The sequence below is a fragment of the Myxine glutinosa genome, chromosome 2 (assembly GCF_964187855.1).
Source record: "Myxine glutinosa chromosome 2, kmMyxGlut1.1, whole genome shotgun sequence".
Lineage (NCBI taxonomy): Eukaryota > Metazoa > Chordata > Myxini > Myxiniformes > Myxinidae > Myxine > Myxine glutinosa.
Window position 1 is genome coordinate 78,201,277 of NC_136262.1, and position 72,089 is coordinate 78,273,365.

Genomic DNA, 72,089 nt, shown 5'->3' on the forward strand with positions numbered 1-72,089 from the left:
TGTTTGCGCCCCGAGGGGGGTGACCTCTTCCCCCTTTGGTCTTTGCCCCAATTTGACCCAATTGAACACCGGCCCCAGGACAGGATCCTCCTGCTGGGCCGTGCTCCAAGCCAATTCTCCAAATTCCTCGTCCGCGGTTAGTGGCAAAATTGGCCCTCTCACCCGGGTTGCCCGGACGACGAGAATCGGGGCAGAATCGCCCAATTGCTCCCTTTCCTCGTGTCTCGCACAAAATTAGCAGTTTTCCCCCAGACAAGGACGCCGAGAGAGTGCGTCCGCATTACCATGGGCCTTCCCGGCCCTATGGGCCACATCAAAATTGTACTGCTGCAACTTTTCCAACCACCTTGCAATTTGGCCCTCCGGTTCCTTGAACCGAAGGAGCCATTGCAAGGAGGAATGGTCAGTTCTAACCAAAAATTTCCGCCCGTACAGGTACGGGTGGAAATGGTTCATGGCAGCCAGCATAGCCAATAACTCTTTGCGAGTGACACAATAATTTCGCTCGGGCCTACTTAAGGCCCGACTATAGTAACCAATCACTCTCTCCACGCCCTCCTGTGTCTGAGACAAAACTGCGCCCAATCCTTCCTGGCTCGCATCCGTGTCCAGGGTAAATGCCCCGTTGCTAGTGGGGTAAGCTAGAAGGGGTGCGGATGTTAGACACCCCTTCAATTTTTGGAAGGCCTCGTGGCACTCCCGTGTCCAATTAAATCGCGTCCCCTTCTCCGTAAGCCGGTGGAGGGGACGGGCCAACTCCGCAAATTTTGCCACAAAGCGCCGGTAGTAGGAGCAGAGTCCTAAAAATCCCCGCACCTCTTTGATGGTACGTGGTGCGGGCCACTCCTCTACCGCTTTAATTTTGTCTGGGTCCGTTTTTACCCCCTCGCGGCCGATCATGTGACCTAGATAGGCCACCTCTCTTGCAAACAAGGTGCACTTACTCGGGTTCAGTTTTAACCCTGCCTGTCTAAGGCACCCGAACACCTGGTCCAAATTAGCTACTGCCTGGGGGAATGTTTTGGCATGTACTAGGACGTCATCCAGGTACACCAGGCATGATTGCCATGGCATGCCGCCTAGTACATGTTCCATCAATCTTTCAAAGGTGGCGGGGGCGTTACACAAACCAAACGGCATCACAGTAAACCGATACAGTCCCTTACCTGTGGAAAATGCCGTTTTCTCCTTCCCTGCCCTATCCATCTCCACCTGCCAATACCCACTCTTGAGGTCCAAAGTTGAGAACCAATTTGAGCCCGCAACGGCATCGAGGGTGTCATCAATCCTTGGCAGGGGATATGAGTCCTTGAGTGTCACGTTGTTTAGCTGGCGATAGTCCACGCAGAACCGCGTGGTCCCATCCTTCTTTTTGACCAGCACAACAGGTGACATCCAAGGACTTCCCGAGGGCTCGATCACGCCTGCGTCGAGCATTTTTTCAACCTGCTCGTCAGCTTCCGCCCTCTTGCTCCAAGGGAGCCGTCGGGCGGCCTGACGAATAGGCCGGGCCTCACCGGTGTGGATCTGATGTTTCACCAGGCCCGTACGTCCAATATCCTCGGTGGACAAGGAGAAGAGGTCCAAATGGGACCCAACCAGTTTGTGTAAGGCCTCCCTCTGGGTACCTCCCAACTCTACACTACTACGATTTACCATCTCGCAAATGGGATCGGGCCAATTCCTAGAACTTATTGAAGGCTCCCCCTGGGGCCGGCTCGGCTGGATGTTCTCGCCCCTCACTGACGCGACTTCTCTAACTGGGGTGCAGCCAGCTACCTTCGTGCCCCTAACTATAGTGCGTGGTTCTGTGCTAATATTAATTACTCGGACGGCCACTACCGGCCCGTCCGTTTTTACAAGGGTGCAGCCCACGATTAAACCAGGTATGGATCGCGCTGCCACCGCTTCGACCAAGCCGCAGGATTCCTGCCATGTCGGGCGGGCTAACCATCGGGCCGGCACTACGGCCTCGGCCCCCGGAGGGATGGTCACGGCCTCAGGAGCCTCCAGCTCTACCCTCTCGGCCGTGCTCACCCCCTCCAATGGTAGCTCCTCCACCCCCCATTGCAGGATCCCCCGGCCCAAGTCGATTTTACAACCGCCGGCAGTCAACAAATCCAACCCTATTAAGCACGGGTCACACACCTCCGCCACCCAAACCTCTATCTCTTGCTTTACCGATCCCAACTTGAGGGTCACAAAACCACGCCCTATGATCGGAGCCGTTGCCCCGGTAGCCAGCTGCAAGCTATGATTTTCCAGACGCTGGATTTTACCCCAGCCGTCTGCACTCGAATTAAGGACCACGGGGCTGATGATCGTGGCGCTGGCTCCCGTGTCCACCACGGCGTCTACCCCCACGCCGGCAATTTTGCACCGAATTGTTAGGCTACCTGTACCAATTTGGCCACAATGAATGACCTGTCGCGTCAACGAGGGCTTCTCCCCATCCCCTACTGCCGAACACCGCCCTGCATGCCCGGCACGTTCTAGTTTCCCGGGCCCTGGCGGGGGGGTGTCTGAGGTCGGCTAAGCCGATCGATACGGGGCGGAGTTGAGGGCATCGGTTGGCGGGGAACGTCCCGGCGTGGAGCTCGACACTCCCACGCACGGTGACCCATCCGAGCACAATTATAGCACCTCACCTGGTAAGGTGCTTGCCTCCGGTATTCCAAATTCCCCCCCCTGTATGTCCGAATTGGGGTACTCTGTCGGGGACTACCGGGGGCCACCACTGGGGCCGCCTGCCATGGTCCAGGTCCCGCTAGACGCCGATCCACCAGCCTCCGGACCATGCTCTCCAGGTCAGGGCCCCCGTCGGGGGCGGGCCCCACCTGACGCACCGCCACTGCATGGCGCTCGCCTCCCCGGGCCAGGGGCCTCGCTGCTTCCCAACGGGCTGCAGCATCGGCCGCCTGACTCATGGTCTGCGGGCGCCACATGGCGAGCTGTTGTCGGAGCTCCAGATCCGGAAGGGCCTGAATAAAGTGATCCAGCGCCAGGCTTTCCTGGGAACTCGCTGCCATGTCCGCGTGTGCAATCCCTACTGTGCGGCGAATATCGTGAGCAAGTTCCCCGATGGTCTCCTGGGGCTTGCATATACGCTGCGCAAGTTGAGCTTTAACAAGCTCGCTTTGCTGCTCAATACCGAAACGGTTAATTAAAGCCGCACGGAGAGCTGGCAGGGTGAGAGCACCCGGTGGTAAAGCTGTCAGCACCTCCGCCGCCGCACCGCGCAGTGCCCCTACCAGGTGTACTCCACCTTCGTCCGGATTCCAACCGTTGCCTTTACACACGTACTCAAACTGTGCCAGGTACACCCTCAAATCACTCTTGCCGTCATACGACGCGAGTGGGACTTTGTGGGCGCCCGAAGGTCGGACCCCGCGCGTCACTCCCTGCGGGATCAACGCGGGACCAAACCCCTCGGGCTCCCACAGTACGCTATTCCCGGGGGGCTCCCGCGCGTCCCCCGTTCCTCCAAACACTACCCCCCGTGGTGTCGATGCCTGGGTCGCCCTGCCGCAACCCGCTACCCACTCCATACCCGCACATTCTTGCTCAGCAGCACCCCCCTCACTCCCCATAGCCAGACCTCCTTGTACACCTCCTCTTTCCACACACTCCGGACCAGTCATACACCTCACCATTGGTCCCTCACGAACACCCGGGTCTAAATCAACCCCCAAGCCGACTGAAGCTCCCCTCACATCATATACATTTCCGAATATATTGCCACTCACCTTGACACCTCGTCTCCGCACCTCCTCTGCCACCTGCAAACTCTTTATTTGGTTAGTGAGCACCTCATCACGATTCGAGCACAGACCTTGTACCAATTCCATCACCTCCTCCTTTATTTCCTTTTTAGTTTCCCTTCGTCTCTTCTTAATTTCACTCACCCCTTCTTCCACCTCCTCTAATTTTTCCTTTACTTCCTTCATCTCCCGGTGCGCCCCCTCTATCTCTTCCTCTAACGCCACCTTAACCGTTTCTATGTGCGTCCTCACCTCTCGGTCCTTCGTCTCCATTACTTCTGTCACCTCTTCCAACTTCTTCGTCAACCCCTCATGTACCATCTGACATTCCTTCTGTGTCGCTATTAATTCGTTCTTAATGTCTTTTTGTGTCGCTTTTAACCCCCCGATTATTGCCGTGTTCTTTTCCACTTGGTCCACTAGTTCCTTTTGTCCCACTGTCAGCTGTTCTACTCCCTTCGTCAGACCCTCTATTCCCCCTTGTAACCTCGCCGTATTATTCCTCACCTCTTTCTCTATACGCTTTTCGCCTCGCTTTACCTCCTCGCGTACCCCCGAGACCTCCTCACTTACACCTCGTCGTATCTCCTCTTTCATCTCCTCCCTCTCTTTTGTAGATGCTACCCTCATCTGTCCCAATTCATCCCTCTGAGCATCCAATTTACTTTCTAACCCGATTTTCACCTCCTCTATCTGGTTCCCCATCTGTTCGATTTCCCGGGCGGATTGCTCCCCTATTTCCCGCAATTTGTCTTCCATCCTATTTTCTAACCCCATTAACCCATTTTTCACCCCCTCTAACTGATTCTCCTGGGCAGCCATTCTATTTTCCACCCCCGTTAACCCATTCTTTACCTCTTTTATCCCGTTGTCTAACCCCTCAAATTTGTCGTCTAATTTCCCAAATTTCTTGTCTAATCCCTTAAAATTATTGTCTAACCCCTCAAATTTAGCTTCTAGCCGTTCCCCCATTTCTCTCATTTTGCCCCCCATTTCGCCCATTTTGCCCCCCATTTGCTCACTCTGAGCATCCATCCGGTTCCCCATTACCCCCATTTGGCCCTCCAATCGCTCACCCTGAGCATCCATTTTTGCCATCAGTTGGGTCAAGAATAATCTGAGGTCAAACCCGGTTTGCCCAGCGTCCCCAACCGCCACCGCGGGCTCGCCCTCCGCGGCGCCGCTATTTTGGGACCCTTCAACCACGTGCGCGAGCGCGCCATTTTGTGCGTCTGATACTCCCTCAACCACATTGCCAATGTTCTCCTCTACTTCGTCCCTCTGATCCTGGGTTACTCCTAACCCCTCCTCTAGCTCACCCACCGGCATCCGATCGCCTTGACCAGCCATGGCGCGATTTCAAAATTCGGGTTTTTGTAAAACAACACAACAATTTCCAACTGCTTGTAATTTTGAGCGCGTTAAGCGCGCTTCGGGTCCGTATCTCACTCCCAGACACCAATTGTTACGGATGCGGTTAAAGATGTTATTTTGACCGAGCGGTGGTTTTACCACGACCGAACAGTTATTCCCCGACTAGAACCCGATTCTACCCAAACGTTGGCCGTATCGCACCGCGGCTGCTCAATATGGAAAACTCTAAAGCGACCGAATACAAAGAGGAAAAGGAATAAGACGAGAAGACGTACAGAAGAGTAATTGGATTTATTATTTACACATATAAGTAGGAAGAAAGCAGTCACGTTTATTTACAGAAGAGATTAGATACACAGTGCAACGCTAGCTTACCTACAGTCTTAATTAACCCAGGGACAGAACAAACAAGGACAGACTCACGCTGGGAATGATGATAGGACTGGCGGGAGATGGATGGCTGGCGGGATAGGGAGGTCCAACTGGTCCTGCAATCGATCGACTCGTTGGGCAGCCGCCGCTCCTTTGCAGCCCTGCTCCAAACTGCCGTCCAGGCCTCACGCTGCTGTGGCTGCAGTTTCGGTGGCTCCAGCTGCAGTAAGTGCAGTTTCGGTGGCTCGAGCTGCAGTGAGTGCAGTTTCGGTGGCTCGATCTGCAGTGAGTGCAGTTTCGGTGGCTCGATCTGCAGCGCAACTCTGGACTTCTCTCGGACTCAACTCCTTGGACTCCCTCTCGTCTCTCTGTAAAATCTCATCTCTCCGGGAAAAGCCCTGCCGTGGGTTATATAGGCCCCCGCCCCTCAACCTTTGCGAACCTCCCCGATCGCTCTTCCTCCGCCCTCTCTAGCCAAACCCCTGGCTCATGGTTGGTCGAGTGGGGCTGGCTCACTCCTCCCCTCTATGACGAGGTGGGGACCCGCCTTTCTTCCCCAACCCTGCCTCGTGGCCAATGGCGGCAATTGTTGGTTGGCAATGCGAATGGCAATTGACGAAAAGGGGGGGATGGAAGTTTTGGGAGTGGGAATGAAGGGAATCTATCTCTTTCACTGGTGCAATGGAGCATTTCAATTAATGGGAGACACAGCCTTACCCTAAAACACATAATAAGATATAACTATTGAACAGGGGTATTCTATGATTGGCTGTGGTGTGGATGCTTTATGGACTAATTATGGGACGCCCTTTGACCTTTACACAGCTCCGGAGGCAGGAGGCGCAGAATAATAATAACAATAATAATAATACACACAATCAAAAAAAATACAGTCCTCATATCCGCAAAAGTATATATGTGCATAAAGAGAAGACAATTACAACATACCGGACAATGTGAAGCCACACGAGGCGACGCGGTATATAGATTGCCGTAGATCTGAGAATGACCGATCTATATTAGTAAGTACGTACTATATGTATAATGTATATATATGCATAAAGAGAAGACAATTACAACATACCGGACAATGTGAAGCCACCCGAGGTGACGCGGTATATAGATTGGCGTAGATCTGAGAACGAATGATATGCATGCGAGCACACGGACACACCAATTCCAATCGCCTCTCCCGTCCATTTGAGAATGGGCAAAACGACACCACTAATTATTTATTTCGTCAACGTCCCACTCACTCCCAGAGGTCGTTATTACGCAACAGGTGAGATAGCCGATCACCTGACGTGACATGCAAATTGTGTTGGCTGTTGCTCCAGCCTGGGTTGTTGTTGTTTCAATTCATGATCTCAGGCTCAGGGACAAGACCTCGATGATCCGTAAACATCAACATGGATTACGAGGACATGAATAGACAGTGGACGACGAATCAACACAGTAAATGAGATTCGAACCTGGGGTCCCGACGTGTGCACTGTGCTCGGGTGGGAACACCAAGCAAGGTATAAACACGTCTCTCGATCACTCACACACGTGTGCACACTGACCGTACACCTGCAGAGCCTTTTGGTCCATGTCCTGGACCCGTAGGACATGTTCCCCCGCGGATAGCGAAGACAACAGGACGAACCTTCCGATGGCGAACGCGGCCAGAGCAACGGTCGTGTTCATTCCTTACAGCTTACACCATGGTGGGATTCCACCTTATGTTATGTCCCTCCCCGGGTCACGGACACCTCACCACGGAACGGCCTGACAGACAAAAAATAAATAAATAACAAGTCGAGGAACTAACTTCCTCCTCTAAATGTTAGAGCAACGAACCTGTGATAAAATTCGATAAAATTCGAAGTTACGCTGTCACGTGGAGATGCCAAAGAACCTTGAAGAAGAATACGCCGCCCAGTAAATATCCAAAAAGCCAAATCAAAAACAAAGATTCATACCACATCAAATTTGTACGATTTCCGTCATTGGTAATGTCGGAGTTTACGGGCGTAAACTCAAAAATTTCTAAAAAGTAATTTTATGTGGATGAAAGTAAGTTTTTCCACCGAAAATACCACCGAGGCCAATGGCGAGAGGGTCATTGGGTGTTCGGTGGTATCGAACGCGGCTCTCACAAATGCTTTCTTGTGATTGTTCCTGACCGCACCGAGCAGACTCTGCGCGACCTCACCCTCCAATGGATCCTTCCACTTCCAGGTTCTCACATTATCACTGATGGCTGGCGCGCCTACAACAACGTTGATGACTGGGCACATGGTGTCTACACGCACAGCACAATCATACACCAGGAGAACTTCGTCAACCCGCTGGATCAAGACGTCCACACACAGAATGTGGAAAACATGTGGATAATAATAATAATAATTCATTTATTTTGTATAGCGCTTTTCATGAAGCCCAAAGGCGCTTTGACAGAGTGCAAAACATAATGCATAACAAAACATGAAAACAACAATTGCAAAAAGACAAGAATCAATAGGGAAATATTTAAAGCGAAAGGAGGGAGAAGGAGAAGTGATAGTCAGGGGTTAAATGCTGTGGGTTGAATGTTGAATGCAGTGCTGAACAGGTGGGTCTTTAGTGATGTTTTGAATGTGGTGAGTGAGGAGGAGTCTCTGATGGTGTGAGGTAGTGAGTTCCAGAGGGTGGGAGCAGCGATGGAGAAGGCCCTGTCCCCCCAGGATCTGAATTTGGTCCGGATGGAGGGGGTCAGGAGGTTGGTACCAGCAGAGCGGAGGTTGCGGGTGGGAGTGTGTCTGGAGAGGTCAGCCAGGTAGGATGGGGCCAGGGCCAGGTTATGGAGGGCTTTGTAGGTCAAGAGGAGGATTTTGTACTGGATTCTCTGGGAGATGGGGAGCCAGTGAAGCTTGTAAAGGACGGGGATGATGTGGTCACGGGTCCGGGAATGGGTGAGTAGACGAGGGCCAAGCGCAAGATTCGCCGTCAGTTTGGTACCTCGGATGCGCTATTCACCTCATACCTGCATGAATTTCTTTGGAGGCAGACTGTTCCTGAGGCTAAGTCCTTCCAACATTTAATAAGCCTTATTGCTGGTATGTATCATGTGGAATTATTGTTTTTAACTGAATAAAATGATTGTATTCCACTTTTATTCATTGTTTCTCTCAAATGGAAATGGTTTTTTCTGCTCTGCGAGCAATGCAATGGTCTCTCTGGATAGCGTTTTAAAGCAACTTCGTTGATCTGTATTGAAAGTATTTATGCGCTTGGCTGGTATCCGATCGCCGTTTTCGAAACACCAGTATCAGAACTAGGAGTTAGAGCTATATTTTGAATTATCCGTACAAAATAAATGTTTCGACCTTTTATTTCTTTTCTCCTTCCTATTTGTTCTGGAATTTTATAATCCTATTTTATTCACATCATGGGAACAATCGATGAAGAACTAGAACGACACTCTTACACGTCGTGACGTCGACCGATATGCCTCCAGCAACGTTATTACATCATTGTATTGTACATACCGGTACTTCTGCCAGTTTGATTAAAATCCATTCAGCTGTTCTCAAGTATCACATTTTTACCTGACGTTATCTCTGACTTTGATCTCATCGAATCAGTTCATCTTTGCATCATTATACATTATTGTACCAAATTTGACTTAGATCGCTTCAAACCTTCCTAAATTATCGGTCACAAAAACCTATCACGTAAGACAACCTGCAACACACTGCTTCCGGTGACGTCATCGGCGGAGGCATAAAAAAAAAACCTTCAAGTTGTAAAAGTTTGCAGTTGGGCGATTCCATAATTACCAAAATTGTCAGAATCATACAGTGAAAGACAAAAGCACAACAGACTCGTATTTATTTTGCCAAAAAAAAAAAGGGGAGTTTTAAAGTCCACTTTTCACCCATGACGTCACAGGAGTTGGGGGTGCGCATGCCATTACCAACCAGACCGGTGCTCAGTAGAGAGCATACCTCCGCCAGGCTGAACAGTTTACCTTGTGTATCCCACTGACGAATCAGATCTGCTGACCTGAACCAAAACGTAATCACCTCGTCATCTAAGCAACTCATGCACCAAGTTTTGTCATAATCCATCCACAATTATTGGAACAAGCGTTCCACCTAGGTCCCCCGTCGGGGAAGTGATGTGAATTGACAAAGTGGAAGACGCAGAAAACATGCTATGATAGGATATTTCGCTCACAAGGTTCAGACATACATGGCGGCGGCCATCTTGGATTTTGACGTGGCGACCCAATTTTCAATAGCGTTCTTCCTTATGCCCAGTTGCACCCACACACCAAATTAGAAGTTGGTACTTCGCTTATTTTTCAAGATATTCCGCTCACAAGGTTCAGACATCGGCAAGGTCACATCTTTTCGAAGCTGTTCCATGCGCTCACGCTTTCGAAGCTAAGTAATTTTTTCACAATTGTGTTTTTGTCGAGACTATCTATCTTTCAGTGTGTGTACCTATAGCGTGTCTTTAGGAAAATCTTCGGTGTTAATTTTTCGTACATGTATACACAATCGTCGGTTAATGCGTGTAGAGTATTCTGAAGCCTAATACTAGTACTAGTAGGCTGAGGCTACCGTCTCCGACCTTGTGGTTTTGTTTTCTCTAAGCGGTTCGTCGAATGCGCTGCAATTTCTTTCGTTCTGTTTCGTCCCAGTCGTTCACCCCATACCTCCTTGTTTAATATCTCTACTCAAAAAAAAAACCCCAAAAAAGATTTCCTTCCGAGTTCCTATTCGTTTATTTGTTGTTCTTATTTGTTCGTTCGTTCTTTGTTCACGTTGTTCGTGATCACGCGATCAGAAATATATAATCTCTCCCCTGAACAACTGTTTTCTGTCATATATTATAACACCTTTTTCTTCTTCTCCTACAAAAGGATGCTTTCGTCTTGCTCACCAAATCTATTCATTCCAAAAAAAAAAAAAAATACCATCTCTTACAGTTCCTCTTTTCTACATTCCCTAAACTCTCCAGCCCTCCACCCCTCCTTCAGCGTCCTCAAACGTATTTTTGACTCGGTCTTAAACTCATTTTGCAAAAAATGTTTGTTTCCCATGAATCGTACACTTTTCAAAATCCAATCTCACCCCTCCCCTCCAAATCTACCCCCTTACCCCTCCCCTCCGAATCTTCCCCATCACCCATCTCTTTCAAATATTCCCCCTTGCCCCTCCCCTCCAAATCTTCCCAATCACCCCTTCCCTCCAAAACTTCCCCATCACCCCTCCCCTCCAAAACTTCCCCATCACCCCTCCCCTCCAAATCTACCCCCTTGCCCCTCCCCTCCAAATCTTCCCCATCACCCATCCCTTTCAAATCTCCCCCCTTGCCCCTTCCCTCCCCTCCCTCCTAAACTCCCCCCACCTCCGAGACTCTCCCTCGCTCCTCCCCTCTCACCCCTCCTCCTCAAAGCATCCTCCCTGCTTCTTCCCCCTTCCAACTTTCACCTTCATCTCCCCCAACCTTCTGCCTCGCTCTTCCCCCTCCTCAAATAATACCTCACTGTGCCTCACCCAATCTCCATCAAACCTTTCGTCCACCTCATTCTTCCCTTTCTCCAAGCTATTCTGAAATCTGACACACCTTCAACAGCTCTCCCTACCTCTTCCTCCTCTTCCACATCTTACCCGACCCCCTCCGCCCCCCCCGTTCTGTATCCGATGCTCCCCCTTCCTCTTCATTAACGGTATGGACCTCAAACATCCGGGGCCTTCGCTCAAACTTGACTGATCTCTCCATACAGGTTGCTTCTGACAAACCAGACGTGATCTGCTGAACAGAAACTTTCCTCCTTCATGATGTCTCCGATTCCTTAGTATCTCTCCCAGGTTACTCCCTCCTCCGGTATGATAGACCTGAGCCTCGTCCTGGAGGTGGGGTTGCTATCTTTATAAAAAAAAACCCTTCCTCACTCGCCCTCCCTCCACCTCACCCCCAGGAATACCTTTGGCTACGGCTTCCCCTTCGCTCCCACCTTTTGTTCATATGTGTGTTGTACCGTCCACCAAACAGTGATGACTCCATCTACATCTCGCTGTCTGATAATATGGACCAACTTCTATCTACCCATCCCAAATCGCTCTTCCTCATATGTGGTGATTTCAATTGTCACCATGCCAGTTGGCTGGGTGTGGGTACCTTTCTCACCAGCCATGGCTCTTCAGCAAAGGACTTCTGCGACTCACTGGGACTGACACAATCTGTCAATTTCCCGACCCGGATCTCAGTCAGCGGAGCATCTTCTCTTCTGGACTTGGTTATGACTAACTTCCCTGAAAATGTCTGCTGCTCTTCTTCTGCTCCAATCGGCTCATCTGATCATGTGCTTGTTAAAGTGGACATCTCTCTGACCATTCTCAGAGAGCCTCCTCAGCGTCGACGAGTCTGGCATTTCACTCAAGCCAACTGGCACGGTCTTCAAGCAGCCATCAATCGTCTGGACTGGTCTCCCATCTCTACCGCCTCTGACATCAACTCATTCTGGGAATTCTTTCAAAGTAAATTGCTCTCTCTCATGCACAGATTTATCCCATCTCGTCTTCAGTTGTCATACCCTTCCTCCCGTCCATGGTACACGGAATCTTGTGGTGAGGCTGTTGCCCAAAAACAACTTGCTTTCGTCTCCTGGAAAGCAAATCCAACGGAAGGAAATCTCATTTCCTTTCACAAAGCCCGAAACAAGTGTGTCCACCCTCAGGAGAGCCAGGAAACAATATCTCACCGTTCTCAAGACCGAACTCTCTTATCTGTCTCCCTCTTCCAAATCCTGGTGGCGTCTGGTCAAATCTGTTTCTGGTGTTTGTTCCCCCTCCATCCCCTCCCTCACCTCAAACGGCTACACGGCTGACTCCGCACGTGAAAAAGCTGAATGCCTCAACTCTGTGTTTGCCTCTAAATCTTGTGTCCCAAACCCATCCCTCTGTACCCACCGTACCCAGTCGTACCCAGCTGCTTCTCGACTCAGTCCTTTCCTCCTGACCAGGTGGAAAAGTTTCTGTCAACCCTCGACTGATTCTGCAACTGGTCCTCACGGCATCAACCCACTGGTCCTAAAATCATGTTCTTCCGCTCTTTCACTCCCTCTTTCTGTTCTCTTCACCCTCTCTTTTGCTCAAGGTCATCTGCCATCTGCTTGGAAATCAGCCAACATCACCGCTTTGCACAAAAAAGGTGCAAAAACAGATCCTAGCAACTACAGACCAATCAGCCTTCTCCCAATTATCAGCAAAGTCATGGAATCCATCATTGCTTCAGATATGAAATCTTTCCTCTTCTCCAATGGCTTGATCTCTGACCATCAATTTGGTTTCAGACCTGGTCACTCTACTCTGGACATGCTGCTTCTGCTTTCTAAAGAATGGATGGAGGTCCTCAACGCCAAACAGGAAATTAGAGCCGTCTCCCTTGACATTTCACGTGCATTTCGATACGGTCTGGCACCCCGCTCTGCTCACCAAACTCTCCTCCTTTGGTATCCATGGAAATCTCCACGCATGGTTGGTGGACTTCCTCTCTGGTCGTAGTCAACGTGTGGCCCTGAATGGGTTTCTCTCATCTCCTCTTCCTGTTCAGGCTGGAGTTCCCCAAGGCAGTGTTCTGGGCCCTGTGCTTTTTCTGGTCGTCATCAATGATCTCTCTGACTCTCTTGAAAATCCTCTCGATCTCTTTGCTGACGACTCTACTCTCTGTCGCTCCATTCCTCATCCCTCAGATCGGCAGTCTGCAGCCTCCTCACTCTCTGCAGACCTGGACAAAATCACAGACTGGGCAAACAAATGGAACATGTCTTTCAATCCTGACAAATCTCACACTCTTACGATGTCTCTCCGAAAAGACCGACTGGACAACCCTCCCATCCACTTTCTGAATAATCCTCTCCAAGAAGTTCTGTCACTCAATCTTTTGGGTCTCACTATCTGCCATGATCTTTCCTGGGAAAACCACATTTCAAATCTGGCCTCCAAAGCCAGTCGCCGACTGGGCATCCTCAGTCGTGCGAAGTCCTTCCTTGGTACACCTGAGCTCCTCACCACTTACAAGGCTTTCATCCGCAGCTCTATGGAATACTGCTCTCCCCTCTGGTCTGGTGCTCCTGCCTCACACCTAGCTCGTCTTCACGCTGTTGAAACCAAAGCATTCAGAATCATTGGAATCTCCCGCGATGAAGCTAACTCCAAGGGCCTTTCACTCACTCACCGCAGGCAGGTTGGTGGTCTTTCCGTCTTCTACCGACTCCTCTCTGGCCTTGCCCTCCCAGCTCTCTCTGGGCTCTGTCCCCCAAATATTCCTACAGGTCGCACAAAATCTGCCTGCAACCCTCTTATGGTTAAACTGCCAAAATCAAGACTTTCTGCTCACCTTCACTCCTCTTTTCTCCCGCCTCTGGAACAAACTCCCTCACTCTCTTCAATCCCACTCCACCCTCCAGGTCTTTGAAACAGCTGTTCACCACCATCTCTTATCTTCCCCCATCCAAAACCTTGATCTTTTCTACCCCCGCTAATTTCGGTCCCCTTGTTTTATACCTCTCCCTCCCCCCCACCCCCCCTTCCCACACCTCCTCCCCCCAAGCCCTCTCCCTCCCACACTTCTCCCTGCTCTCAAATGTTGTGTTTTTGTGCTTCCCCTTCTCTCCCCATCTTGTCTTCCGCTCCCTCTTTTTATATATTTTGTTTGTCTGGTTGATTTGTTTGTGAAATAAATGTTAGATCTTTCACGAGCCTCGATTCAGTATTCAAAAAAAAAGACATACATGGCGGTGGCCATCTTGGATTTTGACGTGGGTTGCACCCACACACCAAATTCGAATGCGGTCCTTCGCTTAAGCACACATGCACGGAGGGGAAAACCATAGTCCCCCTTTCGTTCCGCGGTGCGACGGGGGACAAATATCGTGCTCACAGACAGATAACCAAAGACAGACGTGAAAATATAATTTCTGTCCACCAACAGTGGGGGTTAGTATTGCCAAGCAGGTCGTTCAACTGTTTCGTTGGAGCTCAAGCCACTTGGCGAACGCTCCACAAGCTCATCGATAATGAAACACACCGCAGATCTCAAGTACACTCCCAGTGTGGTTGGGGGAGTTAAAAAATAAATAAATAAGTAAATAAAATTTAAAAAAATAATCGGGGAAGATTTTCCAGAATACCCAGCATTGAAATCTCAGGAACATGAATATATTTCTCAGGGAGTTCGTTATACAGATCCATGTTCGTTTTGCCATGATCGTTGTTCAACATCAATAAAGTTTATAATGTTGGTGTAAACTCAGAGATTGCGATGAAAGCAGAATTATGATGTCTTCAAATTTCACCATCAGAGTACTTTTGCAGAAGAGGCATGGAGCAAAATAAACATTTCAAATCTTCATTTAATTTGCAAGCAAAACAACAAGTACATAGATTGTTTCATGGGAATAAATTAGCGGAATACAAAGCAAGAAAAATTAAATCAGTTTCAGTGCATTCAACAAATGACAATACTCAAAACGCAAACTGGAAGCATCGCACAATACAATATAATATTATACTCAGTATTATTATTTTATTTTATTTACACAAAGTAACAAAAAATGTTGGTCATTCGCAATGTGCTGAAGTAGTGCTTCCCAACGCGCGTCGGTAGTTATATTCACTTTTCCACTTTGTGAAAAGCAATCTGCTAATCCGTTTTCTTATCTGCAATGGCGTCCTTGGTCCCGGTGCTGCATTCTTGGTTTGTGGTTCCATTGGCTTGCAAAGCTCCTTCCTGCCGTGCACATATTACAGACAGAACATCAGTCCGTTCAGAATCACAGTTCACGACCATTTTCAATGCCAAACTTTATCCAAATAATAGCATTGGAGATTTGGAGTGGAGAGTGCAAGAACGGGACAGCAAGGAGGAACGTTGGTGCAGGAAGAGGCAATTCGGCCCATCCTACTTGTGCTACACCAGCCGCAGTCCCATCCACACACAAGCTACCAGCCTGGTGTTGGTTTAGCGGTTAGTGTGCCGGCTTGGGATCCCAGGATCCTGAGTTTGAATCCCGGTCGATCGTTGAATTAACGCCAGGGGAGTTGACTCAGCCTGTCATCCTTCTGAGGTCGGCAAATTGAGTACCAGTTCACTGGTAATTGGGGCACTGCATCAGCGGCACAAACGTGCTTCCAGAAAAACGATGCAACCAGCAGCCTCAGGCTGCATACGAAACAACAACAACACAAGCTACCTGCAAGTACTGCCACTATCCCTATATCCTTCCATCTCCAATGCTTCCAGGTACACCGTCTAATTCAAATTTAAACTTATCTATCTTTTTTTTTTGCATAGGAGATGCTTTTCTTTACGAGTTTATAAGGTTGATTTATTACCTTGCGCTCGCAAAGCGGAGATCGTGGTTAAGCGATCGTACAAACATACGTGTCTGTATTTTTATAATCCATTTTCTCAGCAACCGTTGCTCCGATTGACTCTAAATTTTCAATATAGGAGCACCTCCGCCTGTATAATTTTTTATTCATAATTATGACGTCATATGTCACGTATTGACGCCATCTTGGAAAAACGTTGCACCTCTATCTCCGACACCACTCAATGGCAAAAATTGAAACATGGCTCATTGTCAAGTACTCTGCATGGGGAATACAACAACAACAACAAAAGGAATTTTAAGGCCATTTTCCCGACAAGAGCGAAGGTCAGCCTTGCGGTCCCCATGACAATCTTCTCCATTTTGCCATATTTTCTGCATCTCCCCTTGTTAACCCCCTTGCCCGCATTTCTTCTTCGACCATCTTTAGCCAAGTCTTTCTCGGTCTTCCCCGTCCTCTACTTCCTTCTACATTCATTTCCATCACTCTTCTCAACCAGTCACTTTCATCCTTCCTCAACACATGACCAAACCATCTCAAACTGTTTCTCTTCACAGCATCAATCACAGGCTCTATTCCCATCATCTTTCGCAATTCATCATTTGTCTTCCTCTCTCTCAACGATACTCCGCACATCCACCGAACCATTCGCATTTCCACCCTTTCCAGCCTTCGTTGCTGCTCTACGTTCATTACCCATGTCTCACTCCCATAAATCATAACTCTTCTGACACATGCAGCATACACCTTTCCCTTCAGCTTTAACGACACGCCCCTCCTCGTCAGCACGCCACTCAGTTCCCGAAACTTCTTCCATGCACATCTCACTCCAGCAACCGTTGCTGAGTCTGATCCACCTTCTCCATTCAGCATGTCTCCTAGGTAACAAAACGTTTTCACACATTCCAACTTCACGCCATCTCCAAGATCCAACTCAACATTTCCTTCATCTGCAGCTCCCTCTGTGCACACCTTACACTTGAAAGTAGCTGTCACACTGGTTAATGACCCTCTCAAACCACTACATTTTTGATGAACCCACTCAGCGCACATTGTACATTGAATGGAATTCACTCCGACACCCTTCCTGCACACAGCACACGGCCACTTCCCAGTTGTTTCCACCTCACCACATGCTTTACCACTTGCCATCACCTTCGTTTTTCCGATATTCACCTTCAGACCTTTTGTCTCCATACATTCCTTCCACTTGTTCATCTTCTCCTTCAGTCCATCCATACTTTCTGCAATCAACACCAGATCATCTGCATACAACAACTCCAACGGTAAACCCTCCTTTACGTTCCGAGCCAGCACCTCCATCACAGCTAGAAATAGTAGTGGACTTAGTAACGACCCATGATGCACTCCCACCTTCACCTCAAACTCACCACTGTTCCCGTCCTTCGTCCTTACAGCTGCACGTGCTCTTTTGTACATTGCCATCACTACTCTGATCAACCATTCCTCCACTCCTAACTTCCTCAATGCCCATGTCACTACTTCGCGTGGAACCCTATCGAATGTTTTCTCCAGATAAACAAACCCAAGAAACAACTTCTTCCTCTTCTCCATGTACTTCTGCAACTGCCTCAATAAAAAGCACGTATGTCGTTCCTCTTCCTGGCATAAATCCAAACTGCATTTCGTCAATCTTCACTTTCTTCCTTATCCTCCTCTCCAACACCCTTTCCAATACCTTCATTCCATGCTCCAATAACTTTATCGCTCGATACGAGCCACAGTCCAGAGGGCCACCTTTCCCCTCGTATAGAGGGCCGAGGGTACTCAGTTTCCAATCCACTGGAACGCGGCCTTCTTTCACCAACAGGTTGCAGATCTCTGTCATTCTCTTCACACCCCAATTTCCCGCTGCCTTCAACATATCTCCCACAACTCTCGTCGGCCCTCCCGCTTTTCTACTCTTCATTGCTTTTATCGCTTCCTCAACTTCCTTCTCGGTTATCTTCTCTGCCGGTCCTAAAACTGGGTTACTCTCTATGTTGCCATCCCATTCATTCTCTGCATTCAACAGTATTTCCATATATCTCTTCCATCTTCCTTTAATTCCATCTGGGTCCACAAGGATTTGTCCCACTTCATCCTTCAAGCAACTCACCCCCATCACATCACACCTCTCTTTCGCTATCTGCTTTGCAATCCTGAATACCGCTCTGACCCTCTGATCTGACAATCCTGAATACCGCTCTGAATCCAAGCGTTCTCCGAACATTTTCCTGCACGCCTCCTGCACCTTTGGTACCTCTTTCTTTGCAGCCTTCTTGGCTGCCTTATAACTTTCATGCTCTGCCTTTTCTGCCCCCATACCCTTCGCCTTCTGCCACTCCTTTAACTTCTTCCTCTTCTCGTCAAACTTCTTTCCAACTTCTTTCCAACTTCATCATCCCAGCACCATGTTTCCGAGTGCCTTGGTGGTCTTTTTGTCCATCCACATACCTCACCAAGGGCTCCCAACAGACTATCTTTCATTGACATCCAATCACTTTCAAGCTCAACCACATCATCCTCTACCATACTCAGCCTCTCTTTTACTGCCTCCCTCACTGTCACCTCTTTCAACCTCCACACCTTCATTCTCGTTTGGTACTTCACCCGCCGAGCTCTCCTCGCACTTTTCACCCTTATGTCGCAGACAACCAAGTGGTGCTGTGAAACAACCTCCTCCCCCGGGATCACCTTTGTGTCCTGAAGGTGCCCCCTATCTCGACTACGCACCAGCAGGTAGTCAACGGTTGTCGTCGACCCACCTGACGTGTATGTAACAAGCTTATTATCCTCTTTCTGGAACTGAGTATTACAAATCAACAAATCAGCTTCTTCAGCAAACTCCAAAATCCTTTCACCTTCTCCATTTCTCACATCATATCTGTAACCCCCATGAACTCCCTCAAAACCGTCATACTCCTTCCCACATGCCCATTTAGGTCTCCTCCTACCACAACAACTTCCTTATCTTTCACGTTTTCCATCAGCTTCTCTATTGCACACCAGAACTTGTCCTTATCTTCATCGCTCCGACCAACCTGCGGAGCATATCCCGAGATGACGTTCACCAAGAGCTTTCCAACCATCATTTTCACCATCATCAACCTTTCACTCACTCTAGTTACACTCACCACACTGTCTACAAACTCCTCAGAAAACAGGACACCAACACCATTCACGCCTTCTCGGCACCCTTGCCACACAAACTTGTATTTCTGTCCCTGCCTGTCCTTCACCATTCTCACACCACTTCCCTTCCATCTCGTCTCCTGCACACAACATATGTCCACTCTTCTTCTGACCAATACTTTCACCACTTCTCCTGATCTCCCTGTCATTGTCCCTACATTCCATGTCCCAAACCTCAGAAACCGATCTCCACGTCAGGCATCTCCACATGGGGAATAAGATATGTTAATGACGATGCCATGGTGCCTTTGTTGTGACGTTGTAATTCAAGTACAATGCTTGATCTGACAGTGTGAATTTTTTTTTCTCTGCAATTGTTGGTCCGATTGACATGAAATTTTCACCATACCCTCCTCCAGTATAATTTTGTAATGATAATTATGACATCTGTCATATAGTTTGGCAGCCATATTGGATCAAAGAAAAAAAAAAACCCCTTCAAGAACAGAAGAGTTAGCTCGCACCAACTTGACTGCATGGGGTAAGTATTCAATGAATACCATCAAGTTAATTAAAGTAACGAGTGAGGTACCCATGCTAAGCACGGGTGGGAGGCCATAAGCAAACAGACAATGCAGAAACGGCGAATGCTAAAGCATGAAACCAATAAATTCCACATTCCTGTAGCACCTTCAGTCGCACGTCAGACATTGACAGCAAGTTCGTGAAGGACTTCAATGAAAAACGTACCCGTTCACAAACAAACAGGAGCGTGTGTTCCATTCCCAGTCAATGGCGAATCTGCATATGGCAATCCGCGAATTTCACGTTTAAAACGTAAAACCGTCACGGCATTTCGTCATTCACCTGAACTCGATATCTCTTTTTTCATTCCAAACAGCATAACTCCAATCACAAATACACATTCATATAATAAACTTTTAACATTCGTGACAGAAACAAACATATAAATCATGATGTGAAGTTCCGTACGGGTGGGTGAATACAATTACGAATTCAAAATCGTAATTGTATTCACTCAATTCCAATCAATTGATATTTTAACAAAACGATTAACAGGATTAACGTTGAACGATTAAACATTACGATTGAATGATGGTTGTATTGGGATATTATCAATCCCGCGCATTGCGTAATCTGTCCACTTCCGCATTCGCTGTAGGTTTGTAATTCTCATCAAAATCTAAACAGTATTTGTAGAATTTCAATAAAAGCCACATCACTGTTCATATCGGTAAATATTATTCCATCGTGTTTGGAAAAACTGGAAAATTGGGAAAAAAATGGAAAAACAATATAGCCGATTTTACTCCAAGGGGTCCCAGGAATACCAACCCAAAATATCGTTGCGATCGGTTCAGCCATTTTTGTAGTACCTTCGAACGGACAGACGGACATTTGGTGAATTATAGTAAGATTAATATCACTAATTAAAGTAAATAATATCACAAATTAATATGTTTATTGCATGATTATGAAGTAAAAATCAAGTCATTAAAAATCCCAGAGGCTATTGTTACAGACGTGGCTTGGATGTTATTTACCGAGCGGTTTTATGGTATGACCACGTCTGCACAAGTTACCCGATTGTGCCCGAACGTTGACTAGTCGCGCGATGCTGGCTCAATAAGAAAAAGAAGACACCCGGCTGGATTACAATAACACAATACGACACCAATGTTTCAATTCTCAAGACCTCCGGAGGAGATTATATTCGTACGGAAAGGTCAGATTACAGGGGCTAGAGGTATAATCACAGAAAGACAGGCACTTAGACACACTCTTATATTAACCCCGGACAGACGACAGACAAACGGGACAACGGCTGACTCACACGGGGGTTGATGACAGGAAAGCGGGTATCGATGGCTCCAGGTCCTCCTGGGCTCGGGGCAGGGTACAGTACGGCCCGGTCCGGTCCAAAGATGCGGGGAGGTATCGTCGCGCTGGGGGTGGCGGTGGCTTCTCTCTCCAAGCTGAGGCGCATCTGTCGTCACGTCCGGCGCGGGGCCGCGTATATCCGGCGGGGAGTGACACGCCCTCGGCTCGTTAGCTCCGCCCCAGATCGAATCGGCACGTTGCTTCTCATTGGGTGCGTGGGGGGGTTACTGGCTCCGCCCCTGACGAGGAGCTGACAGCCAGCCCCTTCGGGGTAACGCCGTGGAGCGCATGGTCATGGCGGGTAACCGAGCCGGTGTGAGGACGCACACTCCCCGCCCCTCTGTTGTTGTAGTCGTAGTTGTAGTTGTAATTGTTGTTGTAGTTGTTGTTTGGGGAAGAAGATGGGAGGAGGTATGGGAAAGGTCCTAAACTCACTACTGATGCCATATAATCACATTCTGGTGCAACGAAGAGTCATAATTAATGGAAACGAGGCCTTAACTGACATAGATTAAGAATAACTAGGAAGATGTCCGAAAGTTGTCTACGTGTGGTGCGGTGGACCTGGGCACGACATTTAATGGGGGAATAAGGGGAAGGTCGGCTCTACTGATTGTTATTTACATGCAATGGGACTAGGGAATGGGGGATTGGGGAAAGTTGGGGAGTATTGGAGAAAATAGGGGAATATTTACAAGCGGATATGGAGGCCAAATTCCATATTCGCGCATTGCGTAATCTGTCCACTTCCGCATTCGCTGTAGGTTTGTAATTCTCATCAAAATCTAAACAGTATTTGTAGAATTTCAATAAAAGCCACATCACTGTTCATATCGGTAAATATTATTCCATCGTGTTTGGAAAAACTGGAAAATTGGGAAAAAAATGGAAAAACAATATAGCCGATTTTACTCCAAGGGGTCCCAGGAATACCAACCCAAAATATCGTTGCGATCGGTTCAGCCATTTTTGTAGTACCTTCGAACGGACAGACGGACATTTGGTGAATTATAGTAAGATTAATATCACTAATTAAAGTAAATAATATCACAAATTAATATGTTTATTGCATGATTATGAAGTAAAAATCAAGTCATTAAAAATCCCAGAGGCTATATTCACTGAAGGTTTTATTTAAACTAGCAACGGTCCCTGCCCTATGGGTGGGGATTCAATTGGGAGGCCCAAATGAAAAGGCAAAATATCAGAAATTGAAGGTTTTTTTTCTATTTTAAACGATTCATATAAACATCCGTTGAATCATATCACACGCAAATCATCAAAATTTAAACAGTATCTTTAGAATTTCAATAAAAGCCACATCACTGTTCATATCGGTAAATATTATTCCATCGTGTTTCAAATCGTGATCGATACACTATGATCGTGATGATCGTGATCGATAATTGTGTTCACAATCGCTATGTCGTATGTACTCTCGATACGTGTACCAAATTCCCTATACGTGTAACTGCACCAAATCAACAGTTAAAAGGATTTTGAGCCGGTAACTGTTACGGCCTTGGCAAGATCGATGGAGACAGCGATCTGTTAGTGATCGATGGAGACATGTTGCTTTCCTGGGTGCCGCACAAACGGCTGCACCAATCGCGTGGCACCCGGGAAAGCAACATCGTCACAATGAGAACAATGAACGTTATGCGAACGCGAATGTTATGCGGGAGTCCAAACCTGAGAATGCTGGAGACGAAAGCTGAAATTGGGAAAACTAAATAGCCTATTTTACTCCTGGAGATCCCAGGATTATCCACCCAAAATATCTTTGCGATTGCTTCAGCAGTTTTTACGGTACCTTCAAACAGACAGACAGACAGATGGACAGACATTTGGTGAATTATAGTAACATATGTCAGGTATTAAGGAAGTTATTACACATATACTTACAGTCAGGTGAAAAAGTAAGTACACCCCATGTAAAGTTTTGACTTTTTCAACATATTTCAACATACAGCTATTTGATCTTCATTTCAACAATGTTGATAGATAAAGGTGATATAATATAACGAATATCATTCATATTTACATTTTGTAGTCCATTGTATAATTTCAATAAACATAGATGCAAATTTCGCATGTGGAAAAAGTAAGTACACCGCTACATTTATCACGACTTCAAATACCTAAAATTAGAATCAGGTGCAACAGCTCAGGTGCAAACGATTAGAACATCGTTAGAGAGGATCTTGGAGGAACCTGTCTTATTTAAACCTCAGACATTTTGTTTGGTTTGCTCTTTGTTGTTGAAGTGTGCGGCATCACCATGCCTAGATCAAAAGAGCTCTCTGAGGCCTTCAGAAAAGGTTATAGATGCCTACGAGTCTGGGAAGGGATTTAAAAAGATCTCCAAACAATTTGAAATCAATAATTCGACTGTCCGGAAGATCATCTACAAGTGGAGAAGTTTCCAAACAACTGCCAACTTGTTCAGGCCAGGCCACCCCAGCAAGTTCAGCCGGAGAGCAGACCGCAAGATGCTGAAAGAAGTCTCCAAGAACCCCAGAATGTCATCACGGGACCCACAGGTAGCTCTTGCCACTGTTTATGTCAAAGTACACGAGTCTACCATTAGAAAGAGGCTGCACAAATTTGATCTACATGGGAGGTGTGCCAGGAGGAAACCTTTGCTGTCCAGAAAGAACATCAGGGCAAGACTAAAGTTTGCCAATGAACACCTATGCAAAGACCAGCACTTCTGGAACAATGTGCTCTGAACAGATGAGTCAAAGGTAGAGCTATTTGGCCACAGTACCAGAAGACATGTTTGGTGAAAACCAAAGACAGCATTTGACCACAAGAACCTGATATCAAGTGTAAAGCATGGTGGTGGAAATATTATGGTTTGGGGCAGCTTTGCTGCATCAGGGCCTGGGCAGCTCACCATCATAGAATCCACTATGAATTCTTCATTGTACCAGAGGGTGCTTGAGGATAATGTGAGGCCATCTGTTGGAAAGTTGAAGCTCAACCAAAGGTGGACCTTGCAACATGACAATGACCCTAAACATACCAGTAAATCCACCAAGGGATTTTTTTTTTTTTTTTTTTTTTTTTTCACCAAGGAATGGTGAAATGGTTTTGAAATGGTTTTTGAAATGAAATGGGTTTTTTTTCACCAATAAATCCACCAAGGAATGGCTGAAAAGAAAGAAATGGAAGGCTCTGGAATGGCCAAGTCAAATCCTGGATCGAAATCCCATCAAGATGTTGTGGGGGGATTTGAAACGAGCTGTGCATGCAAGAAACCCCTCAAACATCACACAGCTGAAATAATTCTGCATGGAGGAGTGGGCAAAAATTTCTCCCAGTTGATGTCAGAGACTGCTAGACAGTTTTAAGAAACGCGTACTTGAGGATTTTTCTGCCAAAGGGGGCAATACCACCTATTAGAGCCAAGGGTGTACTTACTTTTTCCACAGAAGGAAATGGCATCTCTGTTAATTTTTTGTTGAATAAATTATTGCAGTCAATTTGTCATTGTTTTTTGTTCAATTAGATCACCTTTATCTATCAATATTGTTGAAATGAAGACCAAATAGCTGTATGCTGAAATATGTTGAAAAAGTCAAAACTTTACATGGGGTGTCCTTATTTTTTCACGTGACTGTATGTGGGTAAAGTATTACACCTGAAATGGGGTCTCAATCCTTCCCATATAACTCAATGTTAAGCAAAGGCACAAAATTCGGCCTATTTCACATTAAAAAAATAATTTCCTTAATATTAACCCGAGAACAAGGATGTGTATATATGTATATATGTGTATATATACAGTCACGAGAAAAAGTAAGTACACCCCATGTAAAGTTTTGACTTTTTCAACATATAGCAATTTGGGAGGGGCCATGGGCAGACTGGAGGGCACAAAATGTCGTCGCTTGGAGAGGGAGGCTTTCAAAATGAATGGAACGGGCCTACTTCTTATTTGATTGACACAACGCAGATTCAACTATTGGAAACACGGCCTTATCTAATACACATACTAATGAAATAACTGAAGTCCTATGGTGGCCTACGTGTTGCTTGTGGCCTAACTATGGGGTGCAACCTTTAACCCTTTAATAATGTCATATTTACAAGAATGATGTTATATTTACACAAGTGTGGGTTCTCAAAACCACAACAATATATATATATATATATATATTGTTGCGGATATGAGATTGGCCTCCATCCATATCCGCTTGTAAATATTCCCCTATTTCCTCCATACTTCCCAACTATCCCCAACCCCCCATTCCCTAGTCCCATTTTCTGTAAACAACACTCTGTAGACCCGACCTTCCCCTATTTCCCCCATTAAATGTCGCATCCAGGTCCACCGCATCTCACGTAGACAACTATAGGACATCTTGCTAGTTATTCTTAGTCTATGTCAGTTAAGGACTCGTTTCCATTAATTCTGACTCTTCGTTGCACCAGAATGGGATTGTATGGCACCGTTAGGAAGTTTAGGACCTCCCAATACCTCCCCGCAGCTCTTCCTCATGGTACAACAACAACAACAACAACAGCGGCGGCGGCGCGGGGAGTGTGCGTCCTCACTCCGGCTTGGTTGGTAGGGGGTGTTGAAAGGGCACCAAGCCTTTCCAACGAGCCGCCATCGAGCATGTGCTCGACGGGGTTACCACGTAGGGGCTCGCTGTCAGCTCCTCGTCAAGGGCGGAGCCCGGTAACCCCCCGCACCCAATAGAAGCGGCGGACCGATCCCATCTGGGGCGGAGCCAACGAGCCGAGGGCGTGTCACTCCCCGCTGAGCATGCGCAGGAAGAGGGAGGTGACGTCAGATGCGCGCTGAACTTGAAGCGAGAAGGACGCCACCTCCGAGCGCTGTGACACCTCCCTGCATCTTTTGGACCGAGCTGTATCCTGTCCCTGAGCCAAGGTGCACCTTGTGCTATCGACTGCCTGTCCTTCCCTGCCATCAATCCCTGTGTAAGTCAGTCTTGTCCCGTTTGTCTGTGGTCTGTCGGGGATAAGATAAGACTGTAACCAAGTGCCTATCTCTTCTGTGTCTTTCCCTCATTACCTTGTAATCTACCCTTCTTTTCCACCACTAATTATATCCTCCTCCGGAGGTCTTGAGAACTGTACCCCTTGTGTCGTTTCATTTATCCCAGCCGTTGTGTCCTTTCCTTCATTGATTTAGCATAGCGCGACTTGGTCAACGTCGGGTGGAATCGGGTAAACTGTGCGAACACGGCGGCCATTCCGCTCGGCCCATCATAACATCTAAGCCGTGTCCGTAACAATATTATATATATATATATATATATATATATATATATATATATATATATATATATATATATATATATATTGTAACGAATGTGGAAACGTTACAATGTGAACGTTACAAACGTACGGTACCACCCTGTAATGTAAATAATGGTCGCAGTCAGCGTCCTAGTTAATTGCATGAAAAGTACACGCAGGTCACGATATATCTTTTAAATAGTGTATTTCCTTATTCCATGTAGGCTAAGTATGTGTTTTCCCACTAGATTGACTTTGCATTGTATCAAACAAAATAAGCGTAGGCCCTTCCAATTTCCCCAAAACCTCCCTTCCAATTGCCTTCTGCATTTTGGCCGGTTTTCTTCAAACCACCATTGGCCACGAGGTAAGGTTGGGGAAGAAAGGCGTGTCTCCACCTCGTCATAAGAAGGAAGGAGTGAACCAGCCCTAACAGCCAATCAACACCGCGGTGAGTGACCCGGTAGGCGTGCCCTCGGAGTCGGCGGCTTGATTTCGCTCGAGGTGATAAAAGCGACTGCAAGGGACTGCTTTGGGAGATGAGCTGCGAGATGACCCTGGGAGAGGAGCAAAGAGGCTGCACCAAAAAGAGGCGGTGAGATGCGAAACGCTCCAAGCCAAAGAGGAGAGGTACTCGGCAAGGAGACCAGCTTTGGAGAGACGCGCTGAAAGGAGGGAGACGGCCCCACCCCAAGGAGAGGAGCAGGTGTGCCGAACCAGCGCGTAACGTCTACCACAGTGGAGACACGGAGGGTTTCCCGCCAAAAACCGCGAGGAATTGCGAACGGCGGCCTCCCTCTCAAGCAATCCATCTCAAGCCTTACCTGCCTGCAATATCCCCTGTGTAAGTGTGAACGTCCTGTCCTGCTCGTTTGTCTTGGGGCTAAGTAAAAATGAATAGTGTAAGTTAAGGATTCGCTGTGTTACTGCTTCTTCCATCCATTGCTTGTGTGTGTATAATAAAATCTGTTCTTCCTCCGTATTCTTCTTCTTCTTCTTTTTCATTCTCTTTCGGTCGCTTTAGAGATTTCCCGATTGAATATCTGTGGGGCGATCTGGTCAACGTCGGGTGGAATCGGGTTTTAATCGGGGAGTAACTGTTCGGACGCGGTTAAATACACCACCGCTCGGTCAATATAACATCTAAAAGCCGCGTCTGTAACAATATATATATATATATATATATACATATATATATATATATATATATATATATATATATACATACATATCTATATATGAATGAATGAATGATCGTTTTAAGGCCATTTTCCCCGCTGGAGCAGGGGTTAGCCTTGCGGGCCCCATGACAATCATGGTTCCCTGTTTGAGGCAATGTTTTTATGGCCGGATGCCCTTCCTGACGCCAACCCTTGGTCATGCTCTTAGGATGCGTAGGGATACGGTGTACCTATTCTAAATCTGGGTACACACCGTGATCATTCATCCCAGCAAACTGGTACTCAATTTGCCGACCTCGGAAAGATGACAGGCTGAGTCAACCCCCCTGGCGTTAATTCAGCAATCGACCGGGATTCGAACCCAGGATCCTAGGATCCCAAGCCGGCACCCTAACCGCTAAGCCAGGGGGGCTATATATAGAGCCAGGGGGGCAAGCCGGCACCCTAACCGCTAAGCCAGGCTATATATATACATCTTTTTTTTTTCAACTTAATTTTTCAACTTAAACTGTTTATAAAATGTAATATCACAAATATTACAAATACATTTGTGCAAAATAATTTTGTATTATGATTGGTGTAAACCACAACAAAACATCAACTCAGGTACAGTCATCGATCTACATATCTACATATCTGGGCAGTGTCTGTGTCGTCACTAAAATACTCCCTCAAACTTTTGTTTCCGAGGTTGTGAAGTGTTTTGAATTACATGGTGCTGAGGTGTTTTGAATTAAATGGCGCTGAGGTGTTTTGAATTACATGGCGCCGAGGTGTTTTGAATCACGTGGCGGTGAGGTGTTTTGAATCACGTGGCGGTGAGGGGTTTTGAATCACATGGCGGTGAGGGGTTTTGAATCACGTGGCGGTGAGGGGTTTTGAATCACGTGGCGGTGAGGGGTTTTGAATCACGTGGCGGTGAGGGGTTTTGAACCACGTGGCGGTGAGGCGTTTTGAATCACGTGGCGGTGAGGCGTTTTGAATCACGTGGCGGTGAGGCGTTTTGAATCACGTGGTGGTGAGGCGTTTTGAATCACGTGGTGGTGAGGCGTTTTGAATCACGTGGTGGTGAGGCGTTTTGAATCACGTGGTGGTGAGGCGTTTTGAATCACGTGGTGGTGAGGCGTTTTGAATCACATGGTGGTGAGGCGTTTTGAATCACGTGGTGGTGAGGCGTTTTGAATCACGTGGTGGTGAGGCGTTTTGAATCACGTGGTGGTGAGGCGTGTTGAATAACGTGGTGGTGAGGTGTGTTGAATAACGTGGTGGTGAGGTGTTTTTAATTACGTGGTGGTGAGGTGTTTATAATTACAGTGCATTCAGAAAAACCCTGGTGTTGGGCTAGCGGCTAGGGTGCCGGCTTAGGATCCTAGGATCCTGGGTTCGAATCCCGGTCAATCGCTGAAATAACGCCAGGGGGGTTGACTCAGCCTGTCATCCTTCCGAGGTCGGCAAATTGAGTACCAGTTCACTGGTAATTCCCTGCTTGTCGTTAAAGGCGGCAAAAAGGGTTGGCGTCAGGAAGGGCATCCGGCCGTAAAACATTGCTTCAAAACGGGGACCGAAAAACAACAACAACCACAGTTCCCGAAAAAGGCCAACCCCGGCTTGCGGGGAAAAATGGCCTCTAAAGGTGGTTTTTTTTTTTTTTTTTTTTGTTATTCAGAAAGTATTCAGACCCCTTCACTTTTTTCACATTTTGTTATGTTGCAGCCATATGCTGAAATCGTTTAAATTCATTTTTTCCCTCATCAATCTACACTCAATACCCCATAATGACAAAGAGAAAACAGGATTTTCGAAAGTTTTGCAAATTTATTAAAAAGAAAAAACGGAAATATCACATTTAAATAAGTATTCAGACCCTTTGCTATGACACTTGAAATTTAGCTCAGGTGCCTCCCATTTCTCTTGATAATCTTTAAGATGTTTCTGCACCTTGATTGGAGTCCACCTGTGGTAAATTCAATTGATTGGACATGATTTGGAAAGGCACACACCTCTATATATATGTATATATAAGGTCTCAGCTGACAATGCATATCTGAGCAAAAACCAAGCCATGAGGTCTAAGGAACTGCCTGCGGAACTCAGACAGGATTGTGTCGAGGCACAGATCGAGGGAAGTCTACAAAAAAAATTCTGCTGCATTGAAGGTTCCCAAGAGCACAGTGGCCTCCATAATTCTTAAATGGAAGAAGTTTGGAACAACCAGGACTCTTCCTGGAGCTGGCCGCCCGGCCAAACTGAGCAATCGGGGGAGAAGGGCCTTGGTAAGAGAGGTGACCAAGAACCCGATGGTCACTCTGGCTGAGCTTCAGAGATCCTGTGTGGAGATGGGAGAAACTTCCAGAAGGACAACCATCACTGCAACACCCCAACAATCTGGACTTTATGGCAGAGTGGCCAAACGGAAGCCAAACAGTTCAATCTTGGTTTCATCAGACCACAGAATCTTGTTTTTCACGGTCTGACAGTCTTTTGGGTGATTTTTTGCAAACTCCGAATGGGCTTTCACGTGTCTTTCACTGAGGAGAGGCTTCCGTCTGGCCACTCTGCCATAAAGCCCAGATCGGTGGAGTGTTGCAGTGATGTTTGTCCTTCTGGAAGATTCTCCCATCTCCACACAGGATCTCTGGAGCTCAGCCAGTGACCATCGGGTTCTTGGTCACCTCTCGTACCAAGGCCCTTCTCCCCCGATTGCTCAGTGTGGCCGGGCGGCCAACTCCAGGAAGAGTCCTGGTTGTTCCAAACTTCTTCCATTTAAGAAGTATGGAGGCCACTGTGCTCTTGGGAACCGTCAATGCAGCAGATTTTTGTTTCTGTAGGTTTCCCCAGATCTGTGCATCGACAAAATCCTGTCTCTGAGCTCTGCAGGCAGTTCCTTCGACCTCATGGCTTGGTTTTTGCTCTGATGTGCATCGTCAGCTGTGAGACCTTATAAAGACAGGTTTGTGCCTTTCCAAATAATGTCCAATCAATTGAATTTACCACAGGTGAACACCAATCAAGGTGGAGAAACATCTTAAAGATGATCAAGAGAAATGGGAGGCACCTGAGCTAAATTTCAAGTTTCATTGTAAAGGGTATGAATACTTATGTCACTGTGATATTTCAGTTTTTTCTTTTTAATAAAGTTGCAAAACTTTCTATAATCCTGTTTTCTCTTTGTCATTATGGGGTATTGAGTGTAGATTGATGAGGGAAAAAATGAATTTAAATGATTTCAGCACAAGGCTGCAACATAACAAAATGCGAAAAAAGTGAAGGCGTCTGAATCCTTTCTGAATGCACTGTACGTGGTGGCGAGGTGTTTTGAATTACGTGGTGGTGAGGTGTTTTGAATTACGTGGTGGTGAGGTGTTTTGAATTACGTGGTGGTGAGGTGCACCTACCCCTCCCATATGTATGTGCTGAGGGGTTCTTTTTAGAATGTATTTTTTATTTTTTCAACCTAAATTGTTTATAAAAATGTAATATCACAAACACCACAAATAAATTTGTGCAAAATAATTGTTTGTGTTATTGATTGGTGTAAATCATGACAACACAGCAACTCACGTACAGTGTATATATATATGCAGTGCATTCAGAAAGTGTGTACCCTGGATAAGAATAGGTACGCCGTATCCCTGCGTGTCGTAAGAGGCGACTAAGAGGGTTGGCGTCAGGAAGGGCATCCGGCCATAAAAACATTGCCTCAAAAAGAGAACCATGACAATTACAACTACATGTGGGCAGGGTACAGCCCAAGGGGAGATCGGTTTCTGAGGTTTGGGACATGGAATGTAGGGACAATGACAGGGAGATCAGGAGAAGTGGTGGACATATGTTGTGTGCAGGAGACGAGATGGAAGGGAAGTGGTGTGAGAATGGTGAAGGGTAGGCAGGAACATAAATCCAAGTGTGTGTGGCAAGGGTGCCCGGAGGGCGTGAATGGTATTGGTGTCCTGTTTTCTTGGGAGTTTGCAGACAGTGTGGGGAGTGTGACTAGAGTGAGTGATAGGTTGATGATGGTGAAAATGATGATTGGAAAGCTCTTGGTGAACGTCATCTCGGGATATGCTCCGCAGGTTGGTCGGAACGATGAAGAGAAGGACAAGTTCTGGTGTGCTATAGAGAAGCTGATGGAAAACGTGAAAGATGAGGAAGTTGTTGTGGTAGGAGGAGACCTAAATGGACATGTGGGAAGGAGTATGGACGGCTTTGAGGGAGTTCATGGGGGTTACGGATATGGTGTGAGAAATGGAGAAGGTGAAAGGATTTTGGAGTTTGCTGATGGAGCTGATTTGTTGATTTGTAATACTCAGTTCCAGAAAGAGGATAATAAGCTTGTTACATACACGTCAGGTGGGTCGCTGACAACCGTTGACTACCTGCTGGTGCGTAGGCGAGATAGGGGGCACCTCCGGGACACAAAGGTGATCCCGGGGGAGGAGGCTGTTTCACAGCACCACTTGGTTGTCTGCGACATTAGGGTGAAAGGTGCGAGGAGAGCTCGGCGGGTGAAGTACCAACCGAGAATGAAGGTGTGGAGGTTGAAAGAGGTGACAGTGACGGAGGCATTAAAAGAGAGGCTGAGTATGGTAGAGGATGATGTGGTTGAGAGCTTGAAAGTGGCTGGATGACAATGAAAGATAGTCTGTTGGAAGCCGTTGGTGAGGTATGTGGATGGACAAAAGGACCACCGAGGCACTTGGAAACATGGTGGTGGGATGATGAAGTTGGAAAGAAGATTGACGAGAAGAGGAAGTTCAAGGAGTGGCAGAAAGCGAAGGGTATGGGGGCAGAAAGGGCAGAGCATGAAAGTTATTAGCCAGCCAAGAAGGCTGCAAAGAAAGAGGTAGCAAAGGCACAGGAGGCATGCAGGAAAATGTTCGGAGAACGCTTGGATTTGGAAGAGGGTCAGAGAGCGGTATTCAGGATTGCAAAGCAGATAGCAAAAGAGAGGTGTGATGTGATGGGGGTGAGTGGCTTGAAGGATGAAGTGGGACAAATCGTTGTGGACCCAGATGGAATTAAAGGAAGATGGAAGATGTATATGGAAATACTGTTGAATGCAGAGAATGAATGGGATGGCAACATAGAGAGTAACCCAGTTTTAGGACCGGCAGAGAAGATAACTGAGAAGGAAGTTGAGGAAGCGATAAAAGCAATGAAGGGTCGAAAAGCGGGAGGGCCGACGGGAGTTGTGGGAGATATGTTGAAGGCAGCAGGAAGTTGGGGTGTGAAGAGAATGACAGAGATCTGTAATCTGGTGGTGAAAGAAGGCCGCATTCCAGTGCATTGGGAACTGAGTACCCTTGTCCCTCTATACAAGGGGAAAGGTGACCCTCTGGAGTGTGGCTTGTACCGAGCGATAAAGTTATTGGAGCATGGAATGAAGGTATTGGAAAGGGTGTTGGAGAGGAGGATAAGGAAGAAAGTGAAGATCGACGAAATGCAGTTTGGATTCATGCTAGGAAGAGGAACGACAGACGCGCTTTTCATTGTGAGGCAGTTGCAGGAGAAGTACATGGAGAAGAGGAAGAAGTTGTTTCTTGGGTTTGTTGATCTGGAGAAAGCATTCGATCGGGTTCCACGCAAAGTATTGACATGGGCATTGAGGAAGTTAGGAGTGGAGGAATGGTTGATCAGAGTAGTGATGGCAATGTACAAAAGAGCGTGCACAGCTGTAAGGACGAAGGACGGGAACAGTGGTGAGTTTGAGGTGAAGGTGGTAGTGCATCAGGGGTCGGTACTAAGTCCACTACTATTTGTAGCTGTGATGGAGGTGCTGGCTCAGAACGTAAAGGAGGGTTTACCATGAGAGTTGTTGTATGCAGATGATCTGGTGTTGATTGCGGAAAGTATGGATGGACTGAAGGAAAAGATGAACACGTGGAAGGAATGTATGGAGACAAAAGGTCTGAAGGTGAATATCGGAAGGACGAAGGTGATGGCAAGTGGTAAAGCATGTGGTGAGGTGGAAAGAACTGGGAAGTGGCCGTGTGCTGTGTGTAGGAAGGGTGTCGGAGTGAACTCCATTCAGTGTACAATGTGCGCTGAGTGGGTTCATCAAAAATGTAGTGGTCTGAGAGGGTCATTAACCAGTGTGGCAGCTACATTCAAATGTAACGTTTGCACAGAGGGAGCTGCAGATGGAGGAAATGTTGAGTTGGATCTTGGAGACGGCATGAAGCTGGAAGGTGTGAAAACATTTTGCTACCTCGGAGACATGCTGAATGGAGAAGGTGGATCAGACTCGGCAACGGTTGCTCGAGTGAGATGTGCATGGAAGAAGTTTCGGGAATTGAGTGGCGTGCTGATAACGAGGGGAGTGTCGTTGAAGCTGAAGGGAAAGGTGTATGCTGCATGTGTGAGAAGTGTTATGATTTATGGGAGCGAGACATGGGTAATGAACGTAGAGCAGCAACGAAGGCTGGAAAGGGTGGAAATGCGAATGGTTCGGTGGATGTGCGGAGTATCGTTGAGAGAGAGGAAGACAAATGATGAATTGCAAAAGATGATGGGAATAGAGCCTGTGATTGATGCTGTGAAGAGGAACAGGTTGAGATAGTTTGGTCATGTGTTGAGGAAGGATGAAAGTGACTGGTTGAGAAGAGTGATGGAAATGAATGTAGAATGAAGTCGAAGACGGGGAAGATCGAGAAAGCCTTGGCTGAAGATGGTCGAAGAAGAAATGCGGGCAAGGGGGTTAACAAGGAGAGATGCAGAAAATAGGGCAAAATGGAGAAGATAGTCATGGGGACCGCAAGGCTAACACCCACTATCGCAGGGAAAATGGCCTTAAAATGCCTGTTGTTGTTGTGTGTGTGTGTATATATATATATATATATATATATATATATATATATATATATATATATATATATATATATATATCTCATTTTAATGTACTTTCCAAGCCCTTTTCAATGATGCCGACTGCAGTTAGATTTATAGATATTGAAAAATTAGGTCACATACCTAACTATTGCAGAACAACTCTCGCATTTCTGTTCACGGATCGTGAAATAAAGTTTGGAGCAAGTGCAATAGCAAGTGGTTAAAAACAGACAAGGATAACAAATGAGGCTCAAGTGCGATTAAAAGACAAGGCTGTAATTTAGCTTCAACTCTAAAAAAAATAATCGAAGAACTGCAGTGTTAATGGCATTGGAGACGTTTGTTTCATTTATCAACATATCACAGCATGCACACTGCCCACCTTGCTGTGTTCCATGCCCGATGATGGTGGTGGTGGAACCTGTAGAGTTCTATCGGGCCAAATTCGCTTGATCAAAGGAGACACCAAAGGATACACGTAAGGCTCCAGGAAGCGCTTGAAGATCCACAGCAAGAATGGCACAACAATGCATGGGATACAAACCATTATCCTTGGTGCCCAGTGAGGGAGAACCGTCAGTTCAACCTGTGCTGATGTATTACCTGTCACACAGATAAACCATATAATGCTAGTTTTACAATCTCAGTGGAAAGAGCAGAGCTTCAGGTAAAGCAGAAAATTTGCAAACAAGAAAAATATCAGCAGTTATATCTGGCATCACAAAATATCAAACTGAAATATGAACCTTCAAATTCTAAATACATAAAAAGTGTTCTCGAAAAGCACAATAACTAAATTTTCAAAAGCATCGAATATGGTTTGACGACTACACAACTAGGCCGCACCAAATTCTCCAGAGCCGACAACTATCACCACACATCACACTCTAACAAATGCATCACATATCCATACCAAATGTATATTTATTTCTTATTTTCATTCTTGTTCTTTGGGAAGTGACCTCCCCCTGGCAGTCCTCCTCTCTCTCCTCATTCTAGCCAGAAACGTATATAAACCAACCCAGGACCCCAACCTCCTCAACCCATGAAACGCAAACATAACCTTGATATCCTCCAGTACAACACAGCCGGCCTCATCAGCAAGGCCATGCAACTTAAACACTTCATTCTCACAAAAAACATTCATAAAGCCATCATACAAGAAAAACAAAACACCGACCATCCCCAACTATACACCCATACGCACAGAGAGACCGAACACCAGAGGTAAAGGCCTCATCACATACAGTGCATTCAGAAAGTATTCAGATCCCTTCACTTTTTTTCACATTTTGTTATGTTGCAGCCTTATGCTGAAATCGTTTAAATTCATCTTTTCCCTCATCAATCTACACTCAATACCCCATAATGACAAAGAGAAAACAGGCTTTTAGAAAGTTTTGCAAATTTATTAAAAAGAAAAAACTGAAATATCACATTGACATAAGTATTCAGACCCTTTGCTATGACACTTGAAATTTAGCTCAGGTGCCTCCCATTTCACTTGATCATCTTCGAGATGTTTCTACACCTTCATTGGAGTCCACCTGTGGTAAATTCAATTGATTGGACATGATTTGGAAAGGCACACACCTGTCGATATAAGGTCTCACAGCTGACAATGCATATCAGAGCAAAAATCAAGCCATGAGGTCAAAGGAACTGCCTGCAGAGCTCAGAGACAGGATTGTGTCGAGGCACAGATCTTGGGAAGCCTACAAAAAAATTCTGCTGCATTGAAGGTTCTCAAGAGCACAGTGGCCTCCATAATTCTTAAATGGAAGAAGTTTGGGACAACCAGGACTCTTCCGAGAGCTGGCCGCCTGGCCAAACTGAGCAATCGGGGGAGAAGGGCCTTGGTAACAGAGGTGACCAAGAACCCGATGGTCACTCTGGCTGAGCTCGAGATCCTGTGTGGATATGGGAGAAACTTCCAGAAGGACAACCATCACTGCAACACTCCACCGATCTGGGCTTTATGGCAGAGTGGCCAGACGGAAGCCTCTCCTCGGTGAAAGACACATGAAAGCCCACTTGGAGTTTGCAAAAAAGCGCCTAAAGGACTCTGACTGTGAAAAACAAGATTCTGTGGGCTTTCATGTGTCTTCCACTGAGGAGAGGCTTCCGTCTGGCCACTCTGCCATAAAGCCTAGATCGGTGGAGTGTTGCAGTGATGGTTGTCCTTCTGGAAGTTTCTCCCATATCCACACAGGATCTCGAGCTCAGCCAGAGTGACCATCGGGTTCTTGGTCACCTCTTACCAAGGCCCTTCTCCCCCGATTGCTCAGTTTGGCCGGGCGGCCAGCTCCAGGAAGAGTCCTGGTTGATCCAAACTTCTTCCATTTAAGAATTATGGAGGCCACTGTGCTCATGGGAACCTTCAATGCAGCAGAATTTTTTTTGTAAGCTTCCCCAAATCTGGGCCTCGACACAATCCTGTCTCTGAGCTCTGCAGGCAGTTCCTTCGACCTCATGGCTTGGTTTTTGCTCTGATATGCACCGTCAGCTGTGAGACCTTATGTAGACAGGTGGGTGCCTTTCCAAATCATGTCCAATCAATTGAATTTACTACAGGTGGACTCCAATCAAGGTGTAGAAACATCTCAAAGATGATCAAGAGAAATGGGAGGCACCTGAGCTAAATTTCAAGTGTCATAGCAAAGGGTCTGAATACTTATGTAAATGTGATATTTCAGTTTTTTCTTTTTAATAAATTTGCAAAACTTTCTAAAATCCTGTTTTCTCTTTGTCATTATGGGGTATTGAGTGGAAAAAATGAATTTAAACGATTTTAGCATAAGGCTGCAACATAACAAAATGTGAAAAAAGTGAAGGGGTCTGAATACTTTCGGAATGCACTGTACATTCACAATTCAATTTGATACACAGATATCACGCAAGACACAAAAGCACTTCTTCCATCAGACAACACCCGTGAACTTCAAGCTTTCAAAATTAAAACGAGTAACAAAAAAGAACAAACAAACATTTACTAACATCCTCATCGACAAGCTAAAAAACAAACACAACAAGCCAACATCCTCATCGACCATTACGCAAACACAAGTCACATAGTACCCAGAAAGTATGAAAGATGTATTTCAAGACGCAAGGTCAGCTACCAACTCGACACCATCACGTCATTCACTCCCGCACAAAACAAAAATCATCAAAATCTCACAGGCTACCAGCCCAGACAACATCCCCAATTTACATTTAAACCTTGGACCACACGGCATATCAGCCCTCACAAATATAAGCAATTTATTCTACCAACACTCAAGAATTCCCCAACTTTGGAAACTCGGCAAAATCATAACCCTCCTTAAACCAAACAAAGATCCCACCAAAGCAGCCTCTTGCACACCAATCACATTACTTTACACACCCTCCAAAGTTACAGAACGCATTCGACTTACACTCACAAACCCTCGCATCGCTCTCACAAACCCAACATGGATTCAGACCAAACCACTCCACCACCACTTTCCTTACAAACATCACATAAAACACCATTGAAGGCTTCAACAATAGAAAAACACCAAAACACACTATTCTCACCACAGTAGACATCAGCAAAGCATTTGACACTCCCAAAGCTCTTACTCAAACAAAATACACAACACAGGTATGCACAACAACACAGGCATGCACAACAACACAGGCATGCACAACACAAGCATGCACAACACCACAAATATGCACAACACAAACATGCACAACACCAAACGCTGGCTGACCAACTACCTATCATTCATTCAGTCATTCATCATTTTTAACAGCAGGTCATCACACGCACAATACTTTCCGAATGGAGTCGCTCAAGGCTCAGTCCTCTCCCCGACACTCTTTAATCTGTTCATAAACGACTTTCCACAAACACCCAAGAGCATACAATAAGGATAAGCCTCATATGCGGACGGACGATATAACCATCACATTGGGCACAAACCGCCCCCCACCCATCGATAACACAAGAGTAACTACTCCCCAGATTGTGTTCACCTTTCACACCTGCGCTGTGGACACCACTTACAACTTTTACACTACAAACATAGACTCGACGACACCTGCAACCACTGCACTGTCACTGTCAGGCCGCTCCACACGCTATAAAACACATCATGGAAGATTGCGCGGTCCTTGCTTCACGTAGGCAAGAGCACATCATATTGCCAATTGGATGTGAGGGATCTCTGGGTTGCTCCCGTGAGATCGATCAGCTATCACTGCCGCTGGTCTGTTCAACTAGAACTGACTGGGGCAACACGACACCAACTAGGCCTCACCAGGGCCGACAAATGCTGAAATAGGCCTCACGAGGGCCGACAAATAGTCCTCACCAGGGCCGACAAATAGGCCTCACCAGGGCCGACAAATGCTAAAATAGGCCTCACCAAATCCTCCTCAGCCGGCTCAACCAATTTCTTCAAGTTATTTCCGGTGACGTGGAGTAATTATATTTGTGGAGTAATACTATTATTAATTATATTTGTTTTAATTCGACAAATATAAACCATTTTAATGACCCGGCGATTCTATTGGTTATTCTCAGATATTTTGTGTCATATTTTCAGAAACACGGAATGTTACGTAATACAAAAAGGTGAGATACCTTTGTTGCTGAAATATACTATTGCAGAACACCTCAACATTTCTCTTCGCGAAATTGTGAAGATTTTCTCGATATCAGAGATTAAAAATCAGAATGATAAGAGTTAATGATCGTCTAAAGTAGAGATAAAAATTCAAGGAAAACAATAATAATTTACATGCACAACTTATACATCGCCTAAAATAAAATCAGGAAATTACAACACGCAAACGCATAGTTGACACAAATAAATTGTGAGCATTAATCCATTCACATAACAGAAATCGTAGTTTAAAATAATGTAAGGTAGAGAATGCATTTTTTCTTGGAATTTGTCAATTTCAATTCAAAACAAAACCTCATGCATCGGAGTGAAACGTCGATTGTCCGCCATTACGGAGTAAAACAACCTCCATCCGCCTTCGGTGACGGAGGTAACAATGTATTGTATAAACTAAGATGGGAAGTGAGGATCGGCTAACATTTCAAGCTAACTATAGTTTGGCAAACGACGTTTTCGGCGAACGTCACATCAAAGCATGAGCGTTCATCGGCTGAGAGCTAACCTCCTTTTCTTATGCAAGAAACGTTAACACAGGTCATTTGGCCCATCATGCCTGTACTACACCACCATAATTAACGACGGCCGCATGTTTAAAACGTCAGCCACAACTAACTTTCCACGGTGGTTAACACTCGTCGATAAAATCCATCGTCAAAACGTTACCCTGGGCAGATGAAAGGATCAAAGACCATACATTTAAGCCAAAGGGTCTTGTGAAGGCAAAGTTTATACCGGAGTGAACATTGGAGACCTCAACACTGGTCCCATGACGTATGCTCCACACAACACAGTACCATACACACGACACACCCGAGGTATCGATTAAAATTGCACATGTTCCCATTTATGTTAATCTCTCGAGCATTCCGACTCATTTTTCTTATTGCCCCTTGTATTTGTTTACCTGTATTCATTTCCATCACTCTTCTCAACCAGTCACTTTCATCCTTCCTCAACACATGACCAAACCATCTCAACCTGTTCCTCTTCACAGCATCAATCACAGGCTCTATTCCCATCATCTTTCGCAATTCATCATTTGTCTTCCTCTCTCTCCGAGGATATATCCCTATATAAACTAGAACGGCACTGTCGAGAGCATACCTCCGCCAGGTAAACAGTTTACGTTTTGTATCCTAAAGTAGACCAGAAGATCATAATACAGAATCACATTTAATCAAAATCATCCGTCCATAACTTTTTGAGATATCCTGCGATGTATCGTTTTTGGTCCCATCTCCCAATGGTGAAGAATCACTTAAAAAATTAAATAATTTTCATATCCGAATCCATATTCAAATCTTCACCAAAATCGTATATATTTGTCCTTTGCACACCCAACCGGTCCACCAAGTTTCGTCCAAATCCGTCCATAACTCTTTGAGATATCCAGCTATGTATCGTTTTGGCCCTTTCTCCCAATGCTGAAGAATCACTTTAAAAATTCTACTAGCCCGGATCCGAATTCTGATCTTCACCAAAATTGAATCAATTCTTCCGCATCACACACAACCGGTCCACCAAGTTTCGTCCAAATCCGTCCATAACTTTTTGAGATATCCTGATATATGTTGGTTTTAGCCCGATCACTCAATGGTGAAGAATCACTTAAAAAATTAAATAATTTTCATATCCGAATCCATATTCAGATCTTCACCAAAATCGTATATATTTGTCCTTTGCACACCCAACCGGTCCACCAAGTTTCGTCCAAATCCGTCCATAACTTTTTGAGATATCCTGCTATGTATCGTTTTGGCCCTTTCTCCCAATGCTGAAGAATCACTTTAAAAATTCTACTAGCCGGATCCGAATCCGGATCTTCAAAATCTAATCATTTCTTCCTTGTCACATACGCTACATATCTGCCAAATTTCGTCCGAATCCGTCCACAACCTTTTGAGACATTTTGTTCAAAGACAGACAGACAGGGGTGAAAACATAACCTCCATCCAGCTTTGGTGGCGGAGGTAACGAGAACAGCGCGCGCTAGAGAGCACACACCACCAGGCTGAATAGTTTACGTTTTGTAACCCACTGATAGCTCACATCTGGACCCAGACTGACAAAAACCAACAACATGCATTTTAAGGCCATTTTCCCTGCTAGAGCGGGGGTTAGCCTTGCGGGCCCCATGAAAATCTTCTCCATTTTGCCCTATTTTCTGCATCTCTCCTTGTTAACCCCCTTGCTTCTTCTTCTTTTACCACCACCTTTTTTGTTTTCTTCTTGCTTTTTTTTCCACCACCTTTCTTCCTCTTTTTCTTCTTCCACCATCTTTAGCCAAGTCTTTCTCGGTCTTCCCCGTCCTCTACTTCCTTCTACATTCATTTCCATCACTCTTCTCAACCAGTCACTTTCATCCTTCCTCAACACATGACCAAATCATCTCAACCTGTTCCTCTTCACAGCATCCATCACAGGCGGCACTGGATCTAATCTGGATCCAGACAGACCTGAACCAAAATCGAATCTGCTTGTTTTCTTGTCACTTACCCAACTCATTCACCAAGTTTTTCAAATACCTTGCAATACGATATATAGGTTTTTGGTCCTATCTCTCAACGGCGAAGAATCACTTTAAAAATTCTCAGATCCAGATCTTCACCAAAATCGAATCAATTTGTCCTTGCCACGCACCAAACCTGTCTACCAAATCTATTATTAACTTTGAGGTATCCTGTTTAAAGACAAACAAATAGACAGACAGGGGTGAAAACATAACCTCCATTCGGTGGTGCAGGTAATAAATAAAAACAATGTAATTTTTTTGTTTTGACTGGTTCCTGCAGGGAAAGTAAAATAAGCAGCTTTGTGTGATACTCATCCCATGTATTATTAAAATCAGCACCCATAGGCACACTGTTCCCAGAGAAAGAATCAGTTCTGCCAGAGGTTTCCATGCCCAAGAATCATTCTTGGCTCAGGCACCAATATGGAATTTGGTCAGAGCACCAGCACACAATGGTCTACTCGGCTAGGAAGTAAAATGGGACCTTTAATATACACCAGAAAACACAAGCAGATGGGATTGGGATGGGATACCAAACTGGTACCTGCCAAAGGACAGTATAATTACCTCTCCCACCAAAGGTGGATGTAGGTTACGTTTTCACCCTCGTCTGTGAACAAAATATCTCAAAAAGTTGTGGACGGATTCAGACGAAATTTGGCAGAGATGTAATGTATGTGACAAGGACGAAATGATTCGATTTTGGTGAAGATCCAGATTCGGCCACTATAATTTTTTAAAGTGATTCTTCACCATTGGGAGATCGGGCCAAAAACTATACAGAGGATATCTCAGAACGTTTAGGATGGATTTGGACGAAACTTGGTGGACCGGTTGCGTGTGAGACAAGGAAGAATTTGATTCAATTTTGGTGAAGATCTGGATCCAGCTAGTATAATTTTTTTAAGTGATTCTTCACCATTGGGAGATCGGGCCAAAAACTATACAGAGGAGGATATCTCAGAACGTTTAAGATGGATTTGGACGAAACTTGGTGGACCGGTTGTGTGTGAGACAAGGAAGAATTTGATTCAATTTTGGTGAAGATCTGGATCCAGCTAGTATAATTTTTTAAAGTGATTCTTCACCATTGGGAGATCGGGCCAAAAACTATACAGAGGAGGATATCTCAGAACGTTTAGGATGGATTTGGACGAAACTTGGTGGACCGGTTGTGTGTGAGACAAGGAAGAATTTGATTCAATTTTGGTGAAGATCTGGATCCAGCTAGTATAATTTTTTTAAGTGATTCTTCACCATTGAGTGATATGGCCAACCAGGTGGAGGTGCTGTTCTAGTTGATGCAATGCATTTCCTGGAAAGCACCAGTATAGTCCAATCAGACCAAGGATTTCAAAGGTACGTACATCATCAAAATGGTATTTTCCGTTGTTGAAGCTGAAAATATTTGAGATGCAAGTTGCATACATTTTTAAAATGGGTTTACTGATGTTTTCCAAAATGGGAGCAAAGACCAATCACCACTGTAGCTTAATTGAAGCTTGTTGATGCATCCTTTCAGTCATGGAGCCAAATTTCACCATGCTGAGCAACATTAACGTTTAAAACACTTTCACGAAAAAGATCATGTCCAATGTGGCTCAACCTAATATTAGGCCAATACTCGTTATTTTTGTCTGGATGATCAATGTTTTCCTTCAAGACAATTAAAACTTCCATCTGGCTCACAAATAATGACCGCAGCACCAATTCTCCCAACAGATGGGTTACCAACAGCCAACCCACTGCCTCCATCTTGCTTTCCAGTTGTTCATGATCAGTGGTAAAGAGAGAGATTGCAATATGAAACAAAGCACATTTGATAAACAGAATGAATGTTTATTGATGTTGTCCAACAAGGTGTGAATGATATCAATCTCTTGCCATTAGCTTCTGCTTCTTGAGTTTCTTCTGTGAAACCTGCAACACAGAAAGAAACAGGTTTAAATGGAGTGGTTAATAAAAATGCACCCCGACCAAACCCCTCACCCCCATTTGAGTGCCATTCATTTTCATTTCAGCTAATATTTACCAAAACATAATTTTATTACGCCGTAAAAACACACGCGCGCACAGAGACCATTTAGAGTTTGTTTCGATCAGGTGTAAATCAAAGGTTCTCAAAGTTCAAACCAAAACATTCAGGTCACCTTCTTCTTTCGTGCTGCCTCTTCCTCAGGCTTCGGCACGATGTGCTCCTTCTCAGAGAGAATTATTTCGATGTGGCACGGCGAGCTCATGTACGGGTTGATACGGCCGTGGGCACGGTACGTCCTCCGACGCATGCGTGGGGCCTTGTTCACCTGGATATGTTCAATGACCAAAGAGTCCACATCCAAGCCCTGCAGAGGAAAGGCATCACAAAATGTATAGATTTATCGCCTCATGAAGAACGCTTTCTTCTTTGGATAAACAAAAACAAACCCCAAGTGAGAGAATAAAGCAAACGATTTTAAACACCAGTCTCACAAAATGTCGACAATTTTTCAACTCGGGCTTTATTGAACAAGGCAAAGCCAACTCAAAACACTAGGCTAAGGGCTGGGCCTGCTTCATGTGTTGCACCAAATAAATAAATTGGATTCCGATGCTCAGACGGAGGAAACAGTACCTTGAACTCCGCATTACTTTCAGCATTCTTAAGCAGCTGAAGCAGAAACACGGCACTTTTCTTGGGCCACCGGCCCTGGGTCCACCCCCAAGCCTTGGCCTAAAAAAGTGAGAGCCTGAAAATCAGACGTAGTTTTCATGGCACAAAGCAAAGTACATAACACACTTAACATATCTGGATAACACTGCCAAATCAATTGAAAATACCTGTGCAAGTGTTACAAGTTACATTTCAAACTCAGTGTCTCCATAACAACTAAAACAGCACTCTTCGATGTCGCGATGTCGATCTATATGCCTCCGCCCACATTATTACATCATAACACATACTTGTACCAAAAAAAAAAAAAAAAAACACCTTTAGAGGCCATTTTTTCCCCGCAAAGCGGGGGTTGGCCTTTTTCGGGCACCGTGGTTGTTGTTGTTTTTGTTGGTCCCCTTTTTGAAGCAATGTTTTACGGCCGGATGCCCTTCCTGCCGCCAACCCTGTTTGTCGCCTTTTACGACAAGCAGGGAATTACCAGTGAACTGGTACTCAATTAGCCGACCTCGGAAGGATGACAGGCTGAGTCAACCCCCCTGGCGTTAATTCAGCGATCGAACGGGATTCGAACCCAGGATCCTTGGATCCTAAGCTGGCATCCTAGCCGCTAGCCCAACACCAGGCTCGACAACATACTTGTACCAAGTTTGATTTAAATCCCCTAACTGTTTTCAAGAAAAATATTTTTTACCTAGCATGACCTCTGACCTTTTGACGCAGCAATCTAATCACTTCGTATTTGCATCATAACTATTTATACCAACTTTGGTCAAAATCACCACGGTTAGTGCGGTAACAGAATTTTTACCTCACGAACCTCCGTCCTTTGACCTCTTCACCCCATAATCGAATCTGGTTATCTTTACATCATTATACAGTACATACTTGTACCAAGTTTGACTTAATTCCCTTCAGCCGTAAAGTATCGTGGTAACGGAATTCTATTACAGACCTTGACCTTTGACCTCTTGACCCCAACATCTAATCAGTTCATCTTTGCATCATAATGCATGCCAGTACCAACTTTGGTCAAAATTCCATCGCTGGTTCACAAGTTATCGCGGTAACAGGATTTTTACCTTGCATGACCTCTGACCTCTTGTCCCAAAATTCTAATGAGTTAATGTTCACATCATATTACAAGTTTTCTCTAATTTTGATTTTAACCCCTTCAGCCGTTCTCAATTTATCGCAGTAACGAAAACCCATCACGGACGCACGGATGTACAACCCGAAAACACACTCACCTGTGCACAGCGACCGACACCGCCATTGTAGCGACGGAAAGGAACGCACTGTTTCTTCACAATCACGGCCTTGAGGAACTTGATTGCTTTGCGAATGTGCATTCCTTTAATGGTGTGTGCTGCTTCACGCGTGTTCTGTTGCACACCGAGTGCAAAGTTAAATGGAATGCCACAAACGAGAACGCACACATTGCATATTTCACTTAAAATTACAGCTGAAAACTTTGGTGCACAATCATAATGCGCATGAGCAAAAGACTCCAGATGCACAACTCACCTTGAAGTGGACCCGGAGATTTGAGCCCCTGGCCTTGCATGCTGAAAAAAAATGATTTGACCATTAGAGCCAAACAGGGAAGTCAGCAAAAGCTGCCCAATGAATGGAGGGCCAAAGGAGAGCCTTAGTTACACATTTATTTCAAAAGTGTGATTCAAAGGTGTCCTACTTATACCTTCAGTGCAATTCCACAGCAGGGAGGTGAGCCGAGAGGTACGCAAGCTCACAGAAAAGCTGTATAGCCTAGGTTTGAATCCCGACAGAGGTATAAACTGCCGTCCTGGTGCTTCACAGGCAAGGTGATTCATCAGTGTGTGTGCCGTCCCTCAGGTGGACGTTAAACGGGCACCCGGTCTGCCGGGATTAGTTGGTGGACGTTAAAGATCCCACGGTGTCATTCGCGAAGAGTAGGCGAGCTATCACTGGTACCCCAAACAAATTCCATATTCCTGTCCTAACGTACAGAGAGAGGGCACTGCATCAGCGGCGCATCCTCAGCCAATGATGCTACCCCACATCCTTGTGCTGGATATGAAAGAAAGATTGCAACTCCATGTGTCTTACACCAAGCAAAGCAGAACGAAAGTTGGAAAGTTGGTTTCCTCCCCTTGAAAACTTTTTAAAATAAAGAGCCAACCTTTTACATGATAACACCACTCAATCAAGCGGGTACGTTATTCCAGCTGATACGAGGAGAGGTACTAGTACTACCTAAATGGTGTTCAACAGAAGAACAACGAATGTTGGTGAAATGAATAGCAAAAGAGTTGGGCCCAATATTACGACTGCCTGAGCCCTCCCTCACATCGGCAGCAGAGACAGGTAGCCAATTGTTACGGATCTCAGAGACTGCACTCCCCTACCGGCATCCGATCGCCTTGATCATCCATGGCACGATTTAAATTTGGTGGTATTAAATAAAATTTCGGCCGCTCCAAATTTTGACCAAACTTTTAGATGTTCTTTTAAAAATTTGGTTCGGGTCCAAATCCCAACTCCTCGACACCAATTGTTACGTCCAATAGCACAATTGGTGTCCAAAATTTGGTCTAAATAAATTTAGTCCCAGGTTCCAGATCCCAACTCCTGACTACCTACTGCCTGAGCCATCCATCACATTGGCAGCAGAGACAGGTAGGACTCTGGAGATTATTCGCATTCCAGAATGCCGGCACAAACTTGGACTACTCCATGTATCATAATTAGTGGTTTAAAGGAAATGAAAGGAAAGAGAAATAATGTAAATATGTGGAGTCAAAATGAGTATGATAGGTGTTGCTTGTTGTGTGCCCCAATGCTAGTGCATGTGACAAGGAGACATTAAAGCTTGCCCGGTAACTTAGTTTGCGCAAGACAGAAAGTAAGATTAGTACTAGTAGTCCTCACAAATGTGTAAGATGGCTCCAGCCACCACTTTAACGCTCCTAAGTCAGGACGGTAGCACCACCCTGGGCGGTTGTCTACCACCTTTTACCTCAATGTATGGCAGTTACATGGAGGTGTTAAGGAATAAGGCGAGACAGGAACCCAGCAGAGGGCACATCATGTGGATTAGACCTTAGAAACAATGATCCAAACATTTCAGTCTTGGTGTGCTTTCTAAGGTCTTATTTATTGGTGTCCCCCCCCCCCCCCCCTCCTTATTGATTCTGGTTGGTTAAAATTATTTCTTGGTCTTATTATTTCTTAGGTCTTATTTATTAGTATAAGAATGGCCCTTGGATTATGTAATCATATTTGATTTCATGCCCATCATGTATCACCTAGGACGTACTAGGAGATCCACAATTGCTAATAACTCTCACGGTGCCCACCGCCATCTAAGCAACCGAGACCATGTCCACCTGTCGTCCTCCGATGGCGATGGTATAAAACTTACATTTGGCCGCGTTTTCTGGGTCTCGAGAGTACCGAACCATTTTCTGAGCACAGTTCCTGTAAATAAATAAATTATTAAGTACATCACCTGGACAAATTAAACAATTACAGCATATATTTATATATTAGTGTACAAAGCCACGGAATTGAGCTTGGACATAAATCACAGGCAGGATGAAGACTTCAGTGTACTTTTACTTTTAGATGAATTGCATGGACATTGGGAGCCCACCAAAGCTATCAAGCATTTTCACAGCACAGTACTGAGTACAGTACGACAAAAGATTGGTTTCGTTTCACATTCGTTTAGTACGATCAAAAGGGGAGGAGAGGAAACCTCCCCAGCGAACTCAGAGCCAGAATCCGGCCGCAATCACAAATGGCGAATCCACACAAGGCCTCAACTTGATATAGTCATGGAATTAAAATCGCACATCAGCACAAAAAACTCAAGTTATTCGTAACTAATCGCTTTCATAACTATGTTTCCACGAAACAGGATAACATTCATTCTAATCGGGCCGATGTCACTGGATTCAAAGAACCACCAACGTTTTCACCCAACGCTCTTACCACGGGACGCAGGAAAAAGAGAAATATCGCGAGAACTCACGATGTTGCATGTAGTACTCATTTTCCGTCTGATCGATTTGCTTTAATTTACGAAATAACACTAAAGTTTAATACATTTCCTGTGTTCATTCCGATGTTTCAGTTAAAATTGAAACAGTATATAAAAAATGTGGTAGTCAAATTTAGAACGATTAACACTAACTTATACACCGCCAAGAACGATTTGGTCTCTCTGCTTTGAAAATTCTTGAAAAATATCCAACCTTATAGACTAATACTATACTAAAAAGTACGACGACTCCTATTAAGTAGGAAAAGCATTGATAAAGAAAGGTAAAACAACACAGGCCAATTAGACCTTTGTAACGCCTGCCGCACCTCACCAACCCTGGTCAACTCGAGAAGTCAGTCCGACGGACGGACCGCCACTCATAGCCATAGGGGAGAACGTGCAGACAAAGATCAATGGTATTTGCAAACTTTTTCCTGAACAAGTGACACCAAAGGGAATACAAGTGCAATATCCTTCATTAATTTATATGAGTAATTTACCCTTCTCCTTTTTTTAATTCTGGGATCATCGATTTATATGTACCGGTACCAAGGTTTTTCAAATGTCTTGTGACCCCCGTTTAATTCTCTACAACTTATTCTTTTTGTACCAATATGTGTGTAATGTAATGTAAGCGATATAAATATGGCATATATAAACTTGATGAAATTGAAGGAGCTGCGCTCCAACGCGAGTCGAAAGAATTGACGCGACCAAAGACGGAATTCGTCCGAGTTGCTTTATTGAAACAAAACAGCTCAGGTATTCTCACAAGCCCGTTTATCGGGCAGCAATATATATACACATTTATGCCGGGGCGTTTGCCCGGGAAAACCGAGACCGGGCATGCCCGGGTGTCAAGGGCGAGTCCTGGAAAGGCGAGTCTGGACATGCCCGGGCGTCCTGGACGCGGCCTGGCAAGTCGAGGCTGGGCGTGCCCGAGCGCTCTGGGCGAGCCCTGGAAAGCCGAGAGCGGGCATGCCTGGACGCTCTTGGCGAGCCCTGGAAAGGCGAGTCTGGACATGCCCGGGCGTCCTGGACGCGGCCTGGCAAGTCGAGGCTGGGCGTGTCCGGGCGCTCTGGGCGAGCCCTGGAAAGGCGAGAGCGGGCATGCCCGGGAAAGACGAGACCGGGCGTGCCCGGGAGGTTCGGGCGTGCCCGGGAACAGCGAGTCCGGGCATGCCCAGGAGAGGCGCGTCTGGGCCCGTCCGGACAAGCCCGGCATGGCGATCGCGCCCTGGCCGCGTCCTGGCAGGTGCAGGGCGATTGTGTACGTGCAGCGGGAACCGCTACACACGCCCCTCCAGAATCGACCTGCACCGGCAGATTCAATTTAAGGGGGGTCCGGATGACCCGGCCGAAGCGACCCCTGGAGGGTCGTGGGGGGGGGGGGGTCCGATCCGGTGGTGGGTGGTCGAGCGGGGGGAACTGTGGACGGGGGGCGGCCTCGCCGCGGAGGAAGGGCCAACCGTGGTGGTCGGTCGACGTCCACGTGCGCCGGCTTGAGGCGGTCCACAGAGATCCGATCCGACCGGCCGCCGACGTCGACGACGAAGGACTTGTCGCCCCGTCGCAGGACCCGGAAGGGCCCATCGTACGGCGGCCGGAGTGGCCCCCGGTGCGCGTCATGACGCACAAAGACGTACTCCGCTGTGCGAAGCGCCGGGGGGACGTAGGACTGGGGGCCACCATGGCGGGACGTTGGCACGGGGGCAAATCGTCGGGCGGCCTCCTGGAGGTCCGAGCGCTGGTGTGTGGCGGACCAGGGACTGGTAGCGTCGGGCACGAACTCGCCCGGGACGCGGAGCGGCTGGCCGTAGACGAGCTCGGCGGCGGACGCCCGGAGGTCCTCCTTGGGGGCCGTGCGGAGGCCCAAAAAGACCCACGGCAGCCGGTCGGTCCAACCGTCGTCCTGAAGGCCGGCCATGAGTGCGGCCTTCATGGAGCGGTTAAACCGCTCGCACAACCCGTTGGCTTGGGGGTGGTAGGCTGTGGTGCGGTGCAGCGTGACCCCCAACGAGCGGGCGACCGCGCCCCAAAGTTCGGACGTGAACTGTGGGCCGCGGTCGGACGAGATGTCCGCCGGTGCGCCGAAGCGCGCGACCCAGGTGGCGATGAACGCCTGCGCCACGTCGGCGGTGGTGGTGGAGGTGAGGGGCACGGCCTCCTGCCACCTGGTGGTCCTGTCCACCATGGTGAGCAGGTGGGTGAACCCCCGCGATGGGGGCAGGGGACCCACCAGGTCCACGTGGACGTGGTCGAAACGCCGTGCAGGCACGGTGAAAGGTGCTAGCGGGGCCTGGGTGTGGCGGTGGACCTTGGCCCGCTGGCAGGCCGTGCATGCGTTGGCCCAGTCGCGGACGTTCCGTCGAAGGCCGTGCCAGACGAAACGCGCCGACACCAGCTTCTGAGAAGCTTTCCGGCCCGGGTGAGAAAGGCCGTGGATGGAGGCGAAGATGCGGCGCTGCCAGGAAACGGGCACGATGGGGCGAGGCTGGCCCTGGGAGACGTCGCAGAGCAGGACGGTGCCCGCGAAGGGGATGTCGGCCAGGCGGAGGCCCGTGTCCGCCGCCCGGAGGGCCTGCACCGAGGTGTCGGTGGTCTGGTCGGCCGCCATGAGCGTGAAGTCCACGCCGAGGTGGACCGCGTTCGCGCTGGCCCGAGAAAGACAGTCGGCCACGGCGTTGTCTTTGCCGGCGACGTGCCGGATGTCCGTGGTGAATTCCGACACGGCGGAGAGGTGGCGCTGCTGGCGGGCCGACCACGGCTCCGTGACTTTGGCCATTGCGTAGACCAACGGCTTGTGGTCGACGAAAGCCGTGAATGGGCGGCCCTCCAGGAGGTGTCGGAAATGGCGAACGGCCAGGAATAGACCGAGCAGCTCGCGGTCGAACGTGCTGTATTTTAACTCGTTCGGCCGGAGCTGCCGGCTGAAAAAAGCGAGTGGCTGCCAAACCCTGTCCACCCATTGTTCATGGACGGCGCCCACCGCGTAGTTGGAGGCGTCCGTAGTGAGGGCGATTGGCGCGTTGAGCACCGGGTGAGCCAGCAGCGTTGCATCGGCGAGAGCCCGTTTTGCGCTCGAGAAGGCCACGTCCATGGCCGCGGACCAAACGATGTCATGCTTGGCCGGCTTGCCCCGGAGGGCCTTGTAAAGGGGCCGCATGAGCTGAGCAGCGCGGGGCACGAATCGGTGATAAAAATTCACGATGCCGAGGAACTCTTGTAGGGCCATGATGGAACGGGGATGCGGGAACGTGGTGATGGCCTCGACCTTGGTCGGCAGCGGCACGGCCCCGGTCTTGGTGATGTGGTGGCCCAAAAAGTCAACGGTCGTCGTGCCGAAGTGGCATTTGGCCGGGTTGACAATTAAGCCGTGCTCGCTGAGGCGACCGAACAGTGTTCGGAGGTGGAGGAGGTGCTCGGCGCGGGACGTGCTGGCGACGAGGATGTCGTCCAGATAGACGAAAATAAATGGCAGGTCGCGCAGCACGCCGTCCATTAAGCGCTGGAACGCCTGGGCCGCGTTCTTGAGGCCAAACGGCATCCTCAAAAATTCGAACAGGCCGAACGGCATGATGACGGCCGCCTTTGGGACGTCGGCCGCCCGGACAGGTACCTGGTGGTATCCCCGTATCAGGTCAATTTTGGAAAATATGACCCGTCCCGCCAAACGGGCGGAAAAGTCCTGGATGTGCGGGATCGGGTACCTGTCGGGGGTGGTAGCGTCGTTGAGGCGGCGGTAGTCGCCACACGGGCGCCATCCGCCCCCCGGCTTTGGCATGATGTGCAGTGGTGAGGCCCACGCGCTATTGGAGCGCAGCACGTTGCCGAGGTGCTCCAACGCGTCGAACTCGGCCTTTGCCACGGCGAGCTTGGCCGGGTCGAGGCGGTGGGCCCTGGCGTAGACCGGCGGGCCCGTAGTGGGTATGTGGTGCTCGATCCCATGCCGCACTGCGACGGCCGAAAACGTCGGCCGCGTGAGGGCCGGGAATTCCGCGAGCAGGCGAGCTAACTCATTCGCCGTCGGGAGGGCGCACGCCAGTTCGGTCGGCGCGGAGCTGCTCATCGTGCACGCCAGGGAGCTGAAGGTCTCGGCGTTGACAAGGCGACGACGTTTGACGTCGACCAGCAGCCCGTGCGCGCAGAGGAAGTCGGCGCCCAGCAAAGCCATGGGGACGCAGGCGGTCACAAAGGTCCACTGAAAGCGCTGGCTGCTGAAGCAGAGGGTGACGTCGCGCGGGCCGAAAGTGCGTATGGCCGAGCCATTAGCAACGACCAAAGAGGGGCCGAAAATGGCGTCCCACCTGTCCTGCTCGGAGGCGGGTATGACGCTCAGTTGGGCGCCGGTGTCACAAAGGAAACGCTGCCCGGACACTTTGTCCCGAATAAAAAGCAAGTTGCCCGAGTGGCCGGCGCTCATGGCTGGGAATGAACCCCGGCCCGGCCGTTTCCCGACTTGCCGAAAGTGCACGGGGGTCGGCACGTCCGAGCCTTGTGTCCGAACCTGGCGTGGTAATAACACCATGCCTGGTCAGGTGGAGGCGCCGGCCGTTGTGTCGGAAGCGGTCGGCGCGGCGTGGCGGCCGCCAGTTGCACCGGCAGTTCGGCCTCCAACCGCGCAGGGCGCTCAGGCGTCGCCTCGGATGGCGGCAGGTTACAGGTAGCCGCGCCGATGTGTTGGCCCGCCGAGGAGATCTTATCGGCTTCCCTGGCGAGGGCGCGGGGATCGGTGATCGACATGCCAGCCAGGGTGAGGCGTACCGGGTGAGGCAGCTGGCGAAGGAACAGCTCGCGGAACAGAAAATCCAGAGAGTGCTCACCGAGCAACGAGAGCATATAGTACATGCGCTTGGACGGGCGCGTGTCGCCGAGCTCGGGCAGGTCGAGCAGGCGCCGTGCGCGTGCCGCCGGTGAGAGGGCGAAAGCGTCGAGGAGGAGCGTCTTCAGCGCGTCATACTTGTCGGCAGCCGGCGTGTGCTCGAGGAGGCTCAGTGCGCGGGCCGCGGTGGCGGAACCGAGCGCTGCCACGACGTGGTGGAAGCGGGTGTTGTCCGCGGTGATGCCTCGCAGGGCGAACTGGGAGTCTGCCTGGGCGAACCAAACAGCCGCGTGAGCCTCCCAGAAGGTAGGCAGTTTAAGAGTCACTGCCGTGTCCATGTCGGTAGGTCACCAGTGAAGGAGCTGCGCTCCAACACGAGTCGAAAGAATTGACGCGACCAAAGACGGAATTCGTCCGAGTTGCTATATTGAAACAAAACAGCTCAGGTATTCTCACAAGCCCGTTTATCGGGCAGCAATATATATACACATTTATGCCGGGGCGTTTGCCCGGGAAAACCGAGACCGGGCATGCCCGGACGCTCTGGGCGAGCCCTGGAAAGGCGAGTCTGGACATGCCCGGGCGTCCTGGACGCGGCCTGGCAAGTCGAGGCTGGGCGTGCCCGGGCGCTCTGGGCGAGCCCTGGAAAGGCGAGAGCGGGCATGCCCGGGAAAGACGAGACCGGGCGTGCCCGGGAGGTTCGGGCGTGCCCAGGAACAGCGAGTCTGGGCATGCCCAGGAGAGGCGCGTCTGGGCCCGTCCGGACAAGCCCGGCATGGCGATCGCGCCCTGGCCGCGTCCTGGCAGGTGCAAGGCGATTGTGTACATTCAGCGGGAACCGCTACAAAATATCATTATTGTAAATATTAACAATCTCCTTGTTATAAGGGTCCAGTAATTCAGTATGAGAATCAGCATTTTCTTTGCACGGCATAATTCGACCTCTAGTCAGGGCCCTTCGGGATATTTTGGTTCAAATTCTTCCAAAAGCATCAAATTTGGCGCAGATGTTGCCCATGCCATACTCTTTCGATTTTTGACGGGCGCCAAGGGCGGTATCATCCGGGGACCATACCGGTCCATCCCGCCATGTCACCTGACCTATGACGTCATAATTAGGATATGCATCCAATCACATGGCGTACTATAAGTGGTCAAAGTTCAAACTGAATCGATCGAAAAATGAAGGCAGGGATCCATTTTTAAGGTTTTCATAAAATCCAATATGGCCGCCAGGTCACATGACCTATGACGTCATATTTATGACATTATACAATCATGTATACATGAAGCCGGATCATGATCGCACAAAAATTAAACATAAGGATATCGCATACAGTTCATAAAACATCAAAATCCGTACCTTTGTAATTAGACTGATGAACTTCATATGCCTGAAAATTAGGAAATAGACATGTTGTGGCGGACACGAAAGCCCACTGGCGTGGTGACATCATTCCGCGCACCAATTGGGCGGCGGCCACGCCCGAGGGGTAGGCGTGGCCTCAGGAAATACACTGGGCGTGCAGCCCGGAGCGCGCCAGTGCTACAGTGACCTCTTGAGAATAAAGACTCTTTTGTTTAACCGCGTTTGTCCGCTTCCTCCTTGGTAGCAAGTAAGCGCGCGTAGCACCGCGCTTTAATTGGTGACCTCCGACGTTCTGGTCAGCCTACGCTGACCACCCGACATGGCAACCAACGCGGTAGCAATGAAGCTCCCCGAGTTCTAGGAAGCTCAGGCGGAGATCTGGTTCCTGCAGGCCGAAGCCCAGTTCAGGCTTCGACGCATCACGGCGGACGAGACACGCTACTGCCAAGTGGTCGCCTCCCTCGGGGCCGGCGCGGCCGCCCGCGTCGTGTTGGTCCTGAGGAATCCACCGGCCCACGACAGGTACGGGGCGATCAAGCGTCTCCTCCTCGCCACGATCGGCCTCACGGTGGACGCACGGGCCGATCGCCTCTTGGACCTCCCCGAGCTCGGTGACACGCGACCGTCGGTCCGAATGGACCATATGCTGTCGCCCATGGGCGACGAAACCCCGAACGCTCTATTCCGGGCGTTATTTCGACGCCAGCTGCCAGCACGAGTCCGCCTCGCGTTGGCCGGTTCCGCGACAACGGAACCCCGTGCATTCGCGGCCGAGGCCGACAAGTACTACGCGGCTTTGGACACGCGGGCGGGTTTCGGTGCGGCCGTAGCGGCTCCCGAGCCCGAACCTCCTGCGGGTGCCCACCCCTGCTCTGAGGGGCGCCTCGTGGCGGCCGCCACGCCCCGCCCACCACCACCGTGGAAACCGCGGCCTCCGGCTTCGCCGCAAACCTGGTGCCATTTCCACGCTAGGTTCGGCCACGAGGCTCGGCAATGTCGCCCGCCGTGCTCATTCGGCAGGTCGGGAAACGCCCGGGCCGGCCCTCGGTAGTGGCACTGAGTGCCGGCCGATTAAACAGCCTCCTATACATAACGGACACCTTATCCGGGCGCCGTTACCTGTGCGACACGGGAGCGCAGGTGAGTGTCGTTCCCGCCGGTACGTCTGACAAGCAGTCCGCGGGCCGGGGCCCCGCGCTGCTTGCTGCGAACGGTACGCCCATTCGCACGTACGGAAAACGCTGCCTTTCTCTGCGGTTCGGAGGGCAGGTTTTCCGATGGTCGTTCGTCACTGCCGACGTGCCTATGGCACTGCTCGGCGCGGACTTCCTCTGTGCCAATGGCCTGTTGGTCGACGTCAAGCACAGAAGGCTTGTCCAGGCTGAGACGTTCAGCTCGCTCGCGTGCGCGCTGCCCGCCTCGTTGAGCAGCTCGCTGAGCGGCTCATCGAGCGGCTCGCCGAGCGGCTTGCTGAGCGGTTCCGTTCCGGCCAGGTTCATCTGCACGCTTCCAGCAGCGAACGAATTCACCCGCCTCCTCACGAGTTTCCCGGCCCTCACGAGGCCCACCTTCTCGGCGGGGACCATCAAGCACGGGGTGGAACATCACATCCCAACCGCCGGGCCACCGGTCTACGCCCGGGCACGCCGCCTCGAGCCGACGAAGCTCGCGGTAGCTAAAGCGGAGTTTGCTACGCTGGAGCGGCTCGGCATCGTGCGGCGCTCCGAGAGCACGTGGGCGTCGCCGCTCCACATCGTGCCCAAGCCTGGCAGGGGATGGCGACCGTGCGGGGACTACCGCCATCTCAACGACGCCACCACCCCCCGACCGCTACCCCGTCCCCCATATTCAGGACTTTTCCGCCCGCTTAGCGAATATGTCCTTCTTCTTGAAGGTGGACCTCATACGCGGTTACCACCAGGTACCCGTCAGGCCGGAGGACATCCTGAAGACGGCTGTCATCACGCCATTTGGTCTTTCCGAATTTCTTTGGATGCCCTTCGGTTTGAAGAATGCGGCTCAGGCGTTCCAGCGCCTCATGGACAGCGTCTTGCGCGACTTGGATTTTGTGTACGTATACCTGGACGACATCCTCGTCGCCAGCGCGTCCCGCGAAGAGCACCTACACCATCTCCGCACGCTCTTCGAATGTCTGGGCCAGCATGGCCTGATCGTGAACCCCGCCAAGTGCCGGTTCGGTGTCGCCAAAATCGACTTTTTGGGGCACCGCGTCACCAGGCACGGGGCCGTCCCCCTACCGGCCAAGGTGGAGGCGGTGAAGGGGTTTCCGTGCCCCCGCACGATCAGGGGGCTCCAGGAGTTCCTGGGCATGGTAAACTTTTACCACCGTTTCCTGCCCCGCATCGCCCAGCTCCTGCGCCCCTTGCACGAGGCCCTCCGGGGGAAGCCGGGCAAAGGTGACGTCACCTGGACCGAGCAGATGGATGCGGCGTTCATGGGCGCGAAGCTCACCTTGGCTAACGCCACCATGCTCGCGCACCCGGCGCCCGATGCACCGATCGCCCTCACCACCGACGCCTCGGACTACGCGGTGGGCGCAGTGCACGAGCAATGGGTGCGTGGAGCTTGGCAACCGCTGGTGTTCTTCAGCCGGCATTTTCGCCCGCCCGATCGCCGGTACAGTACCTTCGACCGCGAGTTGCTCGGGCTCCACCTGGCGGTCAGGCACTTCCGCCATCTGCTCGAAGGCCGTGCGTTCACGGCCTTCATCGACCACAAGCCACTGGTGTTCGCGATGGGCAAGGTCGCCGAGCCGTGGTCGGCCCGGCAGCAGCGTCACCTCTCGGCCGTGTCCGAATACACGACGGACATCCGGCACGTCGCGGGGAAGGACAACCCGGTGGCGGATTGCCATTCCCGGTCCGTTGCCCACGCGGTCCACCTCGGCATCGGCATCTCGACCACCTCGGCCACCACCTCGGCATCTGGGGGGCGGTCGCGCGGGGGCTCGGGGTCCAGCTGCACCGCACCACGGCCTACCACCCCCAGGCTAATGGCCTGTGCGAGCGGTTCCACCGCTTGTTGAAGGCCGCGCTCCGGGCCACCCTCCGCGACGGCGGCTGGGTCAACAGGCTCCCCTGGGTCCTGCTGGGCCTCCGGACGGCGCCCAAGGAGAACCTGCGCGCATCCCTGGCGGAGTTGGTCTTTGGACAACCGCTGCGGGTGCCGGGCGAGTTCCTCCCCGACCCCACGGCACCTTGGTCCGCGGCGCAGGAGTTCTCCGCGCTGCAGGAGTCCGCCCGGAGGTTCACCCCGGTGCCGACGGCGCACCACGGGCACCCACCCACGCACGTCGCCCCGGAGCTTCGCTACGCGGAGTATGTCTTCGTCTGGCATGACACCCACCGGACACCACTGCGGCCCCCGTACGACGGGCCTTTCCGCGTGCTGGAGACCGGGGTGAAATTCTTCACCTTGGACATCGGCGGTACTCCCGACGGCGTCTCGGTGGATCGACTCAAGCCGGCCCACCTCGACGTGGACCACCCACCGCCGGTGGCTCGGCCCCCGTGTCGGGGCCGCCCCCCGGCGGGCGGACCCCCGGCACCGCCCAGCACCGCCGGCACGCCGCCCCCCGGTCCAGCACCCATCCCGGGTACAGCCGGCGGCATCCCAGCTGGCATCCCTGCACCCCGGACGCCGCCGGTCGCCAGAGGGCGCTTCGGCCGGGTCATCCGTTTGCCCCGCAAACTGGCCCTCCAGGTGCGCGGGAATTCTGGGGGGGCGCGTGTGGCGGACACGAAAGCCCACTGGCGTGGTGACATCACTCCGCGCACCAAGTGGGCGGCGGCCATGCCCGAGGGGTAGGCGTGGCCTCAGGATATACACTGGGCGCGCAGCCCGGAGCGCGCCAGTGCTACAGTGACCTCTTGAGAATAAAGACTCTTTTGTTTAACCGCGTTGTCCGCTTCCTCCTTGGTAGCAAGTAAGCGCGCGTAGCACCGTGCTTTTATGTAAATATTTCCTCTAATTGTCTAATTGTCCAATTGTCTAAGGTCAGAGTTCGATTACCCAACCCAGAAACATAAAATGGTGAACCTCGCGTAAATCTTGACAAAAAACTCAAAAACCTACATGTTTGACTCAAAAATGACCTTTAAGATGACCTTGAGGGTTGACCTTGACCTCGAATCATCAAAATAACATCATAATTGGATTCCTCGACCTCGAAAACCCCTGAAAAGTGGTATCATACATGATTCCAACCCTTTTGGTTATTTAACTGATTTTCCTCTAATCCGGGTGGTGGCCATTTAGTATTTCGCCAATATGGGGCCCCCGAGGGGGGGGGGGCGCCCGTTTTGGCGCCCGTCAAAAATCGAAAGAGTATGGCATGGGCAACATCCTGGCCAAATTTGGTGCTTTTGGAAGAATTTGAACCAAACGGCCCCAAAATATCCCTAAGGGCCTGACTACTCATGTCTTGTGAGAAATATTAGGAACATTGCCTGCAGGTCCATTTGTGCAAATAAATGAGAAAAGGGGGGAAAATAAGGTAGGGGTCACAATACATCTGGACCACCGTGTACAAAGGGAAGGGTTTTGTTTTTTTTAAGAGAAAATTGAAAATTAGTTGAGGGAGAGAAAGGAGGATAACAGAACATCCCACCATAATCAATTTCGGTGTGGATTAAACAAACCTCTTCAATTTTAAAAATTGATAATTTTCACATCTCAGGGTTATTTAATTTTTCTACTTCAATCCACACATGTAACTGAAAACCATCTGTAAGATTCGTTTTTGGACTAAACATGTTAGCATCGTTAAATAAAGACTACAGCGACTACTACTCCCCGTATGATCCATGGCTACCTCTTCGAGACCTTGTTGTCCTTTGGGTTAGGGAGATCTGGAGGCATTCTTCGGACATTTTTACACTTCACACAGCTTACGACTCAGCAAATCAACTCGGTAGCATCAGCTACAAAACTACATTGGCGGAAGGGTTCTGGGCTCCTGGTTGGACCCATGCCAGGTTGAGGAACTCATGTGGAACTCAAGCAAGGTTGCATAACTCAACCCATGCGGGTTGAAATTGACATGGAGTCACCATGAACTTCAATATTTGAGAGTCTACTTGTCCATCTCTCGTAAATGCTCATCAATTCACAACTGTAGCACTTTAGAGGATTAAAAGTAGCGGATTACTAATGATCCTGTCTCCACATGGGAGAAATATTTTCATGAATCAATTTGTTATTCCAATGCTGTTGTTCAAGCTTTCTTGCGTAAATATTCCAAATGAGTTTCTGGAAAATGTGCAAAGAAAGTTGGTGGACAGCTTTTGGAATGGTAAGCACTGGGTGTCCTTAGGAATCCTGAGCGTGCCTCTTGCTGGAAGTGGACATGGTTTTCCCTTTCTTTGTGGCCATTTTTACACCTTCAGGCCACAGATCTTTCAGCGTTACCTTTTATTCAAACCCAATACTGCACTGCAATGGATACAAAAGCATCATACTTTTTCAGTAAAGTGCTCACTCTCAGATACAAAAGGCAAATATTCGTTATCACTTCCCAAAACCTTGCCAGTGACTCATTGCCTTCTTTTTGTCACGAAATGCTGAAGATCTGGTATGCAGTTGATATGAAAAGAGTAAATGGTTTTCTCAGGGAAAGACCTGCTGGAAGAGTTGCTTTTCCTCAATCCACTTCTGCAGGCCCCAATGCTAGTGTGGAAGTGTAACTCAGTGTAACTTATTGATTGGCACTGGTAACTCATTGATTAAGACTGGTAACGAAGCAGATAGACGATTTCGTAAATGAATGCCAAGAATGTGCACGAACATGGTAATCTCTTGTCCACCTGGTCACAGCCCCAGGCTGGAGCACCCCCCTATTGTTTGGTAAATGGAACTCGCAGCAGGAGGGGAGTGAGCTGGTGCCAGTGGGGCGAGCATGCATGACCTCGGGGCATTTGCGGAGAAGGGATTAGCGCAACAAGGCCCATATAAACCAGAGCAAACTATGAGTCAGGAGACTTGTCACCAGAAGCTCTGACCTACGGAACGGAACGGAACCCTGTGAACAGCGCTGAGAGAGGACCGGCCGAAGAAGAAGAACCAACGACTTGAATTAACAATCCGTTTAGCTATTGTAGTCTTTATTGAATTGAAACAAGTGACTTAGTAATTATAATAAATCCTTACTTTATAAAGCTGTTTCGGTCATATTGGAGTCTCCTGAGTCTTAACACATTCTCCCACAACTTGGTGGCTACCGTACGTGGATCAAGTGGACATCGCCAAGGTAAGCATGGCTTCTTGTGGATTGACCATTATGATATACGAACCTGTGTATAGTTATTTTGTATGTATATGGAGAAAGTGGTGTTTGGGCTTCTCCACGCACTATTGGTGCAGGAGAGCCCTCAGAAGGAAGATATAGATGAGACCTTTTGGCTCCGGTGATGTGCTCGCGACACAGAGATCCATTTGAGTTGGTCTAGGGTGCTGGGTAGTGGATCACAAAGAACCATTGCTGAGCTGGTACTCCCGGGTGCTGTGGCTACTACCCAAAGAACCATTTTTTGTATGATTAAGATGTAACGATCTTAACGATCGTCCGAGGTAACGTCCTACAAAATGTCTGCTCGTTCTTTTTCCTTTGAGTCGTAATCCTGTTGAAATCTCATTTACAAAAGCGGAAGTTAGTACGCCGGGGAATGATCGAGGTCCTTGATGGCAAATCAGGAATAGTGAATAAGCGGACAAAGTCACGGATGGAACGTTTTAAACGATTGTAGCTATTATTCGTGTTTTTTCTCATGATTTCTGTAAAATACGTATTTTTTCTGCGCTGTGTAATTCTTCTGACACGCGCCACTGATGTGCGCGAAGCGAACGAATGTCTGCCTGCATTCACCTGTGTGATTGAGACTGCGTCTTTGCGAAGATTAGTGCATAGTCACACGAATACGCTGGTTATTAAGGGCCTTGCTGTGAACTGGGAGCGGATGGCCCGTGAGTGCACCATGAGACCATCTGCCTCCAAGTCGTGTAAGGCCGGTACACTCGTTTACACACCCGTACACGTGTAAAGTAGTTTACACTTGTTTTTTTTTGCACTTGCTCAAAGCACGCGACTTGCTCGGCGTGCGACAGGGAGCCGGGAAATGGAGTTATATTTATATATATATATATTTTACCTCATTCCAATTTATGGTATTGCGACAAAACGGCTTATATCTTTGGAACGACTGGTCGGATTTAGACAAATTAAACGGAATTGTGTAGGACGAAAGCCGTGGGTCCAAAGTAAGAGGGGAAAAAAAAAAAAAAAAAAAAAAGGGTGGAGGAGAGGAAAATTTTTTTTTCAGTTTTCCCGCCATGTCTAAAACTCGTTTGATTACAATATAAATTAATGACAGACAACGCCATCTCATGCCGGTCCAGAATTATTGTGAAAGATGGCGATTGGATGAAAATTGCATACCGACACGCCCTCACTGTCCCTCATTGTCCCTCATGTTCATTCCGGCTACCTGTCTCTTGCTCCCGCTCCTTCCCCTCCCTCTAGTTCCCATTGTTGCAACGTTTTGCTCCAACGTTTTGGGAACATTCAAATGTTGGGTTTTGCTAACGTTTCCACAACGTCGCCACAACGTTTCACTTTCGTTGTTGCAATGTTTTGCTCCAACGTTTTGGGAACATTCAAATGTTGGGTTTTGCTAACGTTTCCACAACGTCGCCACAACGTTTCACTTTCGTTGTTGCAACGTTTTGCTCCAACGTTTTGGGAACATTCAAATGTTGGGTTTTGCTAACGTTTCCACAACGTCGCCACAACGTTTCACTTTCGTTGTTGCAACGTTTTGCTCCAACGTTTTGGGAACATTCAAATGTTGGGTTTTGCTAACGTTTCCACAACGTCGCCACAACGTTTCACTTTCGTTGTTGCAACGTTTTGCTCCAACGTTTTGGGAACATTCAAATGTTGGGTTTTGCGGACGTTTCCACAACGTCGCTACAACGTTTCACTTTCGTTGTTGCAACGTTTTGCTCCAACGTTTTGGGGACACTCAAATGTTAAGTAAATCGGATAAGAATTCACGAGTTATTTAATTATTAGCGATTAAGGAAGTACTTATTTAATTAATTACATTTCGTATTACATTACAGTAATTACATTACAGTAATTACCTGAGGTAATTACAGTAATTACAGTTCCGGTAATTACAGTAATTACAGTAATCATTACAGTAATTGCAGTAATCTTATTACAGTAATTACATTACATTAACTCAGGCACCTTTTGAGTAAGGAAGCTCATATTTGGACATGACACTGACCAAGTGATGTGGCTGTCAAGGAAAATTTTGATTTATTGATTAATCATTTAATAAATTAACTCGTTGATTTATAAATGACTTATTTAATTAAAATTCCTCAGAGATACATCTTCGGATGAGATACTTGCAGATTGGTTATGCTATGAGCCAATTGATTAAGGAAAATATTTTGTGATGGCCATATTGGCAATTTCGTGGCCATATTCGTGGCAACTCAGTTAGTGCCACTGCACCTTTAAAATGCATCCCTGCGTTCATTTTTCGATCGATTGAGTTGAAATTTTGAACAATCGGATCTGGACTGTCGTTGTTAACGACTCTAGCACGCACTCGTCCAATCAGGATGGAGCGGTATGGTCCCCGGATCATCACTGCCCGCAGTTTTTAATTAGTTTTACTTTTTCTCTTGGTCATATAATTTTGAAGACATGCATGTCATGATATAGGAAATGTTTGTTCTGTTGAACGGAATAAATGTTGTTTATTTTTTGTGGGTGTGTATTTCTGCAGGTGTATTTTTGTGTATTTTGGATATATTTTCACGACTAATTCCAGTTAACATCCTGCAAAATTTGCTCATTTTCTGGCCGAGTCGAAATTGCATTGAGTTCCTATGGCATGCGCCATTAAAAGCGCTGTGTAATGGTTGAGCTCCCTTTATTTCGTTTTGGTCATGCGGATGAGCAGACAAAGTGACGAATGCTGCGGCTGGAGCAGTAGAAGCGATGTTTTTTTTTAATTGAAATGATGTAATTTAATTCAACGTGGTAGGTGGGCAACACCGCAAAGCATACCTCTTTTAAGGTGTGTTCAAACCCATGAACATTTCAGCAATCAATACGATGCTGAAATGATGTAATTTAATTCAACGTGGTAGGTGGGCAACACCGCAAAGCATACCTCTTTTAAGGTGTGTTCAAACCCATGAACATTTCAGCAATCAATACGATGCTGAAATGATGTAATTTAATTAAACGTGGTAGGTGGGCAACACCACAAAGCATACCTCTTTTAAGGTGTGTTTAAACCCATGAACATTTCAGCAATCAATACGATGCTGAAATGGTGTAATTTAATGAGTAATTTAATGAGTAATTTAATGAGTAATTTAATGAATAATTTAAGGTGTAATTTAATTGTGTAATATGGTCGACCTTGGGTTTGTTTGGGTTTTGTTGTTTATTTTTTGTGGGTGTGTATTTTTGTGTATTTTGGATATATTTTCACGACTAATTCCAGTTAACATCCTGCAAAATTTGCTCGTTTTCTGGCCGAGTCGAAATTGCGTTGAGTTCCTATGGCATGCGCCATTAAAAGCGCTGTGTAATGGTTGAGCTCCCTTTATTTCGTTTTGGTCATGCGGATGAGCAGACAAAATGACGAATGCTGCGGCTGGAGCAGTGGAAGCGATTTTTTAATTGTTCAATGATTATTCGATATTGTTATGACTTATTGTCAATAGGTATACTAAGTGGCCATGAGGTAGCCTGTTGCTATGTACAGTCTTATTCTATTGTTGATTATACCACATAGCTGTGGTGATAAAGGAAATGTTCGTTTTAAATAGATGATGGTGATAGGACCATGACTATAAAATCATGATGATTATTATGAATGATATCATAGGGTTCAAATGCAGAATGATTGCATGAACTTGGGAAAGAACTTTCAAGCCCTATGGGATAAATTGGGTGTTACAAGCGATGGAGTTTCAAAATTTAGCATGATTGAAGGAATTTTACAGTCTTATTTCAGGAGTTTTACGAAATTTATATTGCCAAGAGATTTTGGGTACTATTAAAAGAAAAATGATGAGATATTTTTCCCAATTAACTTTAATATCTGCCATCCATTTTGGCTGTCTCACGAATGAAGGATGAGTTGCCTTTAATGGTTGCAAAGAAAATTTGTGGAGACCAGGCAAAATGGGGAAATATGTCAGATATGACCCTAGGACAGGACAGTGATTCATCAATTGACATGAGGTATGAACCAGAGGTGACGACCGATGAGATTCGATCTCAGTCAATGGATGGACCTGTCCTGACATCATTGGGGAAAGGGCTTATGCAAGGAGTCATCCAAAATGATTAATTTGATTTATTGATGAATATTGATGAATTAATTGAAATTGAATAATTGATTGAATTGTTGATTGATTGAATCTAATTGAATAAATTTAATTGAATAAATTTAACTGAATAAATTGAACTGAATAAATTGAATTGAATATATTGATTGTTTGATTGATGAAAATGCGGTCTCAAGAAAGAAGCTTTGATATCTTTGTGAGATATTATCAATGTGAAGACAACCTTGGAAAATTGAGCAAGGTGGTGAGTTTATATATAGATATATATGTGCGGTTACCATTGTGTGATTTCCCCTTCAACAGAGCGGACACCTGAGGATTCACCCATTTCATACTGACCCTCTGGCTCATCTGCAAATACTGATCTATGAGATTGGATTGTGCAAAAGCCACAGGTGAGAGAGATTCTCTGGAAATCACCGTTTGAACAGGTGGAGAGATCCTTCCTGGAGGTACGAGTGAAGCTTTAGAGGAACAAACTACAACACATCCAACGCTACTTTGATAAAAGGCAGAATGGGAAATGGAGCCTGCAAGAATACACAAGGACAACCAGAGATTCCACAAAAAGGTACTTGTACACATCATATGTACGACCGTTATGGTGCCGAAGCTATAAGGCAGGTCGAGAATTGGTATTTGTGGACAAAGGGACATGATGAGGAGTTTCCAAGAGATGGTACATTTGAGCGAAGTCGATTGGAAAGATTGGAACAAAGATTGAAAGCCAGGAAGAGACAGAATCTAACGGTAGACTGGCTTGCATTCCATCTTTGGGATGGTGAATCCAGACAACGGGAACAGCAAGAACGGATAACGGATCTAGAACTTAAAATAAAAAGGATACAGGATACAGTGGAGGAGACAAATGCACAACTGCCCTCGAAATTAGGAATGAAAGGGACAGTTGTCCCATCTGATTTCCAGTTGTCTCCCCAAAAAGGACGGTACAGAGAATTTTTTCGTGTTTCGGGAGATAACGAGAGATTGCAGTGGCAACTCAGGGATGTAGAGATGCAGCCCAGCAATACAAGTGCACAGGTGCACAGACCAGGCAACGACAGAAACCGGTGTTTCAAGTGTGGACGGATGGGACATTGGAAAAGAGGATGTCCATATACCAAAAGGAAGACAAGTTCATAGGGTAAACTAAGATCAAGGGTACCAGTGCTGACCGATACCTCAGACAATGATTAGGCCTTCATTGCGGCAGGTCCCAAATGACGATTGGCCTCAACAGATTAGATTACTGGACAAACATGAATAACTGTCGATGATTCTTGTGTCTGAAAAGGTTTTCGGAGCAAGAATTATTCATTTTTTCTTTTGCTTGTAAGCAAATTAGTAATTAATTGATCAAATGCCGAAATTGGATCTTTTATGTTGGGCACAAAATTTTAAATTTACAAAGTTGGAACAATTGCTTTGCAAATTTTTGAAACCAAGTGACAAGAGTCACATGATGATCAGGTGGGAATTTCGGACTAGTGTTCCGCATGATTGATAGGTCAGTGGTCGACTGACATGCAAATGGGTGTGTAGTCAAATTTGGATAAATTATGGTGGGAACTGAAAGGGTAATTTCAATGTGACATCATAGGGGTTTTCTAAAAATAAACTTTTTGGTCCATTTGCGTATTAGCATTTATAAAATTGAAGGACAAATTTTATGAGAATGAAATAAAACTGACACCCAACCTGATCTGTAAATAATGGTTCCAACGCAAACAAATATGCATAATGCATGCGTGTGTGTGTGTTTTGTGTATCAATGTTTGTGTTTGTTGTTTTTGTTTTTGTGTATCAATCTTACAAGATTGTTGACACCGACAGTGTGCCTTGTCTGAAAAATAGATAGTTCCATGGGGATGGGATCGCATATCGAGAGAATTCATAAAAATAAAAATAAAAAATAGAAATATAATTTGATTATGAAAATTATCACTTTTGTCAAGGGAGATGGAGAATAAAGATTTGATTTGCTGAGTTATGAGCAGCTATTCATTAATAGTAAAAAATTGGAAGTAATCTTGGGATTCCATTGTGATCTAATTTATATGAGAATCAAAGCTATTTATGGATATGAGCTTCATAAAAATGTGGGAGTACAAAATTAGCCAAATTTTGGAGAGGTCTTACACTGACTTCCCAGAGTACTCTGCTCATGGATTTATATATATATAAACTTGAATTTTATCAGCATATAAATTGTGCTGTATGTATGGATGTGGTTTAGGCATAGATGATATGGGAAAATAGTAAAGAAAATTTTGCTGGTTTGAACTATTGTGGGTTTTCAGTTCTGGAGTTCAAACAAAGTCACTGGTTAACAGATGAGAAAGGATAGTAAATAAATTATTCGATGCTGGGCAAATTAAGTACGATATTACTAAGACTTATGAGAGCTATTGTTCTTCCTTACAGCAGTGGAAAATTATTGGAAAAAATTAGATCCAACATAATGAATCTATAAAAGAATGTGATAGGGATAATATCCTCAATTTGTACTAATTATTTGATTGTGGGTAAAGGAATTAAGTCATCGTAGTGGATTGTTAACAGCAGCCTGAAAATGTCCTGAGAGTGTGCATCCATGTAATCAGAAATCCCAGATTTGTTTTTACAAACAACATTTTGGTAGAGGTCTTGTGTGGACGAGCACTTCCTTGGTAGATAAAGAACGGTACTGCATGCTGGCAGCCACTTTTGCGGCCAGCTAGGCCAAACAAATTGAGAGGAAATTGTAGTTAAATACGTAAGTTACACATGGCTATTTGTAAAAAGGAAATTTGTTGAGATGGGAAACATTTTTCGAAGGTTTATTAAAGTGTTATAATATGACATGTGGCAAGGCAAACTATTGGATGGGAAAATTAGATCTGGCGATAGAATAAATTTATTGACCCCTTGAAGTTAATTCTTCGAATCATTGTTTCACTGGCATTTTTTTTTGTTCAAATTGGAAATAGTTTGGTAGAGCTTTGGTTAAAACCTTTGGTTGCGGTATCTTGGAACGAAATGATAAACCATAGGAGATTGATAAGAATAGAAACAAATATGGACCCAAAATAGAAAGTTGGATTCATGCCTCTCATTGCAAGCAAGCACATGGGGCTAAGGTGGACGATCCCACAGAAAATGAGGCTGCACCTAGCAGCCCAGCAGAACATTCAGTGGCAGATAAATGATAGTCGTGATTTACAGTCATTTGAATTACATTTTAACACCCCTTGCATTGATAAACATTACATTTTCAACATGTGATATTCCTACTTGGGATAGTGACATTTATTTGCCTACATGACATACAATTACCTGCTGATATTAATACAACATGAGTGAAAAATGTATCACAACTACACTCATGATCAGGGGATTGAGTTCAACCCCGGGAGATAGGGGGATCAGGGTAAGACAAATAATCTGATTTATGTTACATATTAAGGGATTTTCTTTATTTACCTTTTAGGAAGCTTGTTAGTTTGGTATATAATGTTGAATGTCATCGACATATAATTATGTCATAGGTATGAATATATACAAGGAGTAGCAGACTTGTTTGTTGGTTTAGTAGTTATATTGGCAATTGTTTTAGTGGTGGCTTGCTTGAAAGCCTTAGTGACGGTGTGTTTGAATAAGGTAACCAACAACACGATGATAACGCATGAAGTGACAAATGAGGAAAGAAATGTGGAACCAGAAAAGGAAGACTTTTATGGCGACATAAATACTGAGATTAAAAGATTAAATCAAGTGATGTTGCAAATGAATACAGTAGAATTAAGATAATGGCATAACGACAATGTTATGAGTTGTGTCAATTACAATATCAGTGAACTCATATCACCACGAGTGACACACTGTTAGAAAAAAAAAGGGGAAAAGAAAAAGTGGAGAGGAATTATGGTAATAATACATTATGCTTAATTTGTTGGTTTGGGAAAATTTTTGTTTGGAATTAGATATTCCTGTTTGTGATTGTAATCATATACAATTTATTTTCTTAGAGTAGTGCTAAAATACCTGCACAAGTTAATTTTTGAACTATATTAACCTGAAAGCAATTGTGGATGCTATTCTTAGTTTAGTAGTGAAATACATACCTGATTGAATATTATTTGTGTGACGCATATAAATGAATATAACTTTTTGAATGTTGTAAGGAAAACAACAAATTGTTGAATGTGAAACTGTCGGAAGATATACATGATTATGCTGATTTCATGGTAAGATGTACCCTATCTGATTCAGTGTGTGTGGAAAGCAAATTCAGATGTGACTGAGCATAAGGATAAGACGAGATCACATTTTGAAGGGAGTGCTAACGGAATTGGGAAGAAGTTCGAGAAAGAAAATTTGTGGCTAAAAAATGAAGTTAATCGTGGCATACACCCTCTTTCTCAAAGAATGATGAAGACATTCTCCCGTGTAACTTGGAGATGAATGCTTACCTTCACCAAGGAAATTTATGTGACCATTTGCCTGGATCACACTGCAACATATGAAAGAAAGGCGATCACTTACTCTTGTTCGAAGGCTTCGAACATTCATCACATCAGAAGTTGCAGGACAACGACATTTTACCTGCAACCTCTGTGAAATGCGGGACATATGTTATTACTTCACCAACGTCCGGGGAACCAGCATGGAGCTGCAAAAAACGGCTGTGCCCTTGTCACAACAGCTGTGCACGATTCTGCTGGTTGCTCCTGGTAAGGACCATGAATGACCTGAACACCATGGTCCCAACATCATTGTGGATGCATCCGGCATCCCTGTTCCACATCTTGCTGGCCAATCAACATTACACCAACACTTGCTGCCCACTCATAATGAGGGAGGAGGCAAGTCGACTACAACTGGGCGAAGGCCTTGTTCAAGGAATCATTATGGTTCACAGCAAGAGTGGCAAGAATGCTACATGGAGAGCAGGGTCAGTCTATGACTCCGCACCGTTACCACAACAGCGAAATCCTACACGAAGTAGTGCAGGTGTTCATAAAGACAGAAGAAAATGTTTCATACCTGAATTCAAACACAAGTGATCAGCCCTTCCTTTCAAACAAAGTCAACATTTGTGTGGAGGCAAACGTTTTTGCCAGATGGTGCAGATGCTTTACAAAACTTGAAAATGAAGTGAAATTGTTGTATCTTGGTGATGGTGAAGTGTTGTTTTGAAAAGATATTTGTGATGCAAATGCAATAGATTGAACAATATGGAAGGAGCCATGACCAACGAAATGTTTTGTGATTCTTGCAGGATGACGGTGTATGCCTAAGGGAATTTGATTACCAAAGTTATGATTATTTACTTATACTTGTAATGATGTTTACTTGCAGTGATTGATTATTTACTTATACTTGTATTGATGTTTACTTGTAGTGATTGATTGTTTACTTATATTGATGTTTAGATTAATGGTTAATATAAACAAAAACAAAAAGATGAGGGAATTGTGGAAGTGTAACTCAGTGTAACTTATTGATTGGCACTGGTAACTCATTGATTAAGACTGGTAACGAAGCAGATAGACGATTTCGTAAATGAATGCCAAGAATGTGCACGAACATGGTAATCTCTTGTCCACCTGGTCACAGCCCCAGGCTGGAGCACCCCCCTATTGTTTGGTAAATGGAACTCGCAGCAGGAGGGGAGCGAGCTGGTGCCAGTGGGGCGAGCATGCATGACCTCGGGGCATTTGCGGAGAAGGGATTAGCGCGACAAGGCCCATATAAACCAGAGCAAACTATGAGTCAGGAGACTTGTCACCAGAAGCTCTGACCTACGGAACGGAACGGAACCCTGTGAACAGCGCTGAGAGAGGACCGGCCGAAGAAGAAGAACCAACGACTTGAATTAACAATCCGTTTAGCTATTGTAGTCTTTATTGAATTGAAACAAGTGACTTAGTAATTATAATAAATCCTTACTTTATAAAGCTGTTTCGGTCATATTGGAGTCTCCTGAGTCTTAACACATTCTCCCACACTAGCTTTCCTTATTATAAGGGGAAATCTCTTGTCTAAGGGTATATCCACAGTAGGACATCTCTTAAAGGATGGGAAGTGTGATACTCTCTCACTTGCAGCAGAGATAGACCTACAGATGATAAGAGTTCCTTTTAGGATACTCAAGGAGGTGCCTCCAAGTCTGGCTTACCTGGAGAATCCTTGCGAAGGTTACAAAGCTGTGCAGGCTTGCCCTCATACTTCCATGTTTTTGTCCCCAGTCGCACCGCGGAGCAAAAGGGGGACTATGGTTTTCCCCTCCGTGCATGTGTGCGTGCGTGCGGACATGCGTGTGTGCGTGCGTGCGGACGTGCGTGTGTGCGTGCGTGCATGCGCAAGTGAAGGACCGAATTCTAATTTGGTGTGTGGGTGCAACCCACGTCAAAATCCAAGATGGCCGCCACCATGTATGTCTGATGCCATGTATGTCTGAACCTTGTGAGCGGAATATCTTGAAAAATAAACGAACTACTAACTTCTATTCTGGTGTGTGGGTGTATCTACGCATAAGGAAGAACGCTATTTAAAATTGGGTCGCCACGTCAAAATCCAAGATGGCCGCCACCATATATATGTCTGAACCTTGTGAGCGAAATATCTTGAAAAATAAACGAACTACTAACTTCTATTCTGGTGTGTGGGTGTATCTACGCATAAGGAAGAACGCTATTGAATATTGGGTCGCCACGTCAAAATCCAAGATGGCCGCCTTGCGTCTTCCACTTTGTCAACTCACATCACTTCACCGACGGGGGGACCAAGGCGTAACGCTTGTTTACAATTAAATCACGAGGGTTCTATCTCTTCCAAACCACCATCTGAACATAATATGAGCAAGGTACCGCTGGGGTGTCCTTCTGTGAACCATCAAGGAAGGATATATATTTGCTAATAATCAAGTCACTTCTCTTTGTTGCGCTAGCAAATCGGCCGGATGCTCCCTGGTGTGAGGTCCTTCTGCCTCGCTTGCCTGTCCGTCCAAGTTGGGAATCTTATTTTTATCTCTACCCAACACCAAGGATGGTGGGAGACCTACGTTAGAGATTGCTTCATGGAGCATTGAGATCTGGAACTTTTCTGCAACGTTTCACAAACTTTATTGGTGGAAGTTGCCTCTGTGGTGAAACAGAAACCATCTTTCACATATACCTGCAGTGCCATCTTCAACCATTTTTGCTGGTGAAAAACCTTGTCCGATTATTACTATTATTTTTGTAAACTTCATTTTGTTTCAGGCCATCTCCCTCCTTATCTGTCTTGGTAGTACTTTCTCTTTAAAATGATGCACCTTGTCTACTACAGTTTTAAACATGGAATTGCAGAGACGAAGTCGAGCGACATTAAACAGAAAACCTGTCTGCCTTAGCTTTCTTGCGCACTGAGCGCAAATCTCTAAAGCCCTTTGAAAAAAAGCACAACTACCACTATTACGGTACTA

General features: G+C 47.0%; 3 protein-coding genes across 7 annotated transcripts in view; all 3 read right to left on the reverse strand.

Moving 5' to 3' along the window:
• Positions 1-7,386, reverse strand: part of CIAO2A (cytosolic iron-sulfur assembly component 2A) — a 44,936-nt gene extending 37,550 nt beyond the window's left edge. The window contains exons 1-2 of one of the 4 annotated variants that reach the window (XM_078773436.1): positions 7,350-7,386; positions 7,073-7,277 (exon numbers count right to left, since the gene is read on the reverse strand). In XM_078773436.1, the coding sequence (XP_078629562.1) occupies positions 7,073-7,196 (124 nt within the window). In that variant the 5' untranslated portion in view covers positions 7,197-7,277; positions 7,350-7,386. Of the gene's footprint in view, positions 1-7,054 lie in introns of all 4 variants that reach the window. The other 3 variants (XM_078773437.1, XM_068105038.2, XM_078773435.1) reach the window with 3 other exon arrangements.
• A 7,494-nt stretch (positions 7,387-14,880) lies between these two features.
• Positions 14,881-38,682, reverse strand: C2H18orf32 (chromosome 2 C18orf32 homolog). Its single transcript, XM_078773429.1, has 3 exons — positions 38,598-38,682; positions 34,583-34,803; positions 14,881-15,275 (listed from the first exon to the last, which is right to left on the reverse strand). The coding sequence occupies exons 2-3, from the start codon at positions 34,745-34,747 to the stop codon at positions 15,189-15,191; spliced, it is 252 nt and encodes an 83-aa protein (XP_078629555.1). The 5' UTR covers positions 34,748-34,803; positions 38,598-38,682; the 3' UTR covers positions 14,881-15,188.
• Positions 38,683-43,188: 4,506 nt separating this feature from the next.
• Positions 43,189-55,372, reverse strand: RPL17 (ribosomal protein L17). Of its 2 annotated transcripts, none has more exons than XM_078773431.1 (7): positions 55,369-55,372; positions 47,427-47,482; positions 45,548-45,588; positions 45,271-45,405; positions 43,982-44,080; positions 43,521-43,712; positions 43,189-43,290 (listed from the first exon to the last, which is right to left on the reverse strand). In XM_078773431.1, exons 2-7 carry the CDS (start codon positions 47,464-47,466, stop codon positions 43,243-43,245), a joined length of 555 nt encoding a protein of 184 aa, XP_078629557.1. In that variant the 5' UTR covers positions 47,467-47,482; positions 55,369-55,372; the 3' UTR covers positions 43,189-43,242. The 2 variants fall into 2 exon arrangements, with proteins under 2 accessions (XP_078629557.1, XP_067961138.1); XM_068105037.2 differs by lacking the exon at positions 55,369-55,372 and adding an exon at positions 47,999-48,044.
• Positions 55,373-72,089: the final 16,717 nt, after the last annotated feature.

What these genes read in the sequence shown, in the direction of transcription:
- C2H18orf32 (XM_078773429.1), bottom strand. Translation starts at nt 34,747, where the DNA reads ATGGTTTGTATCCCATGCATTGTTGTGCCATTCTTGCTGTGGATCTTC. An exon ending in CGGGCATGGAACACAGCAAG is followed by an intron (nt 15,276 to 34,582) that starts GTGGGCAGTGTG and finishes TGTGCACGGCAG; the next exon opens with GAAGGAGCTTTGCAAGCCAA.
- RPL17 (XM_078773431.1), bottom strand. Translation starts at nt 47,466, where the DNA reads ATGGTTCGGTACTCTCGAGACCCAGAAAACGCGGCCAAAT. An exon ending in ATCTCCGGGTCCACTTCAAG is followed by an intron (nt 45,406 to 45,547) that starts GTGAGTTGTGCA and finishes GGTGTGCAACAG; the next exon opens with AACACGCGTGAAGCAGCACA. An exon ending in AAAGTAATGCGGAGTTCAAG is followed by an intron (nt 43,713 to 43,981) that starts GTACTGTTTCCT and finishes TTTCCTCTGCAG; the next exon opens with GGCTTGGATGTGGACTCTTT.